This window comes from Numenius arquata, chromosome 3 (assembly GCF_964106895.1).
Source record: "Numenius arquata chromosome 3, bNumArq3.hap1.1, whole genome shotgun sequence".
Taxonomy (NCBI): Eukaryota; Metazoa; Chordata; class Aves; order Charadriiformes; family Scolopacidae; genus Numenius; species Numenius arquata.
Genome location: NC_133578.1, coordinates 54161672 through 54224206, shown reverse-complemented (window position 1 = coordinate 54224206; position 62535 = coordinate 54161672). Strand labels below are relative to the sequence as shown.

At 39.0% G+C, this 62535-nt stretch overlaps 1 protein-coding gene across 6 annotated transcripts; it reads right to left on the bottom strand.

The window, feature by feature from the left end:
• Positions 1–1914: 1914 nt before the first annotated feature.
• MTDH (metadherin) lies at positions 1915–36807 on the bottom strand. Of its 6 annotated transcripts, XM_074146003.1 has the most exons (14): positions 36400–36807; positions 30034–30138; positions 25616–25697; positions 24971–25150; positions 23406–23474; positions 20585–20836; positions 18355–18441; positions 16272–16370; positions 14666–14790; positions 13985–14104; positions 11376–11513; positions 10507–10518; positions 6435–6585; positions 1915–4832 (listed from the first exon to the last, which is right to left on the bottom strand). In XM_074146003.1, the coding sequence occupies exons 1-14, from the start codon at positions 36805–36807 to the stop codon at positions 4762–4764; spliced, it is 1899 nt and encodes a 632-aa protein (XP_074002104.1). In that variant the 3' UTR covers positions 1915–4761. The 6 variants fall into 6 exon arrangements, with proteins under 6 accessions (XP_074002104.1, XP_074002105.1, XP_074002106.1 ...); XM_074146004.1 differs by lacking the exon at positions 10507–10518 and having other exon boundaries at positions 6435–6591; positions 11394–11513; XM_074146005.1 differs by lacking the exon at positions 18355–18441.
• Positions 36808–62535: the final 25728 nt, after the last annotated feature.

Below are 62535 nucleotides of genomic sequence, written 5' to 3'. Positions count from 1 at the left end.
CTTTTGAAATTGTAATGACAGCTTCAGGATTGTCTCTTTCCCCTTCAGCAAGATGTTGCCTTGTTTTTAGTAATCAGGGACTATAAACCAGAAGGGGGCATGAAATTGATTTCACATACCATTGTACTCTGCTCATGTCAGGACTGGATCTGGGTCAGCTCTGAACTTCCAATGATGGCAGCTTCTTGAGAAAACTCATTCTGTAGTGATTTCAGACATGGCTGCAGGTATTTCCCTCATACAATAGCTGCCTGTGTGCAGGGGGTGAAAATGCCTTTGGAGATCTCTGAGAGCAGAAGCAGAACCTCTACATCTTGGATATAAACTCAGCCCCTCAACAGCAGAGCCGATACAGCTCCTGTTCTTTTAGCAACTGACTAAGGCTCAGAAAGATGCTCATCTCCAGTCCAGCGTGCTCTTGCCTCTTCAAAAGAAGACATGTTAACGCCTGACTGCCAACGAGTGACTGAGCCCAAGTCACAGCATCACATCAGGGAGGAGCCTGTCTCCCATCCAGAGCTTCACTTGCTCAAGGCGCGACTTTCCCTCGTTAGCTACATGGATAAGGATGGTTCAGGAATTAGTACGGTCATGAAAAACAAGCTGTGGGCAGCCTCAGTCAGAACAGCCTCTGGAAACAAAGCTCTCAGTAAGAAAATATTTCGTTTATACTTCATCAGATATTTGCAATAAGGAATCACTTAACTCTAAGTCAGAGCCTGTTGAACAGCCGAGTGGGAACAGCGTGTGTGTGCAAGACTTGCAGTCCCTGAGAAAAGGGGGAACCGTCTTCAACTAGTCAGTTTTATGAGTTCATTGTGGTGATCCGGTTCCGAGTGGTCCATGGCTTACCCTCTGCCATGGACTGAATTAAAAATACTGAGCAAAGTTAAGAGGCCACTTGATACTATAATTAGGATAGAAAATGTACTTGCTTTGAGCTGCAGATGTTCCCAAGTGTGTTTTATTGTATGAAACCCCGAAACCAGGAGTTTCATGTTAAGAATTTTAAATGCATTTTTCTTTTCTAGAACATACCAAAATTAAAGACATCATAGTTTCAGTAAAGAAACTGATTTTCAGTGCAGCAGAAACCTTCAGCTTGGTACAACTAACCAGATATTTAAAAGAACAGACGTTCAATATTTTCATAAACTGAAGGGACCCCATATGGAGACTAGACAATTTTAACAATTCAACCAAGTTTCAATCAGAACAGTCTGTGAACCATTAACAGCAACGTGCTATTGAGTACAAGGAACAATTTCCCTCCCCCGCCCCCCCAACAAAATCGGAGCTACCCCGCTTCATTCCCAGCATCCATGCCAGCTAACAGCAGCCCTGTTAGTCCCGCAGGGGATAAAACCCAGGGTGATCCTGCACTACTTCCAGGTTAAGAACTATTGGCCATGCAGCCCTTCCTGGTCCTCCCTCCCACACCCCCCAAATTGACTCAACTGATGCTCTTAGTTCTTAAAGCAATTGTAACAGTAAAATAATTTTAGCGCTATCTTTTAAGAAGCAATTACATTTTTTTAGGGTTTCTCCCCCCCTACCCCTTCAATTTACAGCAGAATGAAGAAGTCTTTCAGTACTGGCCTGGAAAACTGAACCTGTCCTTCCCCGGAGCTCAGCGGTCATTAGAATGAGATGCACAGGTACAAGTGGCTGCAGGAGACTTGCTTTTTTTTAAAAAAAAAAAAGTGAAATCTTGACTGGCAACCAACTGGAGTCATTTAAAGGCAAACCAACTATGATTAATGATAGCTGAAAGTCTGCTTAAACCATGTATTCTGATGTCTGCACTTCTCAAAAGCCTTATTCACAGGACAATTCCTCGGCCAGGGAACTATTAATAAGGCAGTTTCCAATGAGTTACAATTCAGTTACAACACAACAGTACTAGAAGTATTTCTATAAAGTTTGAAATGTTTTTAATATGTACATTCTTTCTTAGTAAATATTAAAGTAATGCTTTTCTTTTGCACTTTTTTTTTCTTTAGGCTTCTAAAAGGGCATCAGAAATACAGTTTTCACCCCCCTCCAAACCAATGCACAGTTGTTACCTTTGTAACAAGCACATATGAATTCTGTACACCTTTCCCTCCCCACAAAAGAAATAAAAATATGCCATGACTACCGAATTACACATCATCACAACAACTTTAAATTACGAATACAAATAATTCCAGAGTATTTAGAAAAACCCAACATATTGGATTTATGAAACCATTCCATGCATTCAACAAGAAAAAAAAAAAAGAACAAGAAAAAAGAAAAAAGAAAAAATGATTAAGTTTCTTTAAATGGTGTTTTCTCTTTCTATCCAAGTACCAAAGTCTGGATACAGTGTATCATTAAGACTAACCACTGCTTGAGTCATAGAAACATGACAGTACACAGATAACCAAGTTTCTATTTATAGACAATATGCTATAGAGTTACTACCTCTTTAATGAATGTCAAATAAAGCAAGTTTCGCTTTCTAAGACGTTGAAACTGCACATTAAGAAAACAGTAAGAGGTGCTGCTAAACAGATAACAACATTTTGAAAGGAAGGCTATGTATTTATATGATCCTGCTTCATAGTAGCTGTTAATTAGCAGGATTGCTATGTTGTTAGCTAGTTTGTTTCTTTTTTTCCAGAATGACAAGCTATTCAAGAGCTAGAGTTTACTAATCCAGAAATATCACAGATTTTATCTTCAAGAGAAAAAAAAAGAATTTATGCAGTGAAAGCCTTTGGGGGCAGTCTCTCTCATTACATAAAATCTTCGTATTTTCTACAAGAGGCTCGTAGCACAACATACAGATCAGAAAGACATTTCAGACATACATTACAAACCTGAATTCAAAGGGTATTCTTTTCAACCTTTGCTATGAAGAAGACAAGCAAAATTATAATTTTATTTACATGCAAAGGACTCTGCACCATTTTGTAATATCCTATTTTTCGTGTTTGCCTTATGATACTCCTTGAAAAGCTGTGCTTCAGCTCTAAATTTATTTTACATGAATCTTGACAGGTATTAGTCTCAAGTATCATTACTACCTCCCAGTAAATAGATCAATATTGTCAATATGCTCAATTTATTTTAACAAATCAATTTAGAACGTCACATGTTCTTGACATACAGGGGTTAATACCTGTGCAAGTTAGTATCCATTCGTTAGGAAAGCTCTCCATTAGCAAGGTGCATTTTCAGTACAATTAAAACCAAATTGCTGCATTAACTATTCTTGCCTTGCAACACTGTTGGACTGCAGCCAAGTACAGTAAGACAGCACAAGGCTGTTGATCAGGACCAGTTGTTACAGCTGTTAACAATTCTGTTTGTGCCACAAAACCAGAAGTCGATCATTTAAAAAAAAAAAAAAATAATAATCTTGGATCTTCTTTAACTGAATTTACCAGGTGATGTTAATTACCATCCTTATCAAACAAGTTTTTGTAAAGGCTATTTACAGTGTACATGGCTGAGCATGCACCTTACAGACACAAACACATTTGCCAGTTTGATACCATGGAATAACACAGTGCCTGAAAATGACAACACATCTTAAACACCATTTTAATTAACAGTTTCAAGCGGGAAATGATCTTTATTTTACAACTGCTATACTTGCATGAATTTTTATTTTTATTTTTTATATAAAAACACTAACTCCTGTCCAGAAGTCTAGACACATTCTACATACTACAGGTTAAGGCAGTAAAAAAATGTGTTCCTGATAACTGGTCTTGACAATGTCAATTAAAGCTGTCTGAAGACACTTCAGCTCTCCAACAGATCTTTGAAATTCCAAACAATTTGTGAGCGAAAAAATTTCACTTTGCTTTCTTCAGAGTTTCAGTAATAGAGAACAGGACAGAATTGGGTATGGTAAGTTAAAAGTGTTAAGGGAAGGGAACATTTGATTTCAATTCATCTTGTAAGTTTAAAAGTTGAAAGGATAGTTTTAGATGGGAGTTTGAATCAATCAAGAACTGTAGGGAACGAAGGAGAAAACCAATTTTATGCACATTACTGCATTCTTAAAAATATACTGTTATCTTCAACAATTCAAGTAAGGTAATAGACATTATCAAAAATAACTTCATGAACCATACTCAAGTTTCAAATCACATTCTCAAACTTTTAACCCAAAGCAGTTTTATTGTGTTAACTTCATATAATAAACCATGAAGGTCTGACTGTACAAATGGTTAATGATTTGCACTTGTGATTCCTGTAATAGCCAGCAGGCTTGCTAACCAACTTACTGTAAAGATATGGCAGATTATGTATTTAATCAAAGCACTTTGATTTAGGCATGAAACAAATTCAAATGGTTGACATTCTGTGCTTCTAATGCATCACTCGTAAGAGAGGCAAGAAACACCCACTATTGTACAGACAATTATTTTTACAGAAAACCCTTCCTTGAAACCAATCTTTTATCCGCAGCTGTAGATGAGAGTATAATCTGTTGTAAACAGGGCACTGTGTTGTAAAACCAGTTTTTTTAAATTAAGATCTCTCTCCAAAAGTTGGAAAAACAGACTCTTCAGAATGTCTTTCAAATGTAGCATGTTCTGTTTGCTATATCATAAAGTTACTTTCCTTTGATTCCTTTTTAAAGATGTTTGTGTTCACAGCAGTTCTGTTTCTAAAAATTGTTTGCAATTTATATAAAATTCTGTACATGTTCACAAATTATTGCATAAACAGCATAATCTTCATGACAGTATTCAGCAACACATGTCCATCTCAGGAAGTTCACGTTTCTCTTCTTGCTTTTTTCTTCTTTTTAACTTGTTTGGGGGATTCCCAGCTTTCTTCAGACTTGGCTAAAACCAAAACATAACTACAGTGTTAGGACTGAGAAAGCTTACACAGAATTTACTTCTAAAACCTTGGATAGTGCACCCCATATTATTACACAGTAATTCAGAACAATCAACTAGTTATTTTTACCTGCTTTCTCCCAAAGAGTCTAATTTAAAGTGCATCTCAACCAACATTTGCTAATTTCAACCTACTTTTTTATACCACAAAGAGTGATACACAACAAAGGTCATTCATTTCGTAAATGTGTTAATTACAGTAGGCTCGTTACTAGTTTTTGGCTAACTGGAAATAATGTACACATACACAATTGACATTAATTGTTCACTTTTATATTTAGTGGTTAAAGCCAGTGTAATCTGGTAAGTGATGTGTCAGAAGAGTATTTTTAAAAATAATGAAATATGTAAAGATGTGGTTACATGGAATCCATAGTCAAATAAAGCAGTGCTATGTTATTTTATTAGAAGAGACTGCCTTAAAACATGCTGGCTGCCAGAAGTCGTAAATCAAGTAAAGTATTTTATATGCTGAACATAGAGATGTTCTTTCAATTTCTGAGGCGTGAATCAGTCACAAAAGCCTTCATGTTTTAGAACTGGAACAAAAACCAAATGTTGCAAGTTGACAACACTGACTTGAAAGATTCTGTTGTTTAATATATTCAAAACCAAGAAGCCAATTAGTGCAGACTAACATTATGAAATCATCTAGTTTCTTCTGCAGTCATTAAAAACTGGTTTAGTACTTCAACACTTCACCAGGAACTTCTTATGAAATGTCAGTATTTATTAATCTCATTAAAAAGTCTAATTCAAACAGCTTTTTTTTTTTAAGCAATGCCTTTCACATCCTGACTTCCTTTTTAATTTTCCTGTGTTACTGGGTGAGTACTTCAGTATAAGCGCTCTTGCTGAGTACAACAGAGGATATGTTTGACGTCTCTAGGCACAGCATATTTTTAAAAAGTAACATCGGGCTGCACTGCTGCAGGTATGTATGTGCTGTTAGGCTACAACAAAAGTGCGTGCATCACCCAGTACCTTTCTACTCCCATACTAGCAACTGTTTTCCTTCATGATTACTACATTTCATGGAAGCATATGGGAAAAGATGCTAATGAGCTAAGTTGAGAAGTCAAAAACACCCCAGTCGGTTGAAAATTGAATTGCTTATATTTTTTTCCAAATTTCTGGTAGCTAAACATCCTGTCAACTGCTACGTTAGTACCCATCTGTTCCCCTGAAATCTCACAAGCAGACTTTTGAAACAGTACTGGCAGAATTACTTAGTCACAGCATGAAGCTCCAGTCCTCGTGGTGAAGAGTACGTCCAAGTGTCTGTTAGGGACTGGACAAGGCCAACAGACATTTTCAGTCATTCAAGCACACGAAGCCAGTTTTTTCCTTATAGTGCAAGCACATTTGTCAAAGTACTTAAATGAAAATTAAAATATGGCAAGATATATAAATGAAATACTTAAGTACCTGATACAGCACCCTAAACCCAAACCTCAGGGCAAAGCATTCTGACTATATATGCTCTGTGGGGAAAAAAAGCACACCCTGAATGCAGATGAATGAATTGTACTGAGTGATACTTACTCTGTGGAGGAGGCACACTGTTTTGCTTAATATTGGGACTAGAAACATCTGTCTCTTGCAGCATCTGTGGCACTTGGGAAGCGATCTTGTCAGAATCGCTCTCTGATACAATTACAGATGGCTCAGTAGAAACAGCAAGCGAAGGAGCCTCCTCAGGCTATTTGAAAAACAGGAAAAAAAAATTTTCAGAAGTTTATTCAAAGTCATACACAGTAAACCACTCTTACACAGTGTTATTTTTGCAGTATACTTAGCAGCTGTTGGAAAGATGGCATTGAAAAATTAAGCCAATATTAAAATTCTTCAAAATTTTAAATCAAGGCTGCAAGACTATGACTGCCATCTAGTGCCAAAACTTTTAGGTGCAGACAAGCAAAGATAAAGCACACGAATACTTCTTAAAATACATGACATGCAAAGAAAGGGAGAACAATCTAAAAATCACTTAAGATCCTTAAAAAGATTATAGAATACATATTCAGAAGAGATGCAAGATAGTGACACGTATGCATTTGGTTGCAAGGCAAACAGGCAAGCTGTATACGTCCAGATTCGTAACTCAAAAACCAAATTAAATCAAGACTTTTACAGTATTTAGAAAGCATTAGCAGTCATTCCTGTCAACTGCTCAATCCACTCTGTATGCTTATATTAGCATAACAGATAATTGTGAGCGCAGTCAAAAAGTATTTCAGTGGAAACTAGTGCAAGAAGAACTGCCAAGTAAAAGATATATCTAGTATTTTCCAATCATCCGGTCTAGTTTGGAGGTTTCTGCTCCAGAGACAAGATGTAACTGTAGCTTACTGTGTAGCACTTACTAGAAGTACAGTAAAACAAAACTCAAAATGCAAAAAACATTTTGACATTCCAATAGGAAAGTCAGAACATAAAAACATATGATCCCACAGCAGGTGACCTACTGACTACAGGCTTCAAATAAACTGTATTAGAAAACAGCACTCAGTCAGGCAATAAACCCCAAACTTCATGATGTTATTATGAAGTCATGGCTGGAGTTGTGGCACAACAGCCAGGACCTGGGAACTATCACAACAAAACAGTGAAGTCCACATCCAGCCATTGATGCAGAGGTACACGGATCCTAAATTATGGTCACCAACTTGTACTGTTTCCACCACTGTAATGTAAGCATCTCATACTTAGTCACAATACACAAAAGAGCAAAAAGACACACTTTTTTACTTTTCTTTTCATCATATCATACTGAGTAAGAAGTTAAGCAGCTTTAATTAAAAAAACCCAACACATCAACTTAGACAGTAGCAGTTCTCCAACCTCTTATGAATAGTTTACTGTGCCCTTACACATCAACTGAAACAAGTTTTTTAATAACTGTAATTGCAATATTTCCTCTTAATCTACTGCAAATATGGTAATCTTGAATATTTATTTTTTTTTAGTATCAACCATACTGATAAAATGAACTCCCATTCTATACAATTGGCTAAGCTTGGAAATCCTGATGTTGTCTACTGCTTAGCAATTATCAGCTACATAAATACATGAACTCTAAAAAAAATAAAAAATGAATGTGGCCTCTAAAACAGGAGGACAACTTAAAGCTCCTCATTGTGCAAGGGAATTGACTCAGGTCACTGGTATCATAGTTTTGTTAGGACAGAGTCACTCTCCACCTGCAGGTAAAGCAACTCAATTAAGACTTAAATGGCATTAGGCTGTCTCAGGTTGACTAACAAACATGTTGCAGCTTGAATATTAAAGCATGCAGTATTACTGCAAATGTGATGATACAGATATTATCTGGGCATTTTTCCAAATACCACACTTCTGTCCGAATTTTGGATGAGGGGAAGTGGATGGTTAAATCAAACATTAAGAATTGGGTACTACTCTTTGCTAGGACATTCTGTGTTAACTAATGAGTTTAGAAAGGAAACCTGAAACAATTAATAAAGCCTATTTGATAATATAAGTAGTTATATGCATAACAGTTTATTAACAAAGTAGTGACTTGTAAAACTGTCACGAATTAAGGATCTCCAAAGATATCTCTTCATTTAAAACCTGTGCCTGCTGATAAAATGCCAAAGGTTTCCACACAGCCCAGTGTATAATATGAGAAAAACATCACCACCAGATAAAAATCAGAAGTGTTCAACATTCAGCTATTTCTGGTCTTTATGCGGATATTTTGGATAATAAATTATTTGTACTCTAGTATCAGTTTATTTTTTCCTCATATTTGGTTCTCATGTTTTGGAACATTTGCTCCAGACTAGATTACCTACCTTGGAAACTTAAATCACCCATTTCACACATCAGTCACAGACTGTTGCTAAAACTTTTTGGAACAGCCAACTCAAACAACATCAGAAGGCAACTTTGCATGTGTGAAATTACAGTAAAACCAAATCTGAAGGCAAGGAGACTTGATAAAGACTGATACACCATCTGCATTGTCAGATACAACACTTCACAAATTGTCCTTTATCAAGTCCAACTAACCTCCAGGGAATTTTGTTAATAATAGCTTTGTTTGTCCTTTGCCCCCATATCAAGTTTAATACAAGTTTTTATATCATATTTCACAAAATAGCCACTAACACAGCTATAAAGGCACAAATATGAGCCTATGAGATTGAATTTAAGACTCGAGAGTAACAGGAGCACTTAAGCCCTCCCTAAGATAGTGCACAGGGTAGGACTACATCAGAGCTGATGCCATCAAATCACCTGGGAAGTTTGGTATGAAATGAACAATTGAGCAAAGCCTACTGGAACTGGGCTGATATTTCGGCAGTGCCAACACCTTGACACCTTGTGAGAACAAATAAAATATCTAACCACAGATCAAAAGAATTATTACATTTAGCTGGGAAGTATTTCTCAAATCAATTTAGATTTCTAAACAGCAAAAGCTAGCCTTTTGGGATGCACCAGTACACCTCTCTAGATGTCAAAAAAACCACCTTGATGTTACAATCCAAGTAGGAGTTTTCTGTCTATACATTTTTAACTATGTCCTCCAATACAAAGCCATGTATTTAAGTTTTTTAAAAAAACACACACTGCCAAGAATAAAGCCACTTGCACACATAGGAAGACATCTGTGTTTCAGATACAGCTTCAAAAAAGCCTACAAAGAACAACTTCGCACTAGTCAGATAAAATAGGTAGCTGTTGCTAACCTTGAATAAAGCTTAAACTGAATATAAATTACAAAATTATAGTAAAAGCTCTACTTCAATGCAGGATATTTAGAATAAGCTAAAAGTGTCTGAATGTGCTTTTCAGGGCACATGTTCTCAATAAACACCTTCTGTACTCTTTCTTTGGTAACGTGCAACCTCTTATAAAAGACTCCACTCTGAATTTCACTGAATTTTTAGAGTTGGAAGGGACCATAAAGATCATCTACTCCAACTCACCTGATGAAGCAGGATTGCGCAGAGCATGTCAGAGCATGTTACTCAGGACTGCATCCAGGCAGGTCTTGAAAATCTCCAAAGAAGGGGACTCCACAACCTCCCTGGGCAGCCTGTTCCAGGGCTCTGTCACCCTCACCGTAAAGAAGTTTCTTCTCATATTTGAGTGGAACCTCCTATGTTCCAGCTTGTGCCCGTTGCCCCTCGTCCTCTCACTGGCAACCACTGAAAAGAGTCTGGCTCCCTCCTCCTTCAACCCACCCTTTAGATACTTATAAGCATTGATAAGGTCTCCCCTCAGCCTTCTCTTCTCCAGGTTAAAGAGTCCCAGCTCTCTCAGCCTTTCTTCATAAGGGAGATGCTCCAATCCTTGAATCACCCTCGTTGCCCTTCGCTGGACTCCTTCCAGTAGTTCCCTATCCCTCTTGAATTGGGGAGCCCAGAACTGGATGCAGTATTCCAGTTGTGGCCTCACCAGTGCAGAGTAAACGGGGAGAATGACTTCCCTTGACCTACTAGCCACACTCCTCCCTATGCAGTCCAGGATTCCATTGGCCTTCCTGGCCACAAGAGCACACTGCTTGCTCATTGTCATTTTACTGTCTACCAGGACCCCCAGATCTTTCTCGTCAGAACTTGACTCCAGCAGGTCCACACCTAACCTGTATTGGTGCCTGACATTCTTCTTGCCCAGGTGCAGGACCCTACACTTTTCCCTGTTGAACCTCATGAGGTTCTTCCTTGTCCAGCTCTCCAGCTCTCAGCTGGATATATATCTCAGCTCTCTGATATATTCATTTGAATCTTAAGACCTTGCTATCTTTATAAAACAAATGGTAAGCAATTAACAAGTAAAACTCAATATTCTGACACATATTCTGTAGTACCAAACTGCTGTCTCACTGGGATTGTTCACTCTTTATGGAACACAAAACCAATAGCACTAGAAATCCTAAATACTTCTTCCTACAATGTGATGCTTGTAGGATAACAGTATCTAAAAAAGCTACTAGTTGAAGAAAGATTAAAGACAATTTATACTCTATGGAATATTTGTTTCAACTGTGAGCTGAAGCAAACAGTCCATTTGTAAATTGGTTCATTCCATTATTAAGCTCAGCACAGTCATGAAAAAAATCAAAATTAGACTGACTGCATTTAAATCAGAGTATAATAAGGTAGTAACACTTCATTCTGTTGCAATGAAACAGTAAGGCATGCTATTAGTCTTGCATTCAAACTCACAGTTCTTAATTTTCCAGATTTCAAAGTTTTAAACTATTGCTTAAACATTCAAACAAGAAAATAACTTGTCATGAAAGTGACTACCCATCTAGAATATACTGCTTTTCAGAGTAGACATCCTTTTTAAAACTCCTAACTGACCTATATCTAAAATTCAACCTCTCCATCGCCTTTATATTCATGAGCATTATGGCCTGGAGCAGCATTCTTAACTGTAACCTTACCTACACAAACTAGTGTTTCGATGGACTTGGAGAACTTCCAAATCAGAAATTGTAACATAAACCAAATTTTGTATCCCTACCTTAGCTGGTTCACTAGTACTTATGGTCTTCAAGGAAAAAGCTATTTCCTGCTGTGGTTGAACTTTTGAGGTATCCTCCTGAAATTCCTCTCCAGCTTCTCTATCCAGTTCTTCAGTGTCCTACAGAAGGGAGAGGTGGGAGGGAAAAAAACAGAGCCTGTGTTTGCAGTGAAGTTCTGACTCTTCTTCCCTGCACATCAGCTTTGTTGCCATAATCAGCTTCTATAACTAAGAAAAAAATCTATCTAAAAAAAAAAAATTAGCAAGCTAATATTCACCTATGCTAACGTTCAAAGTGTATAGAATAACATCACACAAATACCCATAGAAACCAATAGAACCCAGAAAGCAGTACCCTTCATGCAATTTACTAACAAAAATTCCAATCTCTGAATGAACTGCACTTCCGTCCTCTGAAATTATAAGGATGTGAAATTAAACTGAAGTTACTCCAAAAACTTTGCAAAAATATCACGATGAGACTTGACTGCTCTCAGTTCTGTGCTTTGTTTTGAATAAAATGTTTTTAAATGCAAGCTCTGCATATTGACCTGTACAGTCTTTTATCATATATTAAGCTTTAATAATATTTTTGCAATTCAGTTTAGTCTGCCATGATGCCTGTAAAACAAACCTCTCGGTACAGAAACTGAAAATATATCCAAAGTGTCCGAGAGTCTCAACCTTTATTCCTTAAACATTCTAATAGTGGAAAGTTCTCATTTTACACAAGGAATTAAAGCAGTTACATTTGTTTATAGCACCAGAAGAATCCTGTGGTGGTGAACAGTAAATAGAACACAGGTCTCTGGTTTTAAGCTGGGAATACCTCTTGAAACATTGTTCCTTCACTTATTTCCCCTGAAACCTTGTGAAAACATAGTCACAGTTCAAGTGTGTTGATTCTTGACAGGAAAGAACAGATATTTGCCTTACATCTAGCTCTGAAGGTAGCTTCCACTGTCTTGACAAAACACTGAAGTCAACAAATATGAGTGTGAACCCTTTAAATATAACCAGTGAGAAAGCTGATGCTGTTTAAATGAATATATTCAATTTTCAGAGGATAAATATATAAATTTTAAGTGAGTTTTAATTAGGACTGGCAAGTTAAGTTATCCTTGTTATAGCAGTTTAGTAATGTATCTGTGATGTATTAGCAGTTCTGTCTGCTCCTATCAAGCAACACCCCTCAATTTTCCGTAAAAAAATTAATACAGAGAAATTCTCATCTTTAAACTGTTGACTGACAGACTGATAGAAAAAGCAACAAAATCGGAATGGTTGGAGACCAGTGGGTCGAATAAATGAATCTCATTAATGTTAATATGGACCGTAGAATCCCATTTGACATATACAATGTAAAAGGTAGCTCACAGGCCATGGAAAAGGAAATAATTTCAGTATGCACTCCCTGACCACAAGACCCATGCAAGACTTCCACGAACACCTATTAACCATAACCTATTAATCTTGACTTACACTTACAGTCATTGCAGATACCAGAACGTGACAGATTTCAATTACAAAAAAGCTGCAGTCCTGCTACCCTCAGATTGAATTTGCCTCAAAAGAAACACTGCAAACTGACACAAGCATCCACCTCAAAATAGACAACTTTAACAGAATTCTAGGTAATAAAAATCTGATCTTTTTAAATTGTTTCAATAAAATCTCAAACTGAAACTGTGCATAAAAAGCAAATCCAAAAAGAATGACTGAAAGAATGCTTTCCCCCTCTCTCCAATTCACCTTGTCAGATTCAACTGAGCATTTAACATCTTGTAGAGAATGTAAATTATGAATGGCTGTCACTACAAGCAGAAGCAGCATGTATTCTGAGCATGAGCTATGAAAAGCTTTTTCCTATTAGGAAAGTACTTGTTTTCATCCATTCAAATATGATTCAATTGCCAAGTGAAGTGCAATCTGCTTTTGCTATTTTTACAAGTCTGTTTTAAATAGTTTTTAAAGAATTATGTTAAGTAGCACAGAAAACTCCAGTCATCCTCAGTTTGCAAATACTACCCATCTCATTCAAATCTGACTCAGAGTAGCTCCACCTACTGAGTTCATGGCATTGATACTTTACTTTTTGCATAAATCAAGCTACAACAGTACTTCAGAAAACCACTATATTCTCATAGAATTTTATGTTAAGGCAGCCTGAGAGAAAACTTCAATTTCTCCCGTTCTCCCAGCTATCTATGTCCACCAAGGCAGCTGTCTTTCAAAGGATAGCAGGAGAAGGCTTCCCATGCTTCCTCCTGGAAGCATCCCTACAGTACAGAATTCTGATTGGTTATAAAATAAAAAATTCAGGATAAATACTTTCCACATATTCCATGCTTTCCATAAATCCAGCAAAACTATGTTGTATTCCCAAGCCAAACAGAATAATTCAAATTAAAGGAAATACTAGTAAGAGAAAGATTACTTTAACTCTTGAGAAACAACAGTAGACAATCTAATACTGTAAGGAAATGTATTTTCCCCAGATTTTTGCTTAAGACACTAATATACAAAAATAAGGTGACTTTGTGAATTCTTTGCAATGGCCTTTCAGACTATCCAGATTTTGTTCTATTTACCTGTGCAGGAGAGTTGGCTTCTTCACCTTGCTTCTTCTTTTTCTTCTTCTTTTTCTTGGATTTGCCACTTGTAGAACTCTGAAGAATTGGCTCTGCTTTTTCTCTTTCATTATCTGAAGCCTACATACAGGAATACAAGGTATTTAACATTTAAGATGACAAGGAAACATGCCTTCTACAGACTAAACAACAATTAACAGCTGTAAGGCATTCAATTGCATTTAAAAGTATAAATGAACACAGTCTTATCTGTTCAGTTCATTTTAGGAAGACCACATTATTTATATGCTCTCTGGTAATACAGGTACAGGAGTTCGGAATGAAAAAAACAATAGAGCACCATGTACTGGTGGCATGGAAATATTTTTCATACAGAGCATTAAATATTGTTAAGAAGTACTTACAAAAACAAATCTAAATCTTCTCTTAGTCTACAACGATACAGTAATTCTTACATTATGGTGAGACAGTACGATTTCACATGGAGCTAAGTGGCTTCTATTTTCTCCTTAACAACATGCAGCATTTTCCTGCTCTGTGTACACTTTAAACACAATTGTGCTACTCTTATCAGTGTAAAAGAGATGAGAGATTACCTTTATCATCACCCTTAAGTTTCTTTAAGAAATGGCAGTGGTAAGAGCAAAGTCTTGGAGCTAAGGAGAAAATATCACCTTTTACCTTCTGAACATCAGATATCTCTTCAGGTTGAGGAACAGAAGCAACTTTTTCTTCATCTACCCAGTTTCCCCACTCTTCTGCTGGTGCATTCCAATCAGAGCTGGGATCAGCTGAAGAAAGTCCATCTGCAAAGATTAAAAAGATTTTCAGGAATGTCTCCTTACTTTACAGGTGCTCTTTGACAGTTTAAAAAGGAAGAAAAAATCTATGCATAAAACCACTTCTTGGTATCAAGATACAAATACTCATTTCCAGTATTTCTGAAAAAATGTAAAGATTTTCATGATAGGTGGAAGAGGTTTGTAAGTAATAAGTAAGACATGGTTATTTTACAGAGCAATCAGATTACAAACTAGTCACAGCAGCAGCTTGCTAGATGCAATTAAAGGCCTTTGAGATACATTTTCTAGACTATGTGAACACGGACAACTTTAAGAGCTGTTCTCTATCTTAAGCCTTCCTAGTTTGTGAAAAAAATTAAGATGAACTCTAACACTGATCAATCTTACCTTAGTAAAAAATCTTTTACAAAGTCATATATCTGAAAGTGTAAATTTTACCGAGCCAAAAGTCATCCTGTAATACTGACGTTTTTTAATAACCTCATTTTTTCTAAGACTCTAAGTCCCTACCCCATTTTGCTATCATTCTTTTATGATGGCACATATTTACGTTGTCACTCAGAAATGTCAGATTTAAAGGATCAGTTATATAAAAATTAAAAATCAAGGACTGCGTCAATCTGTTCCACTTTTGCAGTCACTAAACAGGTTGTTGTTCTTAAAGAGAAGGTAACATGCAAGGCAGCTCTTACAGTCAACTTCTGACCAATTTTTCAGGTCAAAGACTTAATGAGAGGCAATAAACTTTTTCTTAAATATTTTTAGATCTGACTGAATAAAGCTATCAATTACAAGGCAGTTTTAAGGCTGAAAGCTTTCTTCACAGGTACAGTTTCACCAGTAAATATTTAGGAATGGCTGTAACTTTATTCCCCTACAGCTCTGTTTAGGGACAGACTACGGCAAGAACTACAAGAATATTTTAAAACTGTCAGGGAAGGGAAAGGATCGAGTAAAAACCAATTTTACTACAATTTCCAAGTAATTTCAGTGATTTCTATCCTGCCTATGCTTTCTATATGTGTAAGAATTTCCTAATGTTTGCTAAATGAGAAAGTAAGGCATACTAAATACAAGAGTCTTATGTCACATTAAGTTTTCAGTAAGGTACAAACATGGAAGAGCAAACTGTGACTCAAATACAGTCTGCTAAATGTCTTTTGCAGACTTGCAGTAAGACTGTTTTAATTGATTGCCAAGGTTTTCTTGCAAAAGCCAGAACTACCTTAAAGTGCATGAGTTCTTTAATTTCTGAGTTTCAATATGCAGGTATTTTTACTAAAAATTAACCATTTTCTATTATCATTTGTCAAAATGCTTCCCATTTTCTTCAAGCTGTCAATTAGCTTTACAGAAGTGAAACATTCCAGGTTTTTCTTCAGATGTCCACCACTGGCTAATACAAGTAGCTAACATATGTAACTACACTTTAAAGTAATGGCAATTAACAAAATTTTGTTAATGAACATTTTAGAGGAACATACTTAACCCAGACCATTCGTCATCAACTGGGGGTTGAGCGTGACTTAAATCCCACTGAAAATCGGAAGTACCGGCCTGAGAAACTGACTCACTGTTGGATCCTGAAAGGGAATAAATAAAGTTTTACTTGTAAGTTTACCAAGAAAATTCAGGAAACTTGTTAAGAAATTCCATTCAAAGTAGAAAAGGAAGACAGAAGGCTCAAGGAAAAAAAATCTGATTCTAAGGACCGCACAGGACAGAAAAACTACACGGCTCTCGAAAATGAGGTATATTCAGAAAATAAGGGAACTGAAGAAGGAAGATAAAATTAAGTTAGGAGAAGAATATGGAAAAGAGATAAGAAGGGTGAGTAACAGCAGTCTATAAAGCCTACAATAGTCTCAAACTGAAAAATACAATGAAATTTTACGGGTAGGAGAATTATCACCCTGTATCAGTAAGAACTCTTACAGGGAGAAGCTTAAAAGAAAAGTGTACTAGAAAGAAACCTCATCAATTACATTGCAGATATAGGAATTAATTTATTCACTACTGAGAATCCAATTCTCATTTCAAGTAAAAAGCTTCAGGAACATAAAAGCAGCATGAAAAACAGTAAGGCCAATACCAGACATGATAACAGTGTGTTAGACATCTAACATTATTATTCTAAGAAAAATATAGCATCAAACAGAAACCATTTATTAAAAAAAATAAACCCAAAAAAACCTTAATTGTAAGACTTAAAGAAATTAATATATTACTTTATGATGAGACTTACTTTTGAAATGAAGTTTAAATAGGACCATAGCTACCTGGGTCTATTTCATAAGCACCTCTGCAAAGATACCTCAGATGACAGGAAACTTGACATTTTCTCATTTTTTGTTAGCCAGTCAGAAGTAGTAAATATTTATTCATGTGGTCGCTTTGCGTTACAACATTGTTGGTTAAGGTACAAACATGACCAATATACTTCACTGTCTTCACACCTCTCTCTATCAAAGTTAGAATGGTGGTATTGCCGAAGAATCTCAGATCAGTCTGCTATCCCGCTTTATTAACTAAACCTTCTCAAGTTTTAGCCCAGAGACTGAATTTGAATTCAAGTGGCTCCCTGGGAAATATCTTATTAAAACGTTCTGTACAATTAAGACTTTGTTTCTTCTTTTTTTTAAAGACAATGTTTCTATAAGTTTTCAGTAAGTGAACTGGTTCTTTGGAAAGTCTGATAAATGCCAAGGTCTAATTTATAACTTTTTTGTTATCCTGGCTCAGATGTGCACAGAGAACGAAGCTCTTGTGAGCTGTAGGACACTGAGTTTGAGTTCCACAGTCCAAAGACCGTAAACTGCAATACAAGTAAACACAGCCTAAGTGCATAAGCACTTGGCCAACTACTTCCTAAAAGAAAACAAGACATGCCAAGCTTGCTAGATAACTGGAGTAAGCAACCAAGAACAGAAAACCTGACATGAGCCCTTTATTGCATAATAAATCACTGCAGCACTTGTCAGTAGTTTAACACACAAAATTTGTTATGAAGCCAGGTTTGCTATCTATAGCAATTTCACCCTTCAAAACAAGAAAACCCCAGAGTTCAGCCTTCCTGCCCATCACAGAGAGAAAACACTCAAGACTTCAAATCCTGCCTATGGAATGTATTTTGAAAGTAATGCTTCAGTTCCTTGAAGGGGAAATACCCAGCCATCATATAACAAGTCTCCCGGATGATGACGGTAAGCAGACTTTCCTAGAAAGCAATCTTCAGATCTCCAATTTGAGAAACAGCAACAGTGAGCAATCTCTTATGCCCATTACTTAGACTCAGCACACAAACAGGAAGGCTAATTAAGAGTTATCACCTTCTTATTGATCTAGCTTTTGATTATCAATCTAAAACAGTTACTTTATTGCATAATTTCAGCATAACAACAGAAGTTTTCTAGGCTTTCATAAAATGAGTCTTCCACCTGTTTCCAGTTACCAGTACTATTTTCAAAGAACAATGAGAAAGATGTATTTTAGTAATACTTGGCAAATTCTATTTCCACCTGGTGGAGCAGACAAGAGTGGAATAAATGTTTCGAAGGGCATACATACCAGAAACTCCAGGAGTTAATCCAAATGAAGAGAAAGACGTAGAATTCTGTTCAGAGGTATTAATCCTTGCATCCACATTCCAAGCAGCTGTGGGGAAGGGGGGGAAACAAAAAGAAAAAAAAAACCTTCACACTGCTGGCAATGCTAAAAAAAGTTAGCTATTTAATTATGAATAGGGCCAGAAAAACAGTGGACATTCCAGCCACGTTAACATTTCACATAACTTGAGGGCATTATTTTGCTTATTATATCAGACAATTAGTGCTGAAAGAGACGTGACTGTACGAACACTCAGCTTGAAAGAAATTTCAAGCTTTCTAAGATCTTCTTCCCTCTACAGACTTCTGTATATATAAACTCAGAGGAGAAGTAAATTGTGCTTTGAGCTCCATACTATTATTCTCCTTCCCATTATTGCAATCACTTAAGTTATTAAGCATATTTATTAACTCTGTAGATGAAATCTAGGTTGGAGCAAATTGCATATGTTAAAGAACAGACCTGAGTTCAAAATAATTTTTGACAAATAGGAGATACAGCTTAAAAATTAAGATATATTTGACTGTCAAGTAAAAGGTAGAAAATAAGTAGAAATAATCAGTGGCATCAATGTGTCTAAAGAAACATTTGGTTCGAATGTGATTCTAAATAAAAATTACTAGTAGCTTTTATTTAGAATTACATTTATTTAACTGGAGGGGTGGGGGCTCAAAACTGCATAGAGTATTCCAGATGTAGTACAAGAAGTGCATAATCGCTATCCCCAATCTACTGACTCCTGTTAATTACAGGCCAGAATATTGATGGTGTCCTTTTCTGCTGGGGCCTATGGCTCAGCTTGGTGTCCACCAGGACCCCTTATCCACAGAGCTGCTCTCCAGCAGTCGGTCCCAACCAGGGGTGCTTCCTACAAAGGTGCAGCATTCATATTTGTCCTCGTTGAAATTTCTCAGGTTCCTGTTGCCCCATTCCTCCAGCTGGCTTAAGTACCTCTGGATGGCACCCCTGAACTGGACTGTATTAACTGGTTTCTCCCCTCCCCACTTAAGTTTGGTGTTATCTGGGAATCTGATGTGAATGACACTCCATTGCCTCCTCCAGGTCATTTATAAAGATGACAAATATGACAGTTCTAAGCACAAAGCCCTGCGATATGCCCCTTGTTACCAGTCTCCAAGAAGAATATGACTTCTCAACCCCTACCTTTTGAGCCTGACCAGTTTTTCAGCCATCCTAACTGAGATTCAACACGGTCTCTCACAGTATTACTGTAAGCACTACAAAAGTCATCATAAAAGATGTCCACTGCTCTCCCCTCACCCACAAAACCAGTCATTTTATGAGAAGCAAGTCAGCCTCGTCAGGCATGATGCATTCTCAGTAATAAAATCAACAACAAGCTGGTGACAGTCACAAACAACTACCTTATTACAATATACAGCAGAATAGAGCTAACTGCAATATGAAAAAAGCCCTTTGCCTCTACTTGGCAATAGTAAAGCTTCCAATGGTATAGCAGGTCCAGCCTCAGGAACCACATTTCAAGATACACAAGACAAATAAGGAGGTCTAGGCTAAAGCAACGTTGCTGACGACAAAAGAACACTGCTGTCCAGAAGAGGCTAGGATCACAGACTGAACAGTGGTAAGGACCATACTACAGCATCTACTAATAAGTTGAAGATCATTGCCCAGAGAGAAATGAAGAATTCTTATGGAGTACAAGCGATCAGGGCAAAAAATGGTAGCGGAGAAGACTAAAAACAATTTCTAATGAGAAAAACAGTGCAAAACTAAGTGTCACAAAAGCTGAACAATCTTCATGCCTGGAGCTGAAACAATCATCTGCCAAAACCAAACACAGTTGATTTCATTGTGTTGGATCAACAGAATAAACGTTATGAGCTGGGTTTTAAGACATTCGTTAAAAAACAGGAGTTACACTTCAAAATAACTTTGTGATTACTTCCAGAATTTTAGGAAAGTGACACAAAAAATTTGATTCCTTCACAGAAATAGTTTTATTTCAGATAAACTCCAAAAACATAGTTGAACTGTAAACAGAGAGTCTGATGTTAAGCCATCAGAATTTAAACAGAAATGGCTTAGTTCACATTTCACTAGACCACTCAAATAGCTTTATGTTTATACATTAAAGTAGTCTTGAAGAGATTCACTACTTATATAAAAAAATGCTTAAGTGAAGCAAGTTTTCTTTGGAATAGCTTACCAATAGAAGTGAACAAAGAACGCTCTTTCCAGGGCCTGCCCACCAGGGTTACACCCCAGTCCTTTCCATTTCCATTAGCATCTCCAGTGTCCTGGCCCCAAGCTGATGTCTCAGCCTTCCTCTTCCCAGCTGCAGTTGAGGGAACAGACGTCCATTTCTCCTCCCCTACACCGATCTGTGAGGAGGTTTTTACAGACTTCTCATTCCAGCTTCCTCCATTTACTGTATGGCTTTCACTCAATCCTGGAGAAACTTAAATACAAGCACAACGAAAGCATTATATAAAGTAAGAACTGGAGGAAGAATTAAAATATTATTTACATGAACATAGACTCAACAATAAAAAGTACAAAAGAAGCTTTGCTACATCGGTGTGATATAGAAGAGCTGTTGCTCTGTCTCAGCTGATTTTCCAGTTCAGATAACACGCACCATCTGTCTACTAACTTGAAGAGTGAGGAAAAAACAGCACCAAACTGCGCTCTCCTTCCTGCAACCCTGTCCCTTTCATTACAGGGCTGATATCTTGGCGAATCAGTCCCTCTAGATTACAAAAAACAAACACCCCCCCCCACACACACACACAAAAGGGGTGGGGTGGGGGTGCCTCCAACACTGCCAGGTAATTTCTCTTACAGAGTATGCTGATGATTTGTGGAAAGCCCAAAGCACTAAATGGAGAATAATTTCTGTTTCATAGCTGCACACAGCAGTTCTCTAGGCAGGAAGTAGAAGGAATCAAGGATTAGAAAAAGGTTCCCAAACATTACACAGTATTTGCAAAGAGCAGAGCTATCATACTGACCATAGAGTCCATCAAAGTTAGAGGGGAAAAAAAAAAAAAAAAACCACGATAACACTCAAAATAATTCATAAGCAATATATTTCATGTTACATTAAGGTAAAAGACCACAAGTCTATCTGCAACAGCCTACCCTGCTGAGGAATTACTAGTCATAGCAAGTTTCATGTATACTTTGAGGGGAGTCAATAGTACGTTGGGACAAAGATTATTATAAAAATTTTAATTATTTTTAATTTATGCCCCCATAAAACGTAAAGGCAAATGGTCACCTGGTACACCCAGCCTAACTTCCTATATATCACATATCTTTTTCAAAGGGCTCTGTATATCAAATCCTCTCTCTCTTACGTATGCAATGTAAACATCAGAAAAACTTTCATTTACAAATGATTAAGAAATATTCATGCCTCAGGATATGCAGATAAGGCAGCAACACATGCCAAAAAAAAAATAGATATCAAATATTTCATTCCTTAAATGAACTCACAGCTTGGGCAGCATGAACATGCCATATTCAAGGCGGCCTCACTGACAAGGAATTGATTAGGTGAGATATGCCCAGATTTTCTTAGACAAATAATTTCCAACACAGGTATCTGTAAGGTCACCATTGCTGTACCTAAAGCCCCTGCCCTTTCTCTATAAAACTCCACAGCACTAACATTGTTTGTGTCAGTCAACGTCCTTTAAGCATAACATCATGTCATAGGGGAAGGCAACAAAAAAAATAGCAGAGACAGAAACCAAAGTGTAGCTGATAAAAAACTTCTTTTGCAACCTTGCAAGAAGACAGCTGAAGTCCTGAAGCAGGAGATTGATTGTTCTGTGTTTATCAAACTACTCTCCCATCACAAATAATTAGTTTCTACATGACCAGTAAGATTTCATAGAATACTTAAAATTAGAAGGGACCTCTGAAAGTCACCTAGTTCTTCCACTTTCTGTTCAAAGCGCAGCTAACTTCAGAATTTCAGCACTTTACTCAAGTTCTGGAAATCACAGCTGGTAATTCGAAGCATCTCCAGGCAACTTTATGAAGAGCTTTTTTCCTCATGGTAAGTCAGAATTTCTCTTACTGAAGCCTGATTATTGCCTCCTGTCCTTCCATAATGCATCTCTGTAGAATACAGCTTCCCTCTTCTGTGCTATGGTCCAGGAAGTTTGCATGTAAAGTAAAGCTCTCGAAGTAAGAAGTGGTTCCCTTTCTGGACCTGGGTGCTTTTAATAACCTATTTGTTGACTTGCTTAAGTGCCATGAATACTTTTCATTAAAGCAACACCACTAATGTTGGCTATGAGTAAGAAGCAACCATTTAGATTTCCTTATGCTAAATTAATTCAAGTATTATTACTTCAAGGATTACTATAGCAGTATCTCTTATCAGAAAGCCACTAAGATTCACTACTCAATCACAGTCTAAAAATAGCCAAATATTTAAACAATAATGTGCATGACATATATAACATCATATATGTTTATTTATCAACAAATATTCATTTTGAAAGTAAGTAAATATAAATGTGTTTAAAATATACCTCTCAAAGGAGTATGTAAAGAACCGAGTAACTCATGTATACAATCTGAAACAAGTGCAAACTTTACAAGAATCGGGACTGGTATCTTTGTGCTCCTTACACTTATCTACATCTTCTTTAAGCAAATACTCAGTTCATTAACACAAAAAAAGTGAGGAAGTTTGAAAAGCTAGCATAAAGAATTTTTACGTGGAGCTTGAGAATAAGATTTACTGTTCTGTAAGTAAAAATTTCTAACAGGTAATCCGGCTGAAAATTCTAGATACTGAATCCTTTTTCTATGTATAGCAGAGGCCTATTAACCTATTAAGAAGTAACTACAACATAGAAGTATAACATTTGCATAGCCATAAAAGCCAGCTGCATAATAAAAGTTCCAGATCAGTAATCGCACAAAATCTTGTGCTGACAATTTGTGTTTTCACTTCTGTAAAACACTTTTCTAGTTAATTAGGATGCCTAATAATGAAAGCCTTTTACCTTGTGGAATTGATGACTCCCCCTTTGCAGGCTTAGAGCTGCTAATTTGCGCATTCAGAAGTGCATCACCTGATTAAGAAGTAAGAGGAAACAAAGCTAGAGTAAGTTTTTTTTTCCAAATAGCAACACCTGTAAAAATCTTCTAAGAGAGTATCCATCACTGATATTTTAAGCAAAAAGCCATCAATACCTGAAATTAAGACATTTTCAGAAAACTTAAGACGACGACTAAAATGCTCTATTTTTTATTATTTGTGTTGATTTTGCAGATTGAATGAACTAAAACCTGATTTGGGGCCTATACATCAAAAAACCACAGATTTCAAAGGCCTGTAGCAGTTTCACCAAGAATGGCGAGCAGAAATCCAAAACAGAAGCTGTCATTTTCAAGTAAAGGGCAGCTCTAAGTATTTCAGAAACATACAGCTATTTTTAACTTCCACCTTATCATGAAAACACTATATGAATTCTCTTCATATTAGTCTGGTACAAGGTGATACGTAAGAACACATGGTGCATAAATGACTCTGGCTAGAGAGGTTACAGTAGTTATGGCCAGCCATGGAGTATGTAGACAGTTGGAATCAACATTTTGTGAAGCTGTTTGTATATATGGACGGGGGGGGGGGGGAAGAAAACAGGAAACAATTGATCTAATCCTCAAGGACAAGAACCATGCACTCAGTCAAGATGCAGGCAAGTGTCAATATAAACACTAGGTAAGGTATGCAAATTTCAATATATTGTTACAGGGTACCAGACAGCTGCTAGGCTAGGCCTTTTTGCCACTTTGCTAGAACATCAAGTTTCATCTAATTAAAGCACCAAGTGTATCAGTAGATTAAAAGTATGTCAAAAAGCTAAACTGTTTGTGTCTTCAGATTCTTTTAGCTTCTTAAACCATTTCTCAGTTGCAGCCAAATACGAATTCCTGTGCCTACACACAGTTTAAACCAGCCTATGCAACTTTTTTCTTAAACAGCAGCAGCCACAGAAGTTAAAGCCTCCATTTCCTTACTGAATCCTTAGTTATAGTAATTGGCCTCTAAGTCTCAGGCAGATGTGCCCCACCATTACGAACAGCTTTAACATAGGTACTACTAAATCAATGTTGGAAAATGCATCCACATGTTAAGCAATGAATGATGTGTAAAGAGATCTCACGGGCACAACCTTCCCACAGGGAAGCGTTTAAAAAGGTAAGGAGTCGGTGCTGCCTGCAGCAGAGCTAAGGGTGCCTTTGAAGTTTCCAGAAACATAAAGGACAGAATCAGCAGACCACAAGCAAAGGAATGGGGCATATACCTATGCATTTGTGAAGCTATCTGCGTGGAGGCCAGTGTCTCAACTACTTACTCCAGAACGTTCTCTCCTGAGCTTCCCCAAAAGCGTGGCTCAAAAAAGGGGGAGTTTTGCACAGTAAGTACCTTTACATGCCTTGGAATAATTTCCTCATGGGTTACACCTCTAAACATACCTACCATACGTCCAAAATAGTCACTATTTAAGCATTCAAGTAAAGTTATCTTTCTAGAACACATTCACAGCCCTATTGACCATCATACCTTTATTCTTTCTGAGACCAACTGGAAGCGATGGTGTAGGCATCAGTTGTTCAACGGATACAGTAACTGTATTTTCCATCCCTTGGAGATTTGATTCTCCTGAGCCACCATCGGTCAGCACCTTGTCTCGCTTACGCTGCTGCCGCTTCTCTCGGTTACTGATCTTAGTTTCCCAGGCTCCTAAAACATCCGCCAAACAAAACCATCACTGAATAAGTCAGACAGCAAAAAGGAAAGAGTTTTAGCTTGTTTCATCTCAAGCTGAAGCTTAAGTACAGGTTTAGTTTAGAAATCACAGACATGGCAGTCAACTTCAACATTAGTTTGAAAACTTGAACAACTGGCCAAAGGTACATTTTTCTGGATGCAACGCAGTAATACTTTGCTTCACAGAACAAAACATGAACAACATGAGGGCCCTACTATTAACAACTTTTCTCAGTTTTTGTAAGTTGTTAAAATCTGTTGAAGTTACTAAATATTGTTGTTTCAAAGATCAGATTTACAGATACAATGTATGACTGTGGAGTTATGACAAAATGAGTTTGTGTTTTCTTATGAAGCAAAAACTAGTAAATCTTGTTAAACAGCATTTAAACCAAAAATACGTCTAATTGCATTTGTGTGTGTGTTCGTGTTCAGTACCTTCATCAACTTCCTTTCCATCTAGACGTGACATATCCTGAACCGTTTTAGCATCTCCCTTTGATTTCTTTTTTTTCTTTGACTAGAATAAAAATAAAACATTATCTTAATAATTAATTAGTGATCACTTGTCACAGTGATTTAGAACTCCTCCCCATCAAAATATAGGAGTACATTTAAAACAGATTTTTCAGGAACCCTTTGTATGGACAGTGCCTTGAAAGGAATGCTGAACAATACTAATTCCTCAACATAAGTCAAAACTATTGAAGTAACAAGAAAGACTTATGCAGTACATAAATGGCACGTGGGGGGAACAATTACTTATGCTACAGAGCACAAAGCCTGGTGGAAGAAGCTATGCTGATGGCATCACAGTCACAGATTAGTATGAACTGTCTGGCAGGCAGATCCCACTCAGGCAAAATCTATTTTGTGCAGAAACAAGTATAAAGTTATACATAGAGAAATGAAGAATGACAGTGACTTCTCTAGAAAAAACAGGTAAGATAATTCCAGCATGGAAAATTACTTCAAATCAGGAACTGTGATTACAGTCCATACAACAGATATACAGTGTTTTTTCCCAAGGTTTCTCCAGTTATGACTTCCTGGCTATACACGCAGAGATAAATGAAGAGGGACGAAGATATGGAGATGACTACTTCCGCAAGCAGCTTTGGTGCAACAGGTAGCAATATAAACTGTTAAAAAGATAATACTGAGAAAAAAAGATGAAAAGTGACCCAAGATATTGGGAGAGAGTATATCTCAGAAATCCTTGGTGTTGAATCTTTGATAAGCTGAAGTGAGGGCAAATTGACTTGACTACCTTTTTAGAAAGAAAATACAGTACTGAAAAGCTTTTCAATCCAGTGAAGAAAGGTATAAGTACTACCAGATAAACCTTTTTAAAGAAAGATGGTTATCCACTCAGATGTTATAAGGGGAACTATTCAGTGATTCACTGTCTCTGGAATATTCGAATAAGGATACTCTAAGAATGCTGGATGTCTTTCTGAAATACGTGCTTCTGCCAGAGTAAGACTAGCAACTGCCAGCTTTATACCCAAGTTCAAATGACATAATTTTCTAGTCTCACATGTGCAAGAAGAGTATAACATTCTCTCTGGAACTCAGAATTGGTAACAGCTAAATTACCACCACAGCTGCAGCAGATATTCTACAGGCCCACAATGGCACACAGCTCATAAGCCTTCGGGTTAGCATGCCCCAGAAGTACCATGTAGCTTTAATACAGGTACTGAAAGCAGTACAGCTTGTTAGTGCAGCACTACAGATAAAGAACATTGCATTGCTTATATGCAATGCTGTGCCAACACACCTCTAACACTTAGGGAGCTGACTTGAAAACTCATGGTTTACTGTACTAGGGGACCCACAATACAGATGCAGCCAAACTGAATTATCTCACTTATTTGCCCAGTAGACTATCTTTACCCTCACACCAGCTATGTAACTTCTGAAAAGTCTCCAAAAGAGAAGGGCCAGTTTCAAAAGCAACTCAAGAAGAAATGGTTCTAAGAATATGAACAAGCCAAATTATTTGCCAGAGAACCTTCTAAGGAAAGAATTAAAAAGGAGAGTGAAAAACAGCAATTCAAAACTGTGTTTCATGCTATCTTGGAGCTCAAGCAGAGGAAAGATTATTAAGTTTGTACCTGCATCTCTCATTTTCAGCTACACTGAGAATGGAAGTTGAGGTCTTAGAATCTCACACACACAAAGCTGTAACTACCCAACTGTCGTCTGGCACTAAGAGAACACCAGAAATGACTTCAGAAGTCTCCTGGACAGCAGTTTAAGATGACTGCTCCTCCAAGTTATAACTCGAGTTTCTTAAATAACTAGCTTCTACAGAGATATCGACATGAAAACATCAAACTTTAACAGTTATAAAAATAAGTTTGCTACTAACAAACACTGTTTTTAAAAAGATCAAGAATTCAAATCTTGAAAATATATTTACTTTCCTAAACAGAGTTACTAGAACCTCATCTGAGAAGCCAGAACCATTAGTTATCAAGTTTACTCACCACCTGCAGAACTTAGTGCTGTAACAGTCACTATCTCAGTAACAAACTGACCAAAACAACAAGAGATGTTAAAGGTTACTGAGCAAGCCAGCCCATAATTTTGCAAAGCCTATTTATTCAGTGCCACCTTCTGCAATACAGAAAGCTGCCAGTGTTAGCTCTGCCACCAGCCAAAGAGCACAGGAGGAACTCAGGAAGCCTATCAAAATTTTTCAAGTCTTTAAGATGCTCTGTCCCCCTTGGAAAAACAATAGAAAAATAAACCTTTCTTCCTCACCCCTAATGGTCTGTTTGTTTCTAGTATTTAAGACAAGGCAGGTGTGTGTTCACAAACAGAATAGGCAATGAAGTTTTAACATCCTGTAATCTCATCCACAGAGTCACTTCTTAGACACGGTCCCTTACACTAAAACCAAAAGAAACCCTGTTCCGTGCAACTGACTAAAACAGAAAAAAGGTAAGAAACTATTCAAAGTGTCAAGAGAATCATAAACCCTATGAACAGCCACAATCCAGACATTACCCAAAACTTCCCTTCCCCCAAAGCAGAACCAGAGGATACAACTTAAATGACTATCCTGAAAAAACATGCATGAAATTCACAACCCTGAAGCAGCTAAGAAATACAGAAACACAAAGGGAGTGTGATTTACATTGAAAGCATAAATTCAAGCTCTCCCCGCTCCCCTTCACACTCCCCCCCCCCCAATCATACCCTTCAGGTCATAGATTATATATATATATATATATATATATATACACACATACACACACACCCCTCTTAAATCCCACCCATTGACTTGTACCACCCATCCCAAGCTATACAAAGACACAAACACAAGACACCTTACAATCAGCAGGTTTATAATGTTACAAATGTAACAGATGACCTGAGAGGCTTAACTTTACAGGCATCTAATTATTCGGTTAACTGTAGTTTAAAGGAAGTTCTTGGGGATGTTTTCAATTGAAAGGTAACAATCAACTCCTGAAGCAATTATGCTTTGCCAAGGGTTCTCCAAAGTGATAGAAAAACATAATTAGTTAAACAAGCATCCATATCCATACAGTGGTACTGATTTCCTGGAGCCGCAGTTTCAATTTAAAATTCAGATCGCTCAGTTTGCAATTTTAAGGTAAAGCTCGAGTTTAGCATTTAAACACCTTACCTACTTGGAAACCTGCTTGAAATAAAGTGAAAGTTGAGAAGAAAAATACAGTTATTCCTTCAGGATCAATTTTTTCTTTGTTATTGAAAAAAACCCCACAAAGTCAATCTGATACACAACACATGGTGAAGAGAATGAAGTGTGCAAGATGAAATTTTAAGGCAAACCCATTTCACAGAAAAGCCTTTTCGCCAATGCTAAAAACATTTAGAGCCCTATAGCCAACTACCAGGATACAGTCTTTTAACCAACATACTAACTGCAAAATAAGTTACTAAAGGATAGTCAAATAAGTTAATTAAAGCTTAAATGAGCTAAACAAATTACAATAATCAACTACTGGTTTCTGACTATTTACACACAGTCATTTATTTTTCCTCAGTATAGTTAGAACAAATGCATTTTGTTCAAGAAAATAAATCAGACATCCATGACAGCAGGAAAATTTCATGCACAACGTTAGCAGAAGAATCAAGCCAAAAATTATTGTCAAAGGCCTATCATAAATATATCTACATTGCCTACAAATGACAGCACTTATGATAAAGCTAGAAGATATTAGTCCTCATAGTGCAAAAAATAACATTGGCATTAGTATGGTTACCTTTTAGATAAAGCTACAGACCAAGCTTTAAAGAGATGTTTTTAATGTAGCTGTTCAATTTGCGTAACAAAAAGCTCAGACCAGACTTCAAAGCCCGTATTTGTCCTCAGAAATTAGGAACCCTAATCACTAATGGATACATCTGACAAAAGAAAAACAGGCAAACGTCTTAATCCTTTGAATAGTAGTCCCCCAATTGTTAGATCGTTTACAAGCCACTTAACAATACTATAATTAGATGCAATCATTATGTTGCACCTCCACAGAAGCCAGAAAAGATGAAACACAAACTTAATTTTTGTAGGCTTAACATTTTCACACGGTGAACAGAGATATCAGTGTTTAGCAGGGGGCAGGGAGGGGGAGTCTGCTTGATGCAAACGCTTCATAATAAGGCATGATCTCAGAAGTTAAGAAAATACCATTTTAGCTCTTTCCAACACCGAATTAGATTAGTACTCTTCATAGTAAGAAACAGTTCTCTTAACTCATGTTAAGTGTCAGGATTTCAAATCACAAGTAGAATTATTAGATACTGAAATAACGTGCACTAAACTTTGACACTGTAATTTCATATTGATAACTGACCTTTTCATTCTTCTTTTCTGCATCCACAGGCTGCTTTGTATTTTCTTTACGGACAGTTTGTATTACTTCATCCTCAGATACATCAATGAAAGACCGTCCATTAGGCTGTGTAAACAATAAGCGTGAATAATAAAAAATTTGGAAAAAGCAGATGAAGCAAAGCTCAAGTTACACTATTACTGAAATGCCGCTATTTGTTGACTGAAAAACACTCGCAAGATTGTTAAGTAAAGCAGAGTCATGGGTTGGTGCTCAAAATATCTACTGCAATTCTATATTTACCAAACAGAAATGAGAAAGGAAAGAAAACAGGTCTCCTCATTTTACCTCAATCCTACTCAACACAGGACTTGCTTATCAAAAGGTAAATTTCTGGAAGTTACCAGCTTTCAGAACAGCTACAGTTCTTTGTATGCATGTGCCATAAATTACCTAATTAAATGAGCACATTTACCACTTTGTAGCAGTTCAGCAAGGGGCTGTATTTTTAAAATGATTTCTACCTTGACCAAATTTCTGCAATGTCTACCTACGCATATCCCTCACGGCTCTCTTCCTTCACAAGTTAAACTTCATAGTAGAACAGAAATTAGAAGTCAAACATGAAGCATGACTAAGCATGACATCCCATTGTTCTTTTCAGACAGACTTGATTATAGGCGTTACAGTAGTTTAACCATTTTCCCTTCTACATAACAAAGGAAAGAAAATTAGCATGTATTATTTAACATATAAAGTTAAAACTCTGGACAGTCATTAAATTAGTCTTTATCATCACCTTTAACAACAGAGGCACGCACCTTAGCCCATATATTCACTATGCAAAAATAAAGTCATGTTTACTGTTAACAAAAAGCTATGACTGAAGTTACTGTGCTTAACTACAGAAAACATGAAAATAAGCAAAGCATTATACTACTGTTAGCCATTAACTTCACTGAGTGAAAAACAATTGTCAAGAATAGTAATTGATATTGAGTCCACACAAATTTCATACTGATTCACATTCATTATGCTTCAGATAGACTGAAAATTTTTAAATAAGACATTGAGCGTAACTGCTTCATAGTTGCTTTAATTTCTGCAATTTCTATTTAAATAAAGTTTTACCTATATTATCTTTAGTTATTTTTGTTATTAAAAAGCAAAAGCTATTTTAACTCTGCATCATACAAACTCAATTGCTTTAAAGTAAAACAAAAAACATATTACAACTTAGTGCAACCTACCCCTTCAATTATCAGAACTGATCCTCAGTTCAACTGGTACAGGTACTGAAGTCTTGCCATATTATATTATGCTTACAAATCACCCTTGGCATGATTTCACCAGTGCATAACATAGTATTGCTTACTGTAGTTAGCCAGCATGCCAACTTCTTATTTTCTAACTATTAATAGAAATAGAAAGATCAGGTCACCTAACCCTTCTCCTGCAACAGCCAGCTTTAAACTAGACTTTTCCTATCTAAGAAGCAGTACATTTGCCTCAGCATTCTGAAAATGAAGTACGTTTTACAGATCTGTGTCTCAAAACTCTCTCAAAAAGTTCCTCTCAACAAAGCTCCCAGTACTTGATTCCACAGGGATACCAAAGACCTGATATTCCATCTTTGAAAATAATCCGTTGCCAAAAATCAGTTCTTGAACCCCTCTATTTTCTCCAGATTCCACACAGCCATGTTACTAGTGGTGTGATATCTTTCAATCCATGTTAGTACCCATGTTGTTTAAGATCTTAAGCTGGAGAAAGAATCACTTTTCCAAGTTATTTAGCAGTAGAGCTAGATAACAGATTTGCTGCATCTAGTATTGGACTCGTGTGAAAAAAAAATATGTTTACAGCCAACTTTAATTCTGTACGTTACTTTGCTTCTTTGCTATTATATATATACACCTTAAATTGAAAACCACTTACTTAATCCTTCTCAAAAATTCAACAGACAAAAGTTCTAGTCTTTAATTAAAAAAAAAAAAAAAAAAAGAAATCAGCTGTTTGTCCCAGAAGTAATAAACTAACTCATATCCTTTAAGAACCCTCTGGAAAAATTCATCCACATGACTATATAAAATGCTGTCTGATCATCTGATCATGTAAACAAACACCATAAGAAATATGTTTAAAAAACTGTACTTTGATACATTCAGGGGGAAATGTATCCCTGAATTTTAATAGTCTCCTTTCCAGTGGAAGCTTTCGGCATTTATTTTCTGCCCACAGATGAATCATAGAATTTTAACAAAAATTCATGTGACCATTTTTGGATATACCAGAGATAGTAACAGAAGCGGGAAAGAAAAAAGCTTTTCTATAGTATTCAGAAACATTTCTTTTAAAAGACAACTATAGCCAAAAAGACTAAGTTTAAAACTTTATGGTAATATATAAAACATCCACTGACAATATTAATGCATGCAAATTATGCAATTCATTATTTGCCATCTTTTTTTCTTCATCCTAAAAGCTACAGGGAAGATGGAACAAGGCAGAAATGGTGCTATCAACAACACTACTGATTTCTGAACACATTTCTTGCCTGCTGACCTTTAAATCCTGATATTTAACTAAACCTTTTTCACACACATTAAGGGCGTTAATGTAAAACAAAAGTAGAATAAAGGTTCTGCTAAGATTGTTAAAATGAAAAATATTTTTCTTTAAATATGGTACAGTGCAACAGATAACTCAGTTTCACACTTCAAATGGCAGTAATGAAATTGCTATCATTTGAGTCTTAGAAAGGCCGTATTAGCCAAAGTCCAGAGTTATATATTATAAAGATATGCCTACTTAGCATATCTTTGGCCAAGGAAAGAATCTGTTTGCCAATATTATTTTCTGTAAGCCTCTCTTAAGAAAGAAACTACGCAATTTTCTCTTTGAGCACTGGAGAATCCTGCAGCCCTACTTCTGCAATTTGACTAACATATACACAAGTTCAACATGTGAGTATCAGTTGAAAATATGAAAAAGTCTTTATGCAGTCTATTTCTAATTACAATAAGCACGTAATTAAGTGCAAACAGTCATAGCCTGAAAAGCTCTTTCAAGTAGATCAACTAGGAAACATTAATGCAAATGTTTCTACTAAAATGTGTAGCATTTACTGTCCAGGTGTACTTCAAACAATAGGAAGTCCATAGTCAATTTGGTACTTTCTGCATCTACAAATAGATGGTATGAATTGCTTTCTAAAGCTGTAACATAGTACAGAAGACGGTTACTCTCAAGTTTCTATGGTGTTTTGCACATTGTACAGAAACCATGTAAGAACAGTTTCACCTTTTTTTCTGCTGAAGGTTTAAAAAGTAGAACAAGAGGCACAGCAATTATTCAGAAGGGAAAGGAATTAAAATTACAGATCAAGAGATTTTTGGAAAGAAAAAAAATTTGCAACAGGAGCCAAATAACTCTGACAAGAGACAAAGAACCAGAAAAAAAGAGAGAAAGAGGCTTCAGGTGTATTGTACAGAATCTAAAGTATTGATACCATGATACTACATTGCTCCAAGCAGCTGGAGAAAGCCAGAACTGGCTCTGTAAACTAACTATAGTGTTAATGAATGCTATACCGTTTCAGCTTCATTTTTTTTCTTCAGTCTGGCCATTGCAAGTAAATAAACAGAGTCTCATAGTTGCTACTGCATCCAGTCAACACAGTGCTATTTAACTAAACTTCTTTTACTAAAAATATCAGATAAGTTGTACTCTACCTATACAGGAACTGAATAAAGCCACATGCAAGAAACAAAGCAATAATACTCTTCCTCAGAAAGGAAGAGCATTTCTGATCCGGAATAATGAGTTACGCATCACCTGCCATATGATGAGCTCAGTAATTCTGTACTAAAGTATACCTACAGCTTTTAATTAGACATCTGTAGTGTGCTCTTTAATGCTACAGACCAGTTGCTCTAAGCTTTCTGAAACGCCCGCAATGGAAATCTAGACCCAGGCACAGCAAACCCTGTAGTAAATCTACTGATAATAGGCTTACTCTTTTCCCTTCACAGACCTCAATATTAGCATCACAGCACACAACACCACAAGACAAAAATGACTAGGCAGCAATCGCCAAGAATTTTTGTTGCATCTTTAAATTTCCAATGTTATTTTGAGAATTTTTCATGTGAAAGTCAGAAAATATTGGGACATACTAATACAGGTCCCTATAAACCTATCTTGGAAAAATAAGCAGGAGGCAGGCCTATTCAACTTTGCCACTGGTATAAATTTGCACTACAGTTAATGATTTGGTTTGTGCATTTTCTTTTTGGGAAAGCTAGGGTGTTTGGGCTTTTTTTACCCCTCTGCTTGGAAATACTGAATACAAAGTACTATAAAAATAACTTTTAAAATTGTAACAGTACAGAATGACAGTTTGACAGCTGAAAAACTATTTTACTATTTTGATTATGAAAATATTTTTCTTACATAGCCTTAACTTTCATTATTTTGTGCCTGAGTGAAAACCTGACTAAAAGCTTGAAACAATACAAGTATTCATATTCACCAAAAATTTCAGTTAATTAAGTTCTATACAAAATTAATACAAAGTTTGCTTTTAGGAAGCCTGGCACTACAGAGTACTGTCAAGTTAACAGTGTATCTACCTCTTCAATCTATCTTCTGTTGAGACATTTTTTAATGTCTTCAGTGATGACTTGCAAGAGTTTATGCTTTGTTTTCATACTGGAGCTTAAATAAAACAAGCAAAATCTAAATTATTTCTAGGATTAGTCTTTGTTTTCAAGAAGGCATAACAGATCCACTAAATCTTGAAGGATTTGCTCTTCAAGATGGCAAAAAAAATTGCATCTTCAGCATGGCTTCTCCAAAATGGAGACCTAGCTACACTGGAACGATTCTGCTTCACAACTGCTTCCTCCTCTTGGTGCTCAGCATTCAGACTCTTGCAACTTCCAGAATCAACTTCAGTAGTTCACTGCTCAAAGACAAGTTGGTGGCATATACAGACTTTTTTTTTTTTTTTTTTTTTTTTTAAGATTTTCTAGCCTTAGCTTCTCATTAAAAAAAACACCCCAAACTTCTCAAGTTTCAATACTGCCACAGACTTAAACAAAGGTACAAACTCATTTTCTCTCCTTTTTCTGGTCATTAGGTACACAATTCAGATTTTATAGAGCAAGAAATAATTAAAAGACACAGTTGTAACAGGCAGGGGACATCTGCTGCACTTTCATTCCTATAATCCATTTGGACATAAATAGGATTACAAACATACTAACAATATAAAAGCTATAGAAGCAATCCCTTCAAGCCCCAAAACTATGGTAACTAGAAGCTTTAGAAGCACAGTTGATAATTTCTGCATTTCTACTAATTTTTTCATTAAGTGCATGCATACTGTCAAAGATGGAATGTTCCCACACCACATACTGAGGATTTAAAAAGAAAAAAAAAAAAAAAAAAAAAGAGACAGGAACGAGCTGTTTTTAAGGGGCTGCTAAGACACAGATTTCCTTATTAAAGGAGATGATCCTTACTGTAACAACTAAATCAGACATATTCCTATTGAGGCAAGCTCACCACAAGATTGATGTTAACAAGTTCCGTCGAAAAGACACAGCAAAATGCCTTACTCAAGTTTGAATCATCACAGCATTTATGGGGCTTACAATGCTACTTCCAATAGTCTGTACCTGCCTGGACTGAAACTCCTGGCTGGAAAACCTAAGCCACACTAAGGTCTCCACTACTGGCTCCTAACCCTGCAAGCATTCGATTAATAATAATGAAAAAATAATGCTTTATTATAATTGTTTCAATTAAAAAGCTTCTAAAAAGAGACGAGCGAGCGTTTTTCCTTCCCACCCAGGACTACTAACGTGTAATTTCCGTGTGTGCGCGCGGCTCCTCCAGGTTCGCAAAGCAACCGAGTAACCCAGACGACATCAGTCAGCTCCGGAGCAGCCAGCCGGGACCCCCCCCCCCCCCCATCCCTCACACAGGCAAATATCACCCAGGTGAACCGCACAGCGGCCCTGGGGGGTACGACTCTACAGCCTCCAGACCCTGCGAGCGGTGTCCTCCTTCTCACCGGTGCCTTCTCACCTGCAAGCCTTTCGCCGAGGAGCAGGCACCGGGGAGAAGCAGCCGCGCTCTGGGCCGCTCACCAGACGCGACCTTCCCCTTCCCCACCTTCCCCGCCTTCCCGCGGGGGGCCTCGCCGCGCCCGGCCGGGTGCCGCCGCCAGCCCCGCCGCCGCCGTCCCCATCCTGCCGCTGTCAATGAGCCTTTCATCCCCCCTCCCCCGCCGGCGCCCAGGCCCGGCCGCCTCCCTCGCCCCACGGCGTCCTCACGCCTTCCCTCCCGAGCGCCGCGGCCCTCGCAACCCCCCCTCACCCGCGCCGTTTTCTCCGGCAGCTTCTTCTTGTTTCGCTTCTTCTGCTCGTCGCCTTTCAGGTGCAGCTGCTGCCCGGGGCCTGGGCCCGCCGCCTTGCCCTGGCTCCCGCCGGCTGTCAGGCCGGCGCTGGCCGCCTCGTCGCCCTTCCTCTCCGCCGCGCTCCGCGCTGGCTTCTTACGGAGGCCGCCTCCGCAGGCCACGGCCAGGAGCAGCCCCAGCAGCCCCATCCCCAGGGCGGCCGGGACCACCAGGGCGAGCCAGGTGGGCAGGCCCTGCGGGTCGAGGCCCAGCTCGACACCCAGCTCGGCACGCAGCAGGCCCAGGCCGCCCGACAGGACGTCCCGCACCCGGGCCGCCGCCTCCTCGGCCTGCTGGGCCGCCGCCTCCTGCCAGCTCCCCACAGCCATCGCGGCCCCCTGCCCCGCAGAGGCCCAAACCGGGCGGGGCGGCGAGGGAGCGCTCAGGCCGAGCGCATCGCGGCCTCCGGAGAGCCGCGCTCGCCTGCCCGAGCCGGAGCTGCCGGGGGTGGCGGTGGCAGTGCTGGGGGCGAAGCAGGACGGGACACGAGCGGAGCCTCGGCGGGACGCAGCTGCCTCAGCCCCGCAGGCGCCCAGGTCTCCTCCTCTTCCTCCCCGCCCTCCGCCTCCCGCGCAACGTCACCGCCCCGCCGAGGGCCCGCCGCTGCCGCAGCGCGCCGCCGCCATGGCCGCGGGGCGGAGGGTGACGCCTGAAGGGCGGGCGCGGAACTGCCCGCCTCCCGCCCCCTCAGCGGCTGCCTGGCGCCCTCCTCCTCCTTGCCCGGGGCGGCGCGGAGAGCAACCTCGACGTGGCACCCAGCGAGCGGGGCGTGAGCGGCGGAGCCAAGGGGTTACTCGGCGCCGCCCGGCGGTGGGGCCGCGCCGCCCCTGCGGCCGGGGCGGGAGACCCCGCGGCGCTTCACAAGGGGCGGGAGATGGCGGCCTGAGGTGGCAACCGTGTGTGTGAGCTTTGCTCCTTCCCCTGTGTGCAGCCCCCCCCAGACACATGCCCACGCTGTGGTGCTGAGGCGGCGGGTTGAGGGGCGGCCTCGGCACTGGTGTCCCCGGCCCCACAGCAGGGCCCTCCCGGACCCGCGGTAACGTGGGTGCATTTCCACGGTGACGGGCGCTAATCGGCTCTATTTTCGTTTGCGGTTGCCCCAGGGAGGCCGCGCAGCTCTGGTGCGGGTGCGGTCACCGCCGGTGTAACTCCAGAGGCGGCCCTGGGGCCGTGCCGGGGGTCTCTGGGACTTGGAGGTAGATGGTCCTTCACGTCAGGCTTCACAGGGCGGGCATCAGGGCCCCTCAGAGGCCAGGTCTTCTGCGGAGAAGGCATTTGAAAAAAAAAACCAAACCTATCCGTGTGCTTTTAATTATTTCTAAATACACTAGACAAGGCAATATAACAACATAGCTATTTTCTGAGACCCATATTTTCTAAGAACTTAACTCCCACAAACTGCCTCGATACATCAACTTAGCTTTATGAAAAATACAGCTGTGTGTATCACAGTGGGTGTTGTTTTGTCGCTAGGATCTCCAAAACCCCGTTTCTCCACATACTTTAAAAATGAGCCCTAAAAAATTCGACCTCAAATGCATGTCTTGATTTTTCAGAGATCCAGTCTCGCAGCATCCAGAGTTCCTGCAGAATTTGAGCTGTCAGAACCTCAGAGCTGGCATTGTTGAGTGGCTTTAAAGTGACTATAGTCCTCTGCAGTGGTACGTCGCTGGAAAGTAACGTGACCCGTTATTTTCATTTCCAGTTCTACTTATAAGATGTTCCGCTCTCATAGATTGCTAGAAAAATACCTGGGTTTAGTGCATTGAAATGTGCATGGGATACTTTAAATTTAAAATGTAGTAAAATAAAATTTGTTTAAACAGCACAGTGATAGCTTATGCTGTTTTAATATACTCATAACTTTGCTTTATTTTGTAAAGTCAATGTATCTTTCACATACAAGTATTTATATGTTTTTAGTGTTCTCAAAGTTTTTTAGTGAAGTACTTCTACAGTGCTCCTAGGTCCTAGGTTTTTTTATGGTACCACCGGGCGGTCGATTCCTGCTTTTCTAATTGACGAAGGGTATTGCTGCAAGTGGCAGTAGCAACAGTCTCAGGCAGCGCATTTTACTGGTAGACATTTATATACTTTTAGAAGATCAGCTTTTTCTGTTCAAAGCCATAATACTTGGGGTTTTTTATAAACCTTTTATGCTTCAGTGCAGACCACGCATATTTACTGGAAAATATTAACTGTCATTGTACTGATTGTTGCATAACTCAGCCACCCTAACACGACAAATAAATTATTTTCTAAGTAGTTCCTTTGTTTAAGTTGTCCTAAATAGATAGAGGTGACACAACAGTAGTTTTGGTTCAAAATACATTATCTGAAAAAATATGCTTAACAAACTTGAAAGCATCATTCAAATACAACAGATGTATTTTTAAAACCCAGGCCACAGAACAGTAGATATTGTTCATTTTAAAGAAAACGCTGCAAGGATCCGGTGGGGCTGAGTTTCACAGCACAAGCGACTGGATTTAAGACCCGCCGAAGTTTTTTAAATGCGGCACCGCGGCACCACCGAGTGGCAGCATCGTGAACAGCCGAGCAGTCATATGAAAACGATTTACGTGGGGGGAAAGTAGAAAAAAAAGCAGATCCTCACTTGAAAATAGCCACTTTCAGTCTGATTCGGTTGGCGAGGCAAGTTAATCTGAAACTAACAAATATCTTTTTATTCTGAACTAATGCGATACAGCCACAAATAGGCATATGATTTGTAGCAAATTGAAAGGTATTGAAGAAAGTTTGTGTGACATTAAAAATGGCAGGAACATACATACTCTTGACAGTATTCCTCAAATGAAGCAAAAATTCTATTTTATACTAAATTTGATACTAGTATTAGTTTAATATTAATCTTCAAATGTCTTAATAGATTTCACCCAAGCTACGCCAAGGCCTCTTTCTGGCAGTGCTGGCTATAAAACGTCTTTCTCACAATGTTCTCCCCGGGATCACAACAGAAAGTTGAATGACACATTACAAAAGAGAAAATTATGACAAATGCGAAAATAATGAAGACAAACTTAATTTTTTAAAAATGTGATTTCTCTTATCCCTGCAAACATTCCTTGTTTTAACACAACTGCTATTAGACATAGGATATATAATACCTTTCCACAACCATTTTTAGAACTCAGAACCTGCCATTTGGCATGGCATGAGGAAAAGGGAGCTATTGCTTCATAGATCTCAAAATACCTGTCCCATGCGGTTTTCATGATTATCTCAAAGAATATTGAAGCTGTGTCTCTTGCAGCTCTGGATATTCTTTAGACCATAAGTCAGATGGGTACAGCAGAAGTAAATTAAGCCTCTCAGCATTTAAATAAGCAGAATCCCAACGAAATACATTCAGGGTTTCTCTTGTGTTGGGAAATTGAAAAAGTTTTGAACAATAGGCAATTTTACTGTCTCACATAGGTCTTGACTCCAAATTGCTTTAAGGCGAACTTGATACGTAATTGATTGAAAATATTAAGGCAGATACTCATTATTGATAGTGAAGGAGGGAACAACAACAAAAAAATCCCCGATCCAACAATCGCCATCCTTGGCAATGTTGACAAATAGCCAGGAAAGGTATGAGTAGTCTGCAGACAGTTTTCCTTGAGAAATTACTCATCTGGGTCATGGCTGGGTGCCTTGGGCTAGGGCACAGCTCAGGCTGAGGGTTGGAGTTAGAGTTAAGGATTGAACTAGGGGCAGGAGAGTCATCACGCCTAGAGATACATTTGGAGTGGAGCTACCAGGGGCACCAAAGAGGGGCAGGACATGGAAAGAATTCTTCCCTGAGACATTTTTCATCCAGACCATGGCTGGGCATGTTGGAGGAGGCTCAGCTGATGTCTGGGGTTAGGGTTAGCATTAACATTACGTACATGGTTGGGAGAAAGATAAAGCCTAGAGTTACAGTTGGTGAGGGGCAGAAAAAGAACAGCCTTTTCTGTAAGGGGTAGGCTGCAAAAACAATTCTTCCTTGAGATCTTTTTAACCTGGGTGCTAGCTAAGGGTCTGGAGCAAAGGCTCAAGCCATCCTTCGCATTCAGACTAAGTTAGAGTTTTAACAGAGCAGAGCCTAGACGTCCGCTTTGAGTCAACCTGAGAAAGGGTTGCTGAAGCAATTATCTTCTGAGAACTTGATAGTCCTGGCTATGGCTTGGGGTCTTGGGCTAGTCTCTATTGATATTGGGTCTTAGAGTTGGGGCTACAGCTAGGCTTAGGGACAGGGAACAGACAAAGTTTGGATCTCTGTTTGGAGTGGGGCAGGAAAAGGTCTGCAAAAGAAATTACCGTCTGACAAATTTCTCTGATTTCATCCAATTGATGGTTAGGGGCCTTGGGCTAAGTCTCAGCCCACACCTTTGGTTAAGGATTTGGTGTTGAGAGGAAGTCTAGAGTTCCACTTGGGTTGGGATTGTTGGTTTGGGATTCAGCTGGCCACCTGGGTTTGAGGTGAGGGTTAGAAGAGGCCCAAAGAGTGAGAACTCCATTTCGTGGTCTGGAAAGGGAAATAGTGGAGTGTCAAAAGGATTCTCTCCTGAGATCTTTTCCACCTGAGCTGCGGCTGCAATATTGTGTTGAGCTTCAGCTGACATGAGGATGTATTTATCTGAGTCATGTCTAGGATATTTTGGTCTCATCCAACACAATGTCTCGGGTGTTTGGAGCTATGTCTCCACTAACACATAGGTTTAGGGTTGGGAGAGAGACAAAGCACAGAGGTCCATTTGGAGAGAGGCTCAAAAGGAGCTGCTGAAGGAAGATGTAGGTTGCATCTGGGCTATGACTGGGGGACGGGGGCTAATGCTCAGTGACCTCCTCTTCTCAGAGCAGTGAATGATTTCAGCAATTCTTTGAACAATTTCAGTTCTTCTAATGCAGTGCTTCAGGAAGGATTTCTTTCCCACCTAAGGGGGGAGGATGAGGACAGTTCAGTTAGAAGATGAGTATTCCATGTCCTGCTTTTGACCTTGGTAGTTCACTCTATTTTTTTTTCCTGTTGACATGATCAGCTTTTTGAGCTGACACAATCCTAAGTCAAGATTCACTGTTAAGGAGTACTGTGTTCTTAAAGTCTTTCTTAATTTTACATTATCTTTCATTATAGTTCACATTCTTGTGTGAAACCATATTGTTCAAATATAGAAACATTCTGACAAAAATCATAAACTTAATTCCCTGTACGAAGGATAAGTCTGTTCTCGTTAAACCTTTGACATAAATAGTGATTAGTCATCAAAGCTAAATTGTTGTTATGACTGATAGAGCTCGCAAGTGTCTTGGGAGGTGAAAAACACTTTGGCAGACTGTTCACGTTCAAATTTCTATCAGCCCTAAGCACTGAGAAAAATAAATATGCAAAGACTTGCTACCCAGCTGAGAAAAAAACCCTTCAAATTAATGGAAAGCAAACACAAAATTATAGACCTATTAGCTCATATCTCTGGTTATACAAAATTGTTTTCTGTATTTTTTCAAGTGTACATTAAATATCTCCTGTAATATGTCTTCTAACATTTATCTTTGGAGAGTTTTCACAGCTTTATTTTATAGTCAAGACAGTATTTCTAATACAGCATTTTAATCAAGAGGTAGTTGCTGTTCATGCAGATGGCACCAAGTTAACTTGAAACCATGTGGTTCATTTATTAGCAATACAATTACAGGATTCAAGTGTGTAGACTCATTTATGCATTTAGCTTTTTGCACTGCAGTCTGTGTTTCTGACTTTCATGTGTTGTGAGTACCTGAGATAGCTGGTGACAGAAACAGCAGGGACAGCAGTGTGGACATATTCAAGCTATTTCAGCTATTCCTATATGTTCTGCTCTAAATAATTTTTTATAGGCTTGGACTTTTTTATGTCATTCTGACCCAGAGATAGCTGGGAATATTTCAAAATACCAAACGTTATCAGAAAACTCCAGTTCAGGGAGATGACAGTCATGGAGGCAAATGTCTCTGTTTCAGTGAGCTTTTGATGCAGCACCTGGGGCTCCCATGGGAACCCTAACCTGGTCCTGTTCTCCTGATGGCTCATATAGCAGTGTGCTGTGAAGCCTGAGCACCCTTGGCTGCGAGGCCTGCCTCAGAGAAGACCTGTTCTGGGCAGCTGTACTCTTGGAAACCCAGAAAACCCAAACCCTGGCCTGAGCTGGGGCATCATGGCTTTTCAGTTCCTTTTTTTAGCAGATGGAAAGCTGTGTAGTCCCATGGGAGGAGAAAAAAAAAAAAAGAACAGTCAGTCGTGAAATGATGAATAATACATAGAACATATGTGAGTTCAGTCTGCACCATCAATGCTAGAAATGGCATTTCTTAACTTTCGGGTACTTGGTTTGGCATTCTTAGTTATTCTTAATGTAAGAATTTACATACCAGTTAGACTTTTTAGAAAATCAAATAGGAAAAAAAAGTTTTCCTGATTTTAAAATCTACTTCAGATTGAAATTATTTCTATACAGAGTAAAAACCTCAGCCTTATTTAAAACCTATTGAAACCTGACATCCGGAAAGATCTCACTGTCTATAGTGCTCAGTGAAATAATCCCAGAGATTGTTTTAGTTCCTGGCCCTGGGGTGAGACACGCTGGCTCCCACCCATGCTGCTTGAGACTCTCCTGCAGCTGATGAGCTGTGTCCATACTAAACAGGTGGTGCCTCTGGGTTTATTTGGGTACCATGTGATGTTCCTATGACCCTAAGAGATAACTGCTATTTTTTGGTAGTGTTTTTTTTTTTTTTTTTTTTTTAGGTCAAACTGTCTGAAACAATGTGAGGGCTGTATTGCAGCTTGTCAGAATGAGGTTTTTATAGAATGAAATTGAGGGGTGTATGCTTTGCTGTGCGCCATAAGGATCTGTGAAGATGTTTCAACACACAAAGACTGTGTAGGTTGGACAAAGCCAAACCTTGTCAACAGCACTTACAGTAAACTATCCTGAACATGCTGCCTGAATTTTGGTTGGAAACTTAGGTGGAGTGGTCCAAAACAAACCCAGGATGCAAAGTAATGGTTAAGGACTGTGAATACTCAGAGTAAATGATTCAAATTTACTCTTTGTCCTCTTTTGTTTATATAAAGAGACCCATCTAAAATGTCTAACATAGGTACTGAAAAGAAGTGTTTGCTTTTGAATATTTCCTCCTAGACATTAGCCAAGCTCAACCTGAAAGTCTAAAGTAGAACGTGAAAGACCACCTAGGTTTCTATGAAGTTTTGAGCATTAGCTGCCAGACCAGTGCTTTTTGGTAATCATGTAGTTGTTACTTAATCATTCCATGTATGGTTTTGATCTAAACCAGAGCACTGCTATGCAAAACATTCACATTTAGAATTACAGAGTAAGTTAGGTTGGAGTGACCCACCTACGCTCATCCACTGCACAAAGCAGGACTAACTTTGAAGTTTGATCAGAGTGCTCAGCCTTGTCCGGTCAGTCTCCAACAACAGAGATTTTTCAGATTCTCGTTTCAAATTTCAGTGCATGGCCACACACTTGTTGTGAAAAATATTATCTTTATATCCAACTGGAATTTCCTGTGATGTGGCTTGCAGCCATTGCCTCTTGTCTTTTTGCTGTGCACATCTGAGAAGAGTCTGGCCCTGTTTTCTCTATAATTCTTCTTTAGTTAGCTGAAGACAGCAATTAATTTCCTCTTAGCCTCTCTTCTCCAGGCAAACCAAAACCAACTTTCCTTCTATGTCATATGCTCCAGCCTTCTAAGTATTAAAAAAATACTGGGAAAACTGAATTTTACACTGAGAAAAAACATTATAGAGCCTGAAAAGCAGTATGTAAATAAAAAGAAAACTGGGAAGTAAACAGATATTTTGGGCTGAAAGCTAAACCAGAACAATGGGGACAATGGCAAAAATTCCTTTCTGAAAAGGCAGAAACAATTTTGGCCACTCAAAATGTGAAACATGTCTTTTTTCCTCTTTCATTTAGAGTTATGTCTTTTGCTTAGTCTTTTTCTTGTTTTAACTTAGGCTATTTTTAAAATGTGAAAATGTTCTTTTGAAACAAAAATTTGTATTTTAAAGCTTTTGGCATTCTGAACAGAAATATTTTATTGCTAAGAAGTGGAGCTGTTTCAACCTATATGGATTTTCCACCCTGTCTTCTAGCTAAAACTGCTAGTCAGCAGTTTGACTCAAATTCATGAACACTTCGCTTTAATACCGTTTTACTGTATTCACTATTAACTGATTCTTATGGATGTTGAACTTTAAGAAGGATCTTATGGATTCCAAAAGGTGAACAAACCTAAAAGTTTCATTTAAAAAATGAAGACTTAGAAAGTCACAGGTGTTTAATTCCACATATTTTTCAAAGCGTGTTCATGATCATGAAGCAGTATGATGCAAACACTGCAGACTGCACACTGAATTTCTGAGCAGCATCCCAGCTTTCTTCCTGCAGCTGTGCTGCCTCCGTCTTACTGGTTTATGGCCTTTGACTTTAAGAAAATTCTGCATGTCCCCTTGTCTTATTTCTATTTTATTTTTAAAGTCCCTTTGAAGTTAAAAAAAAATAAATAAGCAGTCCCCTAACCTAAGGACTAACTTGTATGATACTTAGGTTTATTATGTGTCATTTATGGAGACTATTCAACAATTGCTGCTCCATTTTTACTGTGGCTAAAATAGACTTTCTATTTCCTGTATTAAAATCATACTCTCAAATCCTGTCATGAAGTGTGGGATATTCTTTGGGGAATTGTACTGAACAATAATAAGAAAATATTCTCAGGGTATCAGCAGTCTGTGTGCATTAGGGAAGAAATCACAGATGCTTAAAAATCTTTACAAGCCAATGGACTCCTATTAAAATCCAAGGTGATACAATTAATTATGCAGATGCCAAAGTGCGTCCAACAGTTACACACGGTCCCTAATGATGATGTCTGGGTAATATTTTAAAGTATTTCTTTTTATGGTGACTATTTTTCCCAAAGTTCTCTGGGATAAATCCTTCTGAAACACTGCATTTCTTGCAGTGGCATTCAAGCAGTAATGGAAAAAGGAGACTTTTAAAAAGGCCGATAGGTGGCTCATCTATTCAACAGGGCACAAATGCTATGCTGTGTACTCCAGAGTGAATGCTAGGTGTTTTTACCGTCTTGTTGGCCCTGTTTCTTTTACTGCCATTTCTGTGACATCTATTTTTCCTCTGACTTATCTTTCTCCTAGCCTTTTCTGTTCCTCTGATCCTGCCATATTTTTCATTCCAGAGTTATGCCTGCACTCTTGCCCTTTCCTAATTCTGTAGTTCCTGTAATTCATTGTCTGATTTTTTTTTTAATTAAACATATGCCACTGTAATATGCAACATAACTGAACAAGAAACAAGACCTAAAATATAATATAGCTAAAAAGTTTGCTAGCCTTTATTCCAGTTACTTCATGTGTATGTTACATCTTGCTTTTGTCTTGTCTGTATTGTAGTGCAAACTGTTCAGAGCAAGACAATACCTTTTTTGGTGCATCATCATTTTTTTGTGGGTTCAGGTATGCTGGTATCCCCTTCATGATGTGCCTTGGGGCACCTCTACAACATTGCTTTTATTTACCGCTGCAAGGACCCAAGTACTTGAATGGATCAGTCTGGCTGGGAAAAGTATGAACGAGGCTTCATCTGCTACATGTGTTAGAGAAGAAAAACATCGTGAAATAAAGAAAGAGAATTTGACTTAGTGTTCTCCATTTTTGGCTCTTCCTTAGAGATCTCATATCTGTCTTGGCTGCTAGGGAGCACCGGGCACATTTCCAGCCTGGTTAAATTGTCTGTCTAGGCTGATAACTATCCAAGCCTCCAAAAATTACAGCAGAAATCAAATCAGCGTTTGGAACTGTCTTCTACTAAAGAAGGAGAGAACTAGAGTAGTTTAATTCCCAGGAAAGAGGAGAAGATGCTATGGTGCTGAAGAAGGGCAGATCAGGAGTAGTCAGAGACTTACAGTGTTGGGAAATTGTCTGCAGTGACTTAAAAAGAAACCTTTCATGTGGTCCCCTGTGCTCCCTTCATCAGCCGTCGTAGCAACTGCTTGCAATATACTAGGTTACAAAGGAGAAATGAGAGCTGCATTAATAGTAATAGTGACACTAAAAATGGCTTCTTTCTGTGTATTATTACTATTCCTAATCAGTTATGTGACATTTTAACAAGGAGTCACTGACTAGGAACACTGGGTGCAGTTGCTAAGCTGCTGCAGTAATGTGTTAGAAAACAGGATTTCCAAAATTGTGCTTGAGCAGCATCTGGAGGAAAATGCCAAGACCAAAGTGTTGGACAAGCATAATTCTCCATGCTTCCCTTGCATTAATCCTCTCGGCCAGAAGCCACCAAAAAGAATAGCAGGACTTCACACTACTTTCTGCTTTCTGAGGAGCATGCCGATCACACTTGTGCTGTTACTCAGGATTAGCAATTCTGACAGTGTTGAAAACACATAGTCTTCTCTGTTCAGCTTGTCTGTAGATAAAATTCACGTTAGACTTGCACATCTTGAACATTAGGTGTTGCTTGAACACTCCTTGCAGGCGCAGTAGTAAAAAAGGAACAAAAAGTAGGCTACGATTTAACTGCTTAAGTGATCTTTGGATCATCCAAGTTCTTCACCTGCTTATTATTTGTATTGTGCAGTGGGTTGCCTTGAGGAACTGTACAAAACGAACAAAAGGACAGTTCCTGTCCCTGAGACCTTACTTTCTTTAGGATGAATCTTGGTAGGTATCTTCTGTCCCCTCTACTTGGCTCAAAATTATTTATTGAACAAGTAGTCCTTGGTCATGTTACCCTTGGCCGCAGGCATGGTGTGCAGAAAGCTTCATTCCTGTGGACGTGCAGTCACTCCTCCACACAGGCACTCACTGCCCTCTTCCAGAAACATTTGCCATGCCCTTGCCCCTTTTGTGCCTCTCCCCCAACTTTAGCACTTCTGCAGCTTTGGAAATTTGGCCTTATGATAACAAGTGGGAGGAGTTTAAAACGAAGATGAACTACCCAGAAAACAAAGAATTGAAATGCTTCTTAATGGAGAGGTGTAAAGAGGCATTTTGCCAAAGCCATGAAATTCATGTCAAGAAGAAAACTGTCACAAATGATCCCACTGAGCTCAATATGGGGCTTTGTATTGGCATGTGCCTGTGAATTGGAGCTCAAACATCCAGAAACTGGGCTACAGAGAGGCAGCAGCAAGTTCCAAGTGAGTCTCAAAAGATTTTTTTTTTAGCTTTGCCTCAAAGTTGCCAGCTAAGAGCGGGAGAGAGAAATTTGGAATAAAAATACATCATCCCATCATTTGAAGTGTATTTACATGATTTGATTCTGTCTTCCTGACACCGGCCCAGGAGAGTGAAATCATCTTTTGATCCTAAAAAAAAAAAAGACTATTTTCAAGATGCTGGGTTTTTTTCTTTCTCATTTTGTTCCTCCTGACGCTAATTAGCTGCAGCACATAAGACAGAGCAGCTATTGCGCAGCACAGCTTTTTCTGGGCGCTAGGCAGCAATACCACAGGACTCTTTTTGCACTCACATGAACCCAAGAAAGGAACAGACAAGGGTGGACTGAGAAAGATGAAAGAAAGTAGCTTAGAATTTAGAGGAGGTTGAAAAAACTCCAGTTTTGACCACTCAGGAAAGGTTTGGTGTTTAGTGCTTGGGAACCTTTGCCACCAGAGAGCAATGGAAGCCTTTAAGTACACACATCACCCACTTAGTTTAAAAGACTTCCTTGTCTGTCACTGAATAACATGGGTTGTTCTTTCATATTTGTTCTAAATCCAGTCTAAAGAGACTAAAAGATCTGTTGTGGAAGATTTAGTAAGACTCTCTTAAAATTATACTCCAGATACACAGGAAATATTTTAAATATTTGAATCCTTCCCCCCCTCCTTTTTCCCTTTTTTTTTTTTTTTTTGCTAGTTAGCAAAACACAATTTTACAGGATGTTAGAGATTTTGTATGCAGTTTTTTGGGGAGCGATGAGTCAGTACCTATTCTAAATCCACTTATCCATAATGTTATACACATGACTAAGTTTCTTCTAGTCTCATATGTATTTTACATTTCCTTTTGCGCTCATGGAAATGAGCATTTTCACTACAGCCTTCAGTGTATAGGGGCAAAGCTTCTGTTCATCTCTCAGTTACTTCCTCCCCCTGCTCCTCAGTTGCATGACAAATTGGCATCCTGTTAATTACTGAACTCACAAAATAACTTCCAGTCTAACCATGATTATGAAAATTCGAACATAATGGATTACTAACTGTCTATCAGTAGAGTGCCCCCGAGACCAATGTGGTCTTCAAAAATTATGAGTAAACTTCTTGGGAATTCTTGAGATTAGGTTTCTCAACAAAATCAGTGCACGTCCAGGGAAGCAGTGGGATCTTCACATGACCCAGTGCAAAAATGCAGCAACTTCCAGTTAACTGTTGGTGCTCGCTGCCAGCTGCCCACAGCTCTGCCCACGCATCTTGGCCCCTCCAGCCTGTGGTTCTTCATGTGCTGACTCTCTGAACATGAGCTTTTGCTTTTCAGCTCTCTTCACACCAGAAGAAGCATGAAAATACTTGAGGCTGATATTTAAAGCAGCATGCAAGAATGAGGGAGGCACCTCTACAACAGGTCGAGGTGATAGATCACTGTGTCTCCTCCTTCATACCTCCTTCCCACTCTTTGAAGGAAAGGTAACCTAAGAGAAGTGCATGAGTACACACACACGCACAACCTTTCAGAGGGAAGGACCAAGTAAAATCTTAACGTGTTTGATAGGTGGTGTGTTTATTGAAATGAAAGACTTCAGCCACCTCTGTTCACAGCACATCTTGGCCAGCAAACAACACGGTTTCCGTTGCTACACGAGTAGTAAATGCATCACCAGAGCAGCTCAGTGGATGAAACAAGAGGAAAAGACAGTGTGTGATGGCATCATTTGGGGATGCCCATGCCTTGTACATAGTCTACTGAGACATATGTCCCATATTGCTCAAGGAGTCTTGAAATAAATAATGGCTGGGAATACTCAGTCTGACAAACTTCTCAAGCCAGTACTAATCTCTGATTCAGCTCTACTCCCACCATAGCTCCTTGACTGGCCACTTTGCATTCCTCAGGTCATGTTTCCATGCTTTCCTTACCTATGCTATTTCTTCTCTGCTAACTCCTCATCTAGTCTTTCTTCCTCAGCTTCACCATGATTTCCAATCTCCTCCTTTAGATTTGTCATCTGATCTCAGCTTCTTGTTCTAGCATCTTTTCCTAGACACCTCCCACCATTTCCACCATATCTTATCACTAATTAAACCCATCTCCTTTTCATACCTCCTTCCTACCAACCAATTTGTCTACTCTCAGATTCCTTTAGATTCTCATCTCAATCCCCTCTCAAACTCCTAAGTTACCCACCCCAGCCTTTTCTTTCCTCTCAAATATTTCCATCCCACAGCTCCCCTTTTCCCTCTCCTGTACCACCAAGACCCAGTGTTGTGACTGTTGAAAGCTCTCAACATCAGCAATCTTTGCTCTCAGATCACATGCCCAGATTTCATCCAGCAATGACAAAAGCTCAGAGCCAGAAACATGAGAAAAGTTGTGAGCAGCCTGAGGCTGGAGCCTGCTCAGGTGGATGGACTCTGGGAGAGTATAATTCTAAACTGGGGTCTCTACTGAAAACATCTGTTCTGTACAGTCTCCAAGGTCTATAACATGGCCAAACTTTGGTAACATTTCATGAGGATAGCAAGAAGTTCATCTTTGATAAATAGGCCACCCAGCTTGCAAACGGGAAGTCCCTGTACCAAAGGATGAATGTTCTAAAGCTATTTAAAGAAAAGCCTGCCAGAATTTTTTAACGTCGTCAAAACAATGTATTTTTTTTCCTAGTTGTGTTTTCAGAAACAGCTGAAAGCTTTTGACCAAAATTTTCTAGAAAATTGTCTGGAGGCAAACATCCAGCATGGAAAATTCCAGACTGAGCAATTCATGTGTGGCAAAATTATATGCAGCTGATAACAGGGCTGTGGGCTCGGAAATGATAAATAATTGTCATAACAGTCCAACTACAACACACTAATGTATTAACCAAATCAGGTAGCCTACTACTGCTCACCAAAGAGTGGCAAAGGCAGCGTGCAATTTCTTTTAGCTCAGAGGTGATTATAACATTTCACTGCATTCATTCACATCATGGAAATATGATTTTGAAGCCTAATGGAATACTTTCAAAGACATTATGAAGCACAGCCAAATAACAGTGGTCTGTCAAAATCCCAAAGATATTTAATGTGAAAGTCTATCTGTACACAACATGTATGTGTGTAACAGTAGCCATCTATATCAATAATACCATTACAGGAACACTGGATTTGGTTCCCTTTTTAAAATGTTTTATCATCAAGGTTAACTTGAATGCTTTACTTCTCATGTAAAATAAGGAAAGAAGACTGAGACCGTTTTCTGTTGGAATGTGGAGTATTGCTGTATTCTATGTTTCTGGCAAATAATTGCAAAGTGGATAGAGGAAGATTGTTCTGTTGAAATGCTATGAATAAAGAGATGTTTTTAGCAGGATTTATGAGCTATAATGAGAGGAGTGTGGGATAATGTACATAAAAGTTGATTAGGATTTAGACCTTTTTTTTTTTTGGAAAAGGACCTCTAGTCCTTTTCCATTAGGTCCCTTAGTAAATCATTTCTCTTCTGTGAGTCATTTCTCCTCTGGTAAACAGCATGTAAAGGTCTTCATAAAGTTGCAGATTAAGTTTCAATTTCTCAACTTCTAGAATGCTTTTAGTTCAGTTTTCCTGTATTTGGCCACCTGAACAAATAGCGCCAGCCGCATCAATGCTAGAAAATATCCTTCCAGCAGATGGCAGATACTGCTTATCCAATGTAATCCCACCATTCAGATCAGCACGGCTCCTGTGGGAACCGCAACATAATAAAAACAGGAGTTAAAAACTGAATAACTGATCCTCAAGATGCACGTTTCAAAAGTATCTTGGGTAGCATGAGTAAAGTTTGCCTTATTTCTTATGTATTTAATTAGTGCAGAATTCCTAGATGTATGCTTCTTTTTGGTTATGCTTTCCTTTTGGAAAAAAATATCCAAGTGAAGCAATGATAAGTGATCTAGCTGTTCAAAAATAAGGGGAACTGTGTTCTCATTTGGGCATGTGTTTATGGTGATTGAGTACTAATATTTCCTGAATCACATGAATTGCCGCTGATAATGTGAATTAATGAGTCAGAATTCTTTCAGATCAGAAGGCAGGTGGGCATTTTTTGACAGGAGCAACTCATACAAGACTAGCCAATATATAGCAAGTTTAAAGCCCTGATATACTTCACAGTATATCTTGAAATCGGCTTTATTTTTACTGCCATTCATCCTACTGTAGTCATTAGTTCCCTCTATCCTTTATATAAGTTCACAGAGTCAGAGAAGTTACAGTAAAGTTCAACTCATGGTGTAAGAAGCATAAAATACACTAACTGACAGACAGCTCTAATTTCACTGCTGTGCTTCGTTCTATTATTATTTGTCCTCTGCTTAAGAAAAATGTTCCAACTGGGGAAAGGCAAGGCAAAGGAAATAGTAGGAAATGGCTTGATATTTGCAAACAGTGACCTCTCTTGCAGACCCTGAATTATTTTGCAGATCTGAGCTGCAGTATGAAAGACCCTCTTCATATGAATTATATCATATTTGCTTTCCATACTAATTTTTCTTTGGCACTTTCAGAATCAAAGCTCCCACCTGAGAGACATTATGGCATCTAGGATTTTATTCATTAGCCATTCAGCTGAGAAGACCCAAACTTTTCTTCCTTTGTACCCTAAAAATGGTATGCAAAGGAAACTAATGAGCTTTGTAACTTTTCTTGCTTGGGAGTTAGTGGGTATTTTGCTAGCTGGCTGGGTTCTTTTGATTATATGGTACTCTGGAAGGCCATTTATTTCCAGTATTTTAATTTAAAATTTCTTCAGTCCTGTTTCTGATCTTTTCTTCATTAGAGAATGATCAGCTTGTGCCAGGACAGGGATCATTCCCAGGCAGTATATTCGCTCTTAAAGGGAAATGTTATATAGCTGCTTAGTATGGTTCTGCAATTATTAATTTAAATGCCCCATGAACACCTAGAAATAAACAGATTTTTAATTTCTTTGTTATGATAGCAAGTTTCCTGGCAAAACTACATAATTCCAGATGGTACTTTACTGCTATTATTACTATTATTGCTATTGATATCATTACTATGTGGGTAGGAGTTTTACCCACATTTAATGTTGAAGCCATTCTATGCAGCAGGAGGTATCGCAAAGAGATTGTAAGACCGTTTTTTCCATTGGTTATCCAGCATAAACTTGAGCGACACACCAACTATTTATGTAGAAGGCAGTTTAATCTGAGTAAGAGTTTCAGAATTTGTTTCTGAATTCAGGGAATTTCCTACGAGGTGTATGCCAAAGGTTAAGTATTGAAATTGTCCACTGGGAAGTCTTCTTGTCTCTTACTTCATAACTAATGGGGGGGGGATAAGAATGGGATAAGTATGTCCAGGAGAAAAATGTAACACTTTGCAAAATCTAGCTTTCGTGCCAGTGTGAAATACAGCATGAAGTGTTTAGTAGCACCTACATCAGTATGTAACATTGGACTGTTAGACTTCAAACATGAATAAGAAGAATTTAGTATTTAGAATTTAGTTTTTCTAAATTATCTGTGCAGTCAGATGCAGTGCAGACCTAAGTGGCTCTGACTGCACATACAATTTCTTGTATGATACAATTTCTATCAGGAATAGGAAGCAAATGACACTTGGTCATAAATAGGTGTCTCGGGAGCATGTATGCTTGTTTGCAAAATATTATCATTCATTCTTCTAAACATACTGTGCTGCTGTGTCACTGCCGTGATAAAGATTGGGGTATTTGCTTGGATTTTAGTCTAGTTTGTTAAGAGCTAACCGTTGTGTGCTCTTTTCCTTTCATGTATCTGGAAGGAGAGAAAGATGAAAGTGGGGAAAAAGATAAAGCTTGACTGACTAAATGCTTCTGCTTATCATTTCTTCTGCCCTGCTCATTGCTTTAGGTGCTGAGAGACTGAAACATAAATGTTTTTCATGCATTTAGTGAATCAACAATCCTCTCCTTAGAATCTTGACTTTAGGAAATGTAATTTTTCCTTTTTCTTGAATCAAAACACATAAGCCAGATGTGACATACATAGTGGTGCATGTAGCCCATGTGTCATTTCACCTCTGCATCTATATGGACCAAAGCATGAAGGAATATAGCAAGAAAATAGTAGTAAGTAAGAAGAACTATTGAGGTTTAAATCTGATTAAGCATTGCTGGCAGTTTCACTGTGTAGGGTTATAATCAGCATCACTTTACATAAAGTTGTTTATACCATGTGATATATAAAATTAAGTTGGAATTCGGTCATGTCTTGGACACTTTATTTTGGCATGAGATCTCCAAAGCACAAAGTTCCTATATCCCTGCATTGCTGGAACTTAATGTACAATTTTTCCTAGGCTGGGTGTACAGGGAAGCAAGGAAGGATGGAAAAAGGACAGTCTGACCCTCTTACGACTTAACATACAATATGACCAATGCAATTTGAATCCAGTTGAGCGTTCGCAGGAGGGATGCCACTCTGGTTAGAATACCTGAGGGTGCAAAGAGGCAAACGTAATTTTATCAGCCACGCTGCAAAGCACTTTGATTGTCAGACACGCACATTTCCTTTCATTGGGAGCTCCCATGGGAGACGAGTACCTGAAAACTGTAAAAGTCTATCTCTATCAGTAACTCGGTTTCTCACAGTACTGAGGATAACAGCATTTTCTTAATTAATAGGGCTGTGAGTATAACTGCGAAGAGCTCAGAGTTCACAGTACAGAAGGTTATTTAAAGAACATAAATGGATAGTTCTCATTCATTATGGTGGGGTTTTTTATAAATCAAAATAGAACAGTTGGAACCAAACTATGTGAATGAATTTGTACTGCAACTGCTATAATTGAAATAGATGCCTAAACCAGCCCTAAATATAAAAGCAGAGCATGAAAACAGATTTGTAAAACTTGTTTTTGTTGAGTTTCACTGCATGTAAATTTTCTGTGAAAGCACTTCATAACTGAGTTTCTTGTAACACTACTTGTCCTTCAGCCATCCTCTCTGCTGTGGCTGCCTGTTTGCTGTGTGCTCCTTAAAGGTGCCCCTTTATCTTTTCTGAATTGATTTGCAAGAAACTACTCTTCTCTTTTACACTCTCTTTGAAGGAGGATCTCAGATCTAAACCTTGGGACAGCTGGGGATGATACAAATCTGCAGGATCGTGGAACTGCATGAAACACTATTTCTCCCCAAGCAATCTTTCCCAGATTATCCATACCTTTATCAAGTGTTTCCTCTTAAAGCTCAATCTTGTTTTAATCTTTAAGACTTTAGCTGCTTGTAGTTACTATGTAAATATTTTTTCTTATTATTTAATGTTTTTCCTTTCTCCCTTTCCATTTGGTCTTCTCCCAAATTGGGTTGTAAATCTGTTAGGGCAACAGCAGCATGTAGCTGTGTTTCTGCCGGCCCTGCTACAACCAAATTCATAAGTTTCTATAGCTGTGTATATATGCAACTCGAGACTTCTTAAGTGTCTGGGCCCAAAACATTTCACCCTGGTGAGCCGTTGCTACCATCACACTTTCTCTCTGCATAAACTTATAACAAAAAGTCATCTCAGCACCTGTGGAGATAGAGACCCTTCAGAAGGATCCTGGGTCACAAGCGCAACAGCAGCATTACTCAGCTTATGGTACCACTCAGCTTATCATTGTGTGAAAATGCTTGTGTAATGAGCCCAAATGTCCCCTTTTTTGTCCTGAACCCTCATAAAGGTGGCTTTCCTCTTCACTTTACCCATCAAAGCTCCATGTTTCTGTCATGGCAGAAAATCCAGACTGCTGGGAAGTCCTTCCTGACCTTGCCAGGTTATCTGAGAGAGAACTAGAGCCTCTTCCTATTTCCATATCCCCCTGCATCTTGGAAGCTGAGATGTTTCCTTTTGCTGCCCGCAAAGCACAAATAGAGGAGGGAGAAAGACTGGAAGCAAGAATTAACAAAACCTGCAGAAGGGCTACATGCACAGCACCCAAAAATCTGTCACTCCATAGCATACTGATGAGGGTTTCTGGTGTGGACTGAGGACACTCCAGGGCTTCCAGTGTAGGAGGAGCTGCTGGTGGGAGTGAGCTACCCTCAGTCACTGTACAGTTTTGTCTAGTTTTCTCTAGATTGGAACTAGTTCTCCTGCCCTTGAGATGTACTGGTGGGTGCACTGGTCTGTATGCAGTGAGAGGTGGGAGAAGCAGGGTCCCAGAGTGCTGTAGGTTTCTGCACAGCCTGGTGGTCTGGGGTCACCCCAAGGGATGCAGGGGCTCAGCATCACTGCAATGGGACATCCCTTGCCCTCTCAGGGTGAATGGGACCAGGAAGCCAGCTTAGCAGAAAACCAGCACTGGAAAATGCAAATAGCTGGGTGTTGCTTTAGCTCCCCAGCCTGGTTCCTTATGGTGTTGAGGAGAGTGTCAGTGCAGCGCCAGCGCCAGTGCAAGAGAAGGTATGAAAAATACATCTCCAGGTATTTGGGAGGTATAAGAGGAGGGTGTTCTTGCCCTGTTTGGCATGAGCTGGCCAGATGTGCTGCACAGATGCTGAGCCCATGGAGAATCTACAGCAAGGTCTATCACCCTCCAGTGGAGCCCATTTGTCCTGTACACAGGGATCTTAACTCTCCACCCTTCCCAGCCTTCTCCTCAAACTGCACAGCGTGAATGCTTCCTCTCAGTGCATATCATACAGGCAACACCCAGCTTTTATCTCAGATGCAACACATCTTGGCAAAAAAACCTGCATTCCTGTGCATCTGCTGTATGTAGACCTGATGTAAGAATCCCTTGCTCTTTGTCATGTGACCAGAGTCAGCTAAAAATGGCATTTGAACTCACCTCCTAAGTGGGAAAGGTATGTGAGAAGCTGTAGCTGATAAGGTGGTGGTGGCTAATACTTGAAGGAAAGGCTATCTTTTGTGGATGAAACACTAGTAGTTATGGCTAGATCTCAATCCTTCAAACAATAAATATTAAGGAAATTAGCATCTCCAGAAATCCATGACGGAAGTACAGGCTCCCTGAAGTGAGCTGAGGAGAGATAAAACAATTTGTACATGAAGAATCACACCACCAAGAAACCTGAATAAACCCAAAATCCATTTAAATGTTTGCTGCTCCCCAACTTGGACTTTTTGCGATGAACACAGAGCCACCTGGAGCCCCTGGGTCCTTTCCACTTCCATGCCACCAGCATCTGGAGGAGCTTTCTAAAGTCCCAGCTCTCTGAAACTGGTGCTGGAGCTGCTACCCTCTCATGGTCTCCTACCACAGCTTACCCATGCCTTTGGAGCCAGTTGCTGCAGTCCTGACACCAGCAGCTCTGTTTGCATTACTGAGGGAATACACAGAACTACATTTGGTATTCAGCATTTCTATACTAAGTTGCCCAGATGACCACAAATCCATACATCCATACTATTACTGCTCCATCTTCTTAACCTACTGATGATATTCTCTTACTCATTTCCAAGATCCTTCTGCTACAACTCCTGTGTTATCATCTTCTTATCCAGCTCTACCTTTCACTTTCTTGATCTCAATACTCCAGCTTCTATTTATGTGATTGAAAACGAAGTAATAAAATTAAGATTTTTTTAATGTAAAATCAAATATAAAGATAGTATTAGTTGCATTAGTGCAAGAAAAACTTTAGTACTGTAAACTGTTAAACCTTTTTAAATACTTCAACGCTTTACATTGAATCCACCTTCATTTAAACTTGGGATATATATAGGGGGAGGAAGTGTGTTCCAGTGCACAGCATTTGTAATGTCAACAAAGAAAAGCCAACACCAGCAGGAATAGCACAAACCACATTACAGTCCAAAGCAACTCCACTTTGTACTCAATTTTGTAATCTCTAACTTTTTTATCTTTCCTCTTGTTTCTAAATTCACTTACTTGATCTGCAAGCACTTACACTTTTCGTAACTTTCCACGTGGAAGACATTCCACAGGATCCAATGATCTTAAATACAGTAGGATTATTCTGTGTTTAAGAGGTCCCAGTCCTTTGGGATGTCACACACACATATTTAGCATTGGGTATTGCAGTTGGTCCCCATGATCTGTGAAAAGTGCAAACTTTTACAGGATGTAAGAGCTTCAGAACAGGGCATGTGTTCCATTTGTTTTGAAAATGCTATGGTGTTGTGCAGCTAAATAAACGTGATCTGTGATAGTGGTCATAGCATTGCTATTTGTGAAGTAATCACAATCATATTTTCCTTATAAAGCTCCATTTAACCAATATCCCTCATTAAATTACGCCATAATTTCTGGTGATGTTTTGAAAATCTTACCCCATGTAAGAAGCGTTCAGTGCCTCTTGCTCACTCCTTACAAAGTGGCAGTGGATTGGGGCAACAGGCTAAAGGGTAGAACTGATATCTAGAAAGTGTCAGAAAGCCCAGTGCTACCTACAAAAACATGCTGCTACGTGAAGGCCTGGCTTGTCTTTGTTCTGCAAGTTATGAGCTCACACATCAACATGGGAAAACAGATGTTTAGATGAAAAAAATAACGAAAAGGCAGAATGAGGAACATGTCCAAGTTCCTTTGGCTCTTGTTCAGGTGTTCCAGGGACTGAGCTAATGGGGATCATGTGGAGTGGCTGATTATCATTGGAGTCAGATGGTCTTTTTGTAACTGTAAAAAGGAAAGAAGCAATTTTACTCTGTATACACACGTCTTTGATTTACTGCTGGGCTTAGTTAAAATAGTCTGTCACTGCTTATTATGAGAAGGGTGGAAGTTAATTGACAGAACGCACTTAATCTTCTTCTGTGGAAGAAAAAATTTGTATCATGACATTAGTAGAAGATCATCAAATGTCTTCTGTTCCTATCTAGCTATCACGATGAAAAATCTGACTGTCTCAGCCTTTGCTCCTCAGGTAGTCATCCGTGCAAAACGACAACACTTTTTGCACATTTTTTTTTTTTAGTACAGACATAAGATTCTGCTCAATGTGCAAAACCCTGGAAAATAATTTCCTATATTGTCCATTCATTAATCCATTCCAGGCCCAGTTCTTACTTAGCCTTGACTGAAGTGCTGCCATGCTCTTTTGCTTCAAGAGATGTGCCCTCCGGGTTTTTTTTTTTGCCTTCATTTCCTCCTTATGATGCTGTGGACTGGCTGGTTACTTCACAGCCTGTGATGTGATTTGCCATGTCCCTGGCTGGGAACCCCATGTACTCCTAAGGAATAATTTTCTTATAGGGATGCTATTTTCTCCCCATGGACTACTCTTCTTTTCTTTTCTATTATTTGCCTCACGCTGCTCTCTTGCAGGATGATTCACATACTTACTTTCTCCGACCAGAGTGTAAAATGCCCCACCTGTTCCAATTGGTTAGATACCAAATATTATTTTTCTTCTCTTGCTCTCAGCTTCAAAGAGTAAACTGAACTTCCTATTGCAGGGAATCATTTTTATTATGACTTTGGGACCCCATTTTTTTCAGTTGCCATAGAATCTTGAATCCTGGTCCTCCTACACCTCTCCCAAACAACCACTTTCAGATGCTATCTCAGGGCACAATGTTCCATGGAACATTCTGCTAGAAAATTATATTAAAGCAATCAGTTATATCACAGTCTTTAGACTGGAGAGTTTCATACAGCAAACCTTGCTGAGTTTTTTGAAAGATGTGAATCTGCAGCCTGCAAGGGACTGCTGAGTGCCTGTGCTATCTGAAAGTTTATGCTGAGAAATGACTTAGGTATATTTATAAAAAGTAATTATAGAATAATCTGATCTAAGGCCTCTCTTGCTGGACTGGTTGCCAAAAGATGTGTTTATAGTATTACTTTAACATTCTTTCATTTTATTAATTTCATTATTAAGTCATTTTTGCCCATGACAATTCATACTGACCTTAAAATGAAATGGAAACAAATGGTGCCAGAAGTAAAAGTCAGCAAGGAAAGGATGATACATGGTTTTCATCCGTTTATTCAGAGAAACAAGATTAAGGGCTGCGCTGTCAGCTGCGCTAAGGCAGTGCTCGGCCCAGCTGGGAGGGTGGGGGAGCATGACTGGGAGCTGCCTTGATTGTTCTTGTTCCTAGGAAAAAATGGTTCCCAGATTAGATGAGATTTAACATCTATTAGACCAGTCCTGCACCTTCCCGCACCACCGTGCTGCTTCCTTGGCCTCTGGGGATCATGTTCTCCTGCTCAAATTGGTTTCAAGAGAAGGAGGAAAACAGTCTCTCCATGTCTTGCCTGAAGTTTTCCAGATTTTCCTTCTCTTGATCCTCTCTCTGTTGGACTAACTGGAGTAACTTGTTAGTCTTCTGCAATTTCTTATTTCTAGTTCCTGGTTTTATCCCCAGCTCAAAACCATCCCTTTCCCTTTTGCCACCACCTCCTGGCCCCAGCTCACCCCAGCTCCTGGCAGTTGTCAGTGTCAGGACGATATGTCTCCACAGGACCTTGAGCAGAAGGGCAGAAACCAGCAAAGATATGCATGGTCTAAAATGAGCATAACAATACCTCATTTGTCACCAACTAAACCCAAAATGTCTTCAGACCCATCTCCACATGTTCTCTTTATTTCTCTGACTGCCCGAAGCCCCCTAGAATGGTTGGCTCCGGCCAGTATACACCTGCTTTAAAACTCAGTACTTGTTTCCTTGAGCATTTGATGCTTGCCAGTCAGCGTTCATGACAAATCGCCCAATGCCACCACCCAGAAAGCAGCTGAAGCTGCAGTGGGAGAGGTGGCAGCATTAGAAGCCCAGTCAGTGATTGGCAGTCTGGCCAGTCTTGGGATGTGTGCTGGCGGGAAGTTTCCTTTCAGTTCAAACGCAGAGCATAGTGCCTTCAGGGTATCAGGAATGGCAGGACTATTAGAAGCCAATGATGCAAGAAATCTTTGCTTTACCTTCCTACTGGGAGTAGAGACCAGCCAACAAGGTGCTCCAGCCTGCCAAGAGAGAAGTTCTCCCTCTCCCACTGCCATAGATAATCCAGCACACAAAACTGAGTATTGAGGATGGGATTAGTTATTAGGTGCTCAAAGCTGTAAAGCACTGAAAAGCTACTCAAATGCCAGTGTGAAAGGATTTATATTCCCAGATCGCAGAGAATGAATACATAAAGTGCCAGTCATTATATGAGGACGAAATTCATCTTATCTCAAGAAGAAAGAGTAAAGAGCTTTGGTGGGGGAAACTTCTAAGATTAAACTTTCCCCCCTCCCTACCTGAACGGTGGCAGTGTACTGATTTACAGCATAGTCAGAGCACATGCTTATAGTAAATGCCTTCACGTGACACAGCTATAGGATTTGGAGGGAAGCTATGGATTTCTCTATGCTACCTTACTGTTCTTCTGCTCCTCCCTCTCCAAAGTGGAATTGTACAATTTCTGCTACTCCTGGAGACTCTCTGGCCACAGGATGAATGTGGGTTGTGTTTCAACCTAAATGATCTCATATATTAAACTACTAAAAACTGGTTTTAATAAAGGAATTAGAGAGAATGAGATTGCTGACAGACAACTCGATGAACCTTCTCAAATTCCTGCTACAATATTGATTTGATTCCAGTTTCTCATTTACAACATTTGCTTGTTGTATACATAAACTATTTCTGCAACAGTTGAAGTCGTCCAGTGAGCCATGCACAATCCAAATGTAAATTCCAGAGCTCTGTTTTCAACAAGACCATTGTCTTGGATAGAAACCCCAGTGATGTCAGAGATTTAACATATCAAAGCAGGAGCAGCACACAGACATAAAACTGGAAGAACTTTGGAGAGACTCTGTTTAGTAATACCACCAAAGCAGTCAGCCCTGCACAGGAAAGTGAAGCAGTCAGTGATTACCTGCTATTGGCACTAGATTATTGGAAATAGGATTACACATCACCTATGAGTATAAATATAAAGAACTGGTTTGTCCAAAGTTAGGCAGCCTGTCCCTGACAGACAGAGAAGTTCTTTAAAGACTATATAAGAAAGGATAAGCATGAGGTTTTTTTTTTTCCTTGGCAGGGAGGTTATTTTCCTTCCAACCTTTGGCAATCAAGGTTTGAAGCAACTGCAATGTAAGTGGCAAAGGCACCTGAGGGAGTCTCTCTAAGAGATGTGGATATCACTAAAGGAGCATGTGGATGTTCTTTCTAGGGAACATTTAATTTTGAATACTGAGGTTTGGGGGAGAAAAATAGTGAAAATACAACTAGTTTCAGCTTTCAAGGGTAGTATTTATTTTTAATTAACAAATACTATTCCTTAAAGTATCTGTTAATGGAATTCTGATTGATAATAAAATTGGAATAATATTCAATTTTTATATTGACTGGAAAAATAAGAAAGGCATCTCTGCATAGACCAGTTTGTAGCTAGAACTTAATTATAACTGGACTTTGTGTGATAATCTTCTTGTGTAATACTTCAGTGCTAAAATAGAATATTATTTCCCAAACATGGGAGTTAAAGATGTACCTTAAGGAACATTTCAAATAGGGCAATAGAGAGCTGCAAATGAAATTAGCAATGTTCCTACGTAATCACATTCAATGGTACCTTAGAGATTTCAAGGAAAACACATGGAGACTGTTTCATTATTTTATAAGTGTTAATTGACCTTTTATTTGCTTAGAAAACTAAATGAAAAACATTGGCTTAAGATAAAAGATCAAATTAACTACTCCTCTGAGAAAGATTTTTCCTTAAGAAACTTTAATAAGCTTAGAAATAAAGGCATTTTTGACAACTTAATGACAAAAAAGACACACAGAGAAAGTTCCTGAGGCACAGGAGCATGGAGAGCTGACATGCTAGAGGACCACTGTGGTATTGTATTGGTATCAACAGTATTTTAATCTGAGAGATTC

Coding starts and splice junctions, on each gene's coding strand:
- MTDH (XM_074146003.1), bottom strand. CDS start 36,807: ATGGCTGTGGGGAGCTGGCAGGAGGCGGCGGCCCAGCAGGCCGAGGAG. Junction 20,837..23,405: donor GGAGTCATCAATTCCACAAG/GTAAAAGGCTTT, acceptor CTTGTATTTAAG/TTTCTCCAGGATTGAGTGAA. Junction 14,791..16,271: donor TGACGAATGGTCTGGGTTAA/GTATGTTCCTCT, acceptor TAATCTTTGCAG/ATGGACTTTCTTCAGCTGAT.